This window comes from Arachis hypogaea, chromosome 11 (genome assembly GCF_003086295.3).
Source record: "Arachis hypogaea cultivar Tifrunner chromosome 11, arahy.Tifrunner.gnm2.J5K5, whole genome shotgun sequence".
In the NCBI taxonomy this organism is placed as follows: Eukaryota; Viridiplantae; Streptophyta; class Magnoliopsida; order Fabales; family Fabaceae; genus Arachis; species Arachis hypogaea.
The window spans coordinates 44697228-44769316 of NC_092046.1; the positions used below are offsets into that span (position 1 = coordinate 44697228).

Consider the following 72089-nt stretch of genomic DNA (forward strand, 5'->3'; position numbering starts at 1 on the left):
ATGGAATAAGTGAAAATTGAACCGGGTTGCATGAAGTTAGCCCCAACGTTAGCCCCCTAACTTGGAGGCTAACGTTGGGCATATGAATCACTCTTTGGAAGTAGCCAACGTTAGCTCCAACGTTAGCCCCCTAACTTGGAGGCTAACGTCGGAACTTGAGAGTTTCTCCATGGGCTACCAACGTTTGCGCCAACGTTAGCCCCCTAACTTGGAGGCTAACGTTGGCACTTAAATCACAATGGGGGAGTAGGCAACGTTTGCGCCAACGTTAGCCCCCTAACGTGGAGGCTAACGTTGGCACCAATCATACCAAGCAAGGCCAACGTTAGGGTCAAAGTTAGACCCCTAACGTTGGCGCCAACGTCTAAACCAGAAGAATGTGGTTTGCTGATATGAAAAGTTAGGGTCAAAGTTAGACCCCTAACTTTGACCCTAACGTTGAAGACCAACGTTGGCTAACTCCATTTCCGGTTCAATTGGTTCACTTCGGTTCTTCTTCAATCTTCAAGAGCAATCAACCAAGGCCTCTTTCAACCCAATTCCACCAAGAACAAAGGCCCAACTCAAGGCTTGAAGATCATTTTGGAAAGTGTATAAATAGGATAGAATTCAATTTGTTTTGGGAGCTTTTTGCTGGAGAGTTTTCTTTTAGAGCTTTCCTTTTAGAATTTTCATAATAGTTTTCGAAGAGCTTTTGAACTTGAGTGAACTTTAATTTCTTGCTTTCATTGCTTTCAATTTCATTTGACTTTTGTCTTGGATCTTGGATTGGAGAATTGAAGAAATTCTGTTTCAATCTCAATCTTGGATCTCTCTGTTTCCTTTACTGTTAATTGAATTAGCATTTCTGTTTCTGTTACTTGATCTTCATCTCTTTTCTTTGCAATTTACAATTTCCTTGCTATTGTTCTTGTGGGATCTAGGAAGGCATTGAGATCTAGACTTGGTTTTCTAGTCTCTGGGTCCTGAGATCTAAATTCTCATTTCAATTCTCTGTTTAATGCTTTCATTGTTCATTTACTTTGCTGTTATAAGATCCGGTTCAATCCCAACTCCCTTTTCCTCTTCTGTTTGATGCAATTTAGTTTTCCCTTGTTTAAATTCTGCAAATCCTCATCCCAATCCCCTTTACTTTTCAAGCAATTTACATTTCTTGCACTTTAAGATTCTGCAATTTACATTTCTTGCACTTTAAGTTTCTGTCATTTAATTTCTTGTCCTTTAAGTTTCAGCAATTTACTTTCCCGCTCTCTTTAATTCCATGCAATTTACATTCTGCAAATCACAAATCACCCAACCAACACTTGATTCGCTTGACTAAATCAACCACTAAACTAAAATTGCTCAATCCTTCAATCCCTGTGGGATCGACCTCACTTCCGTGAGTTTTTATTACTTGATACGACCCGGTACACTTGCCGGTTAGTTTTGGGTGTTTTGGTAGAAATTCGTTTCTCATCAAAATATCTCATCAAGTTTTTGGCGCCGTTGCCGGGGATTGATTAGATTGACAATGATTAAGTGAGGTGGTAATCTAGATCAAGCACTTTTTCTTTATTTTTCTTTAACCTTTGATTAACCCACTAACTGTTTGAATTTTTGCTTAAGCTAACTAAAACTTCATTCTAGCAGTAGATTGAAGTATCACTGGTTTGTGTGCTCTTATGTTCTGCTTGTATGTCAGGTACACAAAGAGCCATACCCAATTTTCATGAACAAGACGAAAGAACTCTCAGGAGGTTAAGAAGAGCCGAAAGAGGGAAAAGTATTGTTGGAGAAGAAGAATCTGAGGAAGAATACCACGAGATGGAAGGAGATACATCTAATCCAGGAGAAGGAGTTAATAATCCACCACAACAGAGGAGAGTATTGGCTTCCTATACTTTTGCAAATGCTAGACATTGTGGAAGCAGCATTCTCACCCCTAATGTCAATGCAAATAACTTTGAACTGAAGCCACAACTCATCACATTGGTCCAGAATAACTGCTCATTTGGAGGAGGACCATTGGAGGATCCAAATCAACATCTATCTACCTTCTTGAGGATCTGTGACACTGTCAAATCCAATGGTGTGAATCCTGAGACTTACAAGCTTCTGCTGTTCCCGTTCTCATTAAGGGATAAGGCTGCACAATGGCTTGAAACTTTTCCCCAAGCAAGTATCACTAGTTGGGATGACTTGGTGGCTAAATTTCTAGCCAAATTCTATCCACCCCAGAGAGTCATCAGGCTGAAAACTGAGGTGCAGACATTCACACAATTAGATGCTGAATCCTTGTATGAAGCATGGGAGAGGTACAAAGCCTTAATCAGAAAGTGCCCTCCAGAGATGTTCAATGAATGGGATGTGCTGCAAAATTTCTATGAAGGCCTGACATTGAAATCTCAGGAGGCATTAGATCATTCTGCTGGAGGTTCACTACAACTAATGAAAACTGCTGAGGAAGCTCAGAATCTTGTGGACATGGTGGCCAACAATCAATATTTCTTTGCTCATCAAAGAAGCCGCCAACCATCACAAAGAAGAGGAGTAATGGAACTAGACGGAGTGGATTCAATCCTAGCTCAAAACAAGATGATGCAGCAGCAATTTCAACAACAATTTGAGCAAATGGCTAAGAGGATTGACAGTCTCCAAGTTGCAGCAGTCAACACTAGCCAGCCATCAACCACATGGGGTCAGAGTGAAGAGACTCAAGAGGAGCAACAACAAGAACAAGCCCAGTACATGCACAACCAAAATTCTGGGCCAAATGAAGTATATGGTGACACTTACAACCCTTCTTGGAAGAACCACCCAAACCTTAGGTGGGGAGACAATCACAACCAAAATCAACAACCATGGCAGAGAAACTCAAACCAAAACACTTTAAGAAACAACCAAAACCACAACCAGCAGCAAACCAACCAAAACCCCTACAGAAAACCTCAAAACAACTACTCCAACCCCAACCATTACCAATCTAATAACCAACCCACCAACCAAAATGTCTACCATCCACCATCCACATTTCACAACCCACCACAAGCATCACCTGAATCTCACAGACTCACCAACTTGGAAACCTTGATAGACAAAATGTGGAAACACCAAGAAATGACAACCAAGAACCATGAAGCCTCCATGAAGAGCCTAGAGAGGCAAATTGGGCAAATCTCCAAACAGATTTCTGTTGAGAAATTTTCAAGCTCACTGCCAAGTGACACAATCCCAAATCCTAAGGAAGAATGCAAGGCAATACAATTGAGGAGTGGAAAAGTCTTGGTGAAAAATGAAGAAGCAACCAAGAAGCCAAAGGAAAGTGACAAGAAACAAGCTGAAGAAGAGAAAGTCAATGACAAGAAGGAGGCAGCAAGCAAGCCAACTCAGAATCAAGTTCAAGAAAAAGAAGATCAGCCACAAAAATCAAGAAAGGGAAAGGAAGTAATTGAAGGACCAACTAAGGACCAAAGGCAGGGAAATAACTTCACTCCTCCCTTGCCATACCCTCAGAGGTTCAACAAAGAGATTAATGACAAGCATTTTCACAAATTCCTTGAGATTTTTAAGAAGCTGGAAATCAACATTCCCTTGGCCGAAGCACTTGAGCAAATGCCTCTATATTCCAAGTTTCTGAAGGATCTTATCAACAAGAAAAGAAGTTGGCTTGAAAGGGAAACCATATTACTCACAGAGGAATGCAGTGCTGTAATCCAACGGGGTATTCCACCAAAACTTAAGGATCCGGGAAGCTTTGTAGTCTCATGCACTATTGGCAAGATAATTCTCAACAAGGCCCTCTGTGACCTGGGTGCCAGCATCAACTTAATGCCTCTCTCAATGATGAGAAAACTTGCCATAGAAGAACTTAAACCCACCAGGATGTCGCTAGTCATGGCTGACAGATCAATCAAGACACCTAATGGAATTGTGGAGAATCTGTTAGTAAAGATTGGGGAGTTTATCTTCCCAGCAGATTTTGTAATTTTGGATACCGAAGAAGAAGGAAACGACTCAATCATTCTGGGAAGGCCATTTCTACACACAGCAAGGGCCATCATTGATGTTGAAAAAGGAGAAATGACCTTCAGGGTCCATAATGAACAAATGATTATAAATGTGTTCAAATCAATGCAAAACGCTCCTGAGCAAGAAGATTATGTGAGAGTGGATATGATAGATAGTTTGGTGGAAGAAACTTTGGAAGAAAAGTTTCAAGAGCAAGAAGGAAATCAAGAAACAACAGAGGAACAAGTGGCTGAGACCTTTACTGAGCAATATGAAAGGCAAGATAAGAAAGAAGATGTACGAAGACAAGAATTGAAACCTTTACCCACCCATCTCAAATATGCATTCCTTGGCACATCGGAGAGCCTCCCAGTAATCATTAATTCATCCCTGTCAAAGAAGGAAGAAGGAGAACTTCTTGATGTACTCAAAGCTCACAAAGATGCTTTAGGATGGACCATTGATGATCTGAAGGGAATCAGCCCTGCAGTATGTATGCATAAGATCCTCTTGGAAGATAATTCCAAACCAGTGGTTCAACCACAAAGAAGGCTAAATCCTACAATGAAGGAAGTTGTCCAGAAGGAAGTAATGAAGTTGTGGAATGCAGGGATAATATTCCCAATATCTGACAGCCCATGGGTAAGCCCAGTTCAAGTTGTACCAAAGAAGGGAGGAATGACAGTCATCACTAATGAGAAGAATGAGTTGATCCCTACTAGAACAGTGACTGGGTGGAGAATGTGCATAGACTATAGAAGATTGAATGATGCCACCAGGAAGGATCATTTCCCTCTCCCATTCATTGATCAGATGCTGGAAAGGTTAGCCGGCCATGCCTATTACTGTTTCTTGGACGGATATTCTGGGTATAATCAAATCGTGGTAGACCCCAAGGACCAAGAGAAAACTGCCTTCACATGTCCATTTGGAGTTTTTGCGTATAGGCGGATGCCTTTTGGGCTCTGCAACGCCCCTGCCACATTTCAAAGGTGTATGCTCTCCATTTTTTCTGATATGGTCGAAAAATTTTTAGAAGTCTTCATGGATGACTTCTCTGTTTTTGGTGATAATTTCAATGCTTGCCTAAACCATTTAACTCTTGTCTTGAAACGGTGCCAAGAAACTAATTTGGTTTTAAACTGGGAGAAATGCCATTTTATGGTACCCGAAGGAATTGTTCTTGGCCATAAAGTCTCAAGAAAAGGGATAGAGGTTGATAAGGCAAAAGTTGAGATTATAGAAAAACTCCCTCCACCAATTAATGTGAAATCTGTTAGAAGTTTCTTGGGGCATGCCGGATTTTACAGAAGGTTTATCAAGGACTTTTCAAAAATAGCCAAACCTTTAAGTAATCTGTTAATGCTTGATAACCCTTTTGTTTTTGATGAAAACTGTCAGCATGCATTTGAAACTTTAAAAAATAAACTCACAACAGCACCAATAATCACACCCCCAGATTGGGGATTACCTTTTGAACTCATGTGTGATGCAAGTGACATTGCAATTGGTGCTGTACTTGGGCAAAAGAAGGGGAATTTGCATCATGTCATATATTACGCAAGTAAAGTGTTGAATGAGGCCCAAAGAAATTACACTACAACAGAAAAAGAGTTGCTAGCTGTAGTTTATGCATTTGATAAGTTTAGATCATATCTGATAGGATCGAAGGTTGTAGTTTATACTGATCATGCTGCACTTAAGTATTTGATGTCAAAACAGGATGCTAAACCAAGACTCATCAGGTGGATACTGCTTCTACAAGAATTTGACATTGAAATAAGAGATAGGAAGGGCACTGAAAACCAGGTCGCTGATCATCTGTCAAGACTACCACATGAAACAAATCAAAAAGCATCCCAGCCAATAAATGAAAGCTTCCCAGATGAGCACCTTCTGCAGATCCATCAAGCACCTTGGTTTGCTGACATAGCAAATTACAAAGTGGGAAGGAAGATACCGCAAGAATTCTCTAAGCAACAAGTGAAGAAGTTGATTAAAGAAGCAAGGAAATTTTTATGGGATGAACCCTTCTTATTCAAGAGATGCTCTGATGGAGTGATCAGGAGGTGTATTCCTGAAAGTGAAGTGAGGGACATCTTGTGGCATTGTCATGGTTCAGCTTATGGTGGACACTTTGGCCCAGAAAAAACAGCCGCAAAAATACTACAGAGTGGCTTCTATTGGCCAACTATTTTCAAGGATGCCAGAAGATATGTACACCAATGTAATGAATGCCAGAAAGCAGGAGGATTAACAAGAAGGAATGAGATGCCTCAAAATTTTATCTTGGAATTAGAATTGTTCGATCTGTGGGGAATTGATTTCATGGGGCCTTTTCCTCCTTCCTATTCTTTTAGATACATCCTGGTAGCAGTGGAATATGTCTCAAAATGGGTAGAAGCTATAGCCACAACCACCTGTGATGCACAGATCGTCCTCCAATTCCTCAAAAAGCACATCTTCACTAGGTTTGGAGTGCCCAAAAGTCTTATTAGTGATGGTGGTAGTCACTTTTGCAACAAACAAATGGAGAAACTCCTTCACAAATATGGAGTAATTCACAAAGTAGCCACACCCTACCACCCTCAGACTAACGGCCAAGCTGAACTTGCAAATAGAGAATTAAAGAAGATCCTAGAGAAAACAGTGGGAATCACAAGAAAGGATTGGGCTAGAAAGCTAGAGGATGCACTGTGGGCATATAGGACAGCTTTTAAAACTCCTATTGGCAAGTCACCCTTTCAGCTATTGTATGGCAAATCCTGCCACCTCCCTGTAGAGCTTGAACATAGAGCTTTTTGGGCCACTAAACTCCTCAACCTTGACCCCCAAGCTGCAGGAGAAAAAAGGTTGTTACAACTAAATGAACTGGATGAATTCAGACTGGAAGCTTATGAAAATGCGAAGATATACAAGGAGAAAGCTAAGAAGTGGCATGACAAGAAGATCACAAAGAAGGAATTCAAGCCTGGACAACAAGTACTCCTGTATAATTCAAGGCTTAAAATCTTCCCTGGCAAACTGAAGTCTAAGTGGACTGGCCCATACTTGGTGACAAAGATTTTTCCCTATGGGAATATTGAACTGCTAGATGAGGCAACAAAGAATCAATTCACTGTGAATGGGCACAGAGCAAAGTTGTACTTAGGAGGACAATGGGTTAAGGAAAAAGAGGTTCAACACCTACAGCCCTCTTAAAAAGAATTGAAAGATGTCAAGCTAGTGACAATAAAAGAGCGCTTGTTGGGAGGCAACCCAACCGGAGGTACTTTTCTTTCATAGTTAGTTCAATAAAAAGGTTAAATGAGTAGTATGTATTGCAAGGAGCTAAGTTTGGTGTTTCACACCAAAACATATTAAGGGAGAATGAAGGATTCTAAGTTTGGTGTTCCACCAAAATCTTACTTAAAAGCACATTCTCACTTTCTATATAAAGAGCTACCAGCTCCAAGCAATCTGACAAATCATTTAAGCATTGTCTGTTTCTAGTTTTCAATTTTATTACCTTTAGCGAAGATTTAAGCTTTCACATATGGTTATGGATAAGAAACATGGCAAGAGACTGAGTTTGGTGTTCACACACCAAAGTAAGTTCAAACGCCTACAAGAAAGTCTTGCACACTAACAAATCACATAAGGGCTTGAGAAACAAGCAACTTCCATTAACACTGCAGAAAATCAATCACTCTTATGGGAGGACTACTCACCATTAGCTGAGATGAAAGAAGAAGGAGCCACCAAGAGGTTGTATTGTCATTTAACTCCATCAGTATTGAATTGCTCAAATTTGGAAGTATGAATATGCCCATTTTAACAGAAACTGTTAGTGTAGTATGCATCAATTATGTTTTTGTAGGCTGGTTTTTTATGTGTTGGCTTGTGTGTTCATTTTCACTTAACAAGAAGTATGTGTTGTCCCCTGCATCTTTAAATTTAATAAAAGAACAGTTTGAATGTGAAGTGAAATGGTCTCTGTTAGTTAGAAGTGGAATAAAAGTAAGTGGTGGTGTGTGTGATTGCATTATAACTCACTTTAGTGAATAAAGAGCTAAGATATCTCCTTCTAAGTAGAGAGTGGCCTATTGTCTATGAATCTCAATTGAATAGAATTCCTTGGTTAGAAAGAAAAACAAAAAAAAGAAAGAAAGAACAAAGAAAGCTAAAAGGTGGCAAAACAAAAGAAAAACAAAAAGAAATAAAGCTGGACACCAATAGCTTGAACTCTGAAATATATGCCTGTGATGTTTTTGTACTAGGATCTGCTTGGATTAGTAAGCTCTTAGGAGTGCCTCAACACTTGGTGACTTGGGTTAACTAACCCGGGATCATCAGCTGAAAATCCACTATCAAGAGCAACCTAACTACAAAGCATTTAGTAGCCCAAAGAGGTGCTGGGCATCAATGTTTTAAGAAGGAATGTGAGCCAAGTGTCTATGGTGAATAATGTGTCAAGTATAAAAAGAAAATGAACTTGCTACACATGACACTCAAATAAAGCTTTTGAATAAAGTAATAGCCAAGGATAAAGGAATAATGAGAGGTCATAGCAGTATGTCACTTGAAACTTGAAGGAAACTTTCTAGGCCTAGGAGTCAATAAGAAGTGAGCATTTGCATATCCACATAAAACCCCATGAACTATCAATAACACTTTGCTAGCATGAACTTCCTCTTCCATTTCATTCTTTCTTCTTAATAAATTCATTTCTTGCTTGGGGACAAGCAAGCTTTAAGTTTGGTGTTGTGATGACAAGTCATCTTAGCCCATTTTAGCTAGTCTTTTTCTTTTGTTTTCATTAGAATTATGCACTTTCTTAAGCTACAAGCAAGCTAATTGAGTAGATTTTCATGTTTCCCTTGATTGAACCAACCATATGTGAATTCATGCCATTTCATGAGGTTTTGAACTATATTTGTTGCATATTGTGGAAGATTGAATACCTCATGATTTTGAGCAAAACTTTGATTAGTTTGGTTGATCAATGATAGGTGAAGAAGGCTTGGAGAAAGGTTGAAGCAAAGAGGAATGGCTAGGAGTGAAGAGAGGACAATGGAATAAGTGAAAATTGAACCGGGTTGCATGAAGTTAGCCCCAACGTTAGCCCCCTAACTTGGAGGCTAACGTTGGGCATATGAATCACTCTTTGGAAGTAGCCAACGTTAGCTCCAACGTTAGCCCCCTAACTTGGAGGCTAACGTTGGAACTTGAGAGTTTCTCCATGGGCTACCAACGTTTGCGCCAACGTTAGCCCCCTAACTTGGAGGCTAACGTTGGCACTTAAATCACAATGGGGGAGTAGGCAACGTTTGCGCCAACGTTAGCCCCCTAACGTGGAGGCTAACGTTGGCACCAATCATACCAAGCAAGGCCAACGTTAGGGTCAAAGTTAGACCCCTAACGTTGGCGCCAACGTCTAAACCAGAAGAATGTGGTTTGCTGATATGAAAAGTTAGGGTCAAAGTTAGACCCCTAACTTTGACCCTAACGTTGAAGACCAACGTTGGCTAACTCCATTTCCGGTTCAATTGGTTCACTTCGGTTCTTCTTCAATCTTCAAGAGCAATCAACCAAGGCCTCTTTCAACCCAATTCCACCAAGAACAAAGGCCCAACTCAAGGCTTGAAGATCATTTTGGAAAGTGTATAAATAGGATAGAATTCAATTTGTTTTGGGAGCTTTTTGCTGGAGAGTTTTCTTTTAGAGCTTTCCTTTTAGAATTTTCATAATAGTTTTCGAAGAGCTTTTGAACTTGAGTGAACTTTAATTTCTTGCTTTCATTGCTTTCAATTTCATTTGACTTTTGTCTTGGATCTTGGATTGGAGAATTGAAGAAATTCTGTTTCAATCTCAATCTTGGATCTCTCTGTTTCCTTTACTGTTAATTGAATTAGCATTTCTGTTTCTGTTACTTGATCTTCATCTCTTTTCTTTGCAATTTACAATTTCCTTGCTATTGTTCTTGTGGGATCTAGGAAGGCATTGAGATCTAGACTTGGTTTTCTAGTCTCTGGGTCCTGAGATCTAAATTCTCATTTCAATTCTCTGTTTAATGCTTTCATTGTTCATTTACTTTGCTGTTATAAGATCCGGTTCAATCCCAACTCCCTTTTCCTCTTCTGTTTGATGCAATTTAGTTTTCCCTTGTTTAAATTCTGCAAATCCTCATCCCAATCCCCTTTACTTTTCAAGCAATTTACATTTCTTGCACTTTAAGATTCTGCAATTTACATTTCTTGCACTTTAAGTTTCTGTCATTTAATTTCTTGTCATTTAAGTTTCAGCAATTTACTTTCCCGCTCTCTTTAATTCCATGCAATTTACATTCTGCAAATCACAAATCACCCAACCAACACTTGATTCGCTTGACTAAATCAACCACTAAACTAAAATTGCTCAATCCTTCAATCCCTGTGGGATCGACCTCACTTCCGTGAGTTTTTATTACTTGATACGACCCGGTACACTTGCCGGTTAGTTTTGGGTGTTTTGGTAGAAATTCGTTTCTCATCAAAATATCTCATCAATGCTCAAAGCCTTGGGATCCTTTTTATTTACCCTTGCCTTTTGGTTTTAAGGGTTATTGGCTTTTTGCTCTTGCCTCTTGGTTTTAAGAGTTTTTGGCTTTTTCTGCTTGCTTTTTCTCTCTTTTTTTTTTCTTTCTATTTTTTTCGCTATTTTTTTTTTCTGCAAGGTTTGTTCTTTGCTGCTTTTTCTTGCTTCAAGAATCATTTTTATGATTTTTTAGATTATCAAATAACATGTCTCCTTATCATCATTCTTTCAAGAGCCAACATATTTAACATTCTTAAACAACAACTTCAAAAGACATATGCACTGTTCAAGCATTCATTCAGAAAACAAGAAGCATTGTCACCACATCAATATAATTAAACTAAGTTCAAGGATAAATTCGAAACTCATGTACTTCTTGTTCTTTTGAATTAAAACAGTTTTCATTTAAGAGAGGTGATGGATTCATAGGACATTCATAACTTTAAGACATAGTTACTAAATACTAATGATCATGTAATGAGACACAAAAATGGATAAGCACTTAACATAAAGAAAACGAAAAATAGAGAATGTAAGAACAAGGAATGAGTCCACCTTAGTGATGGTGGCGTTTCCTTCTTGAGGAACCAATGATGTCCTTGAGCTCTTCTATGTCTCTTCCTTGTCTTTGTTGCTCCTCCCTCATTGCTTTTTGATCTTCTCTTATTTCAAGAAGGACGATGGAGTGCTCTTGATGTTCCACCCTTAATTGTCCCATGTTGGAACTTAATTCTCCTAGGGAGGTGTTAATTTGCTCCCAATAGTTTTGTGAAGGAAAATGCATTTGAGGCATCTCCGGGATCTCATGGTGATGAGCTTCATGCGTCTCTTGAGATCCATGAATGGGCTCTCTTGCTTGCTCCATCATTTTCTTAGTGATGGGCTTCTCTTCCTCAATGGGAATGTCTCCTTCCATGAAAGCTCCAGCTGAGTAACATAGATGGCAAATAAGATGAGGAAAAGCTAGCTTGCCCCAGGAGAGGGCTTTTCGGCTATTTTGTAGAATTCAAGGGAGATGACTTCATGAACTTCTACTTCCTCTCCAATCATGATGCTATGAATCATGATGGCTCGATCCACAGTAACTTCAGATCGGTTGCTAGTGGGGATGATGGAGCGTTGGATGAACTCCAACCATCCTCTAGCCACAGGCTTGAGGTCCAGTCTTCTTAATTGAACCGGCCTGCCTTTGGAGTCAATATTCCATTGAGCTCCTTCCACACATATGTCCATAAGAACTTGGTCCAACCTGTGATTAAAGTTGACCCTTCTAGTGTAGGGACGTGCATCTCTTTGCATCATAGGCAAGTTAAACGCCAACCTCACATTTTCCGGACTAAAATCTAAGTATTTCTCCCGAACCATTGTAATATAATTCTTTGGGTTTGGGTTCTTACTTTGATCACCTAGTGATCCATGCATTGGCATAGAACTCTTGAACCATTAGGATGCCGACTTGTTGGATGGGGTTTGTTAGAACTTTCCAACCTCTTCTTTGGATTTCATGTCGGATCTCTGGATACTCATTCTTCTTGAGCTTGAAAGGGACCTCGGGGATCACCTTCTTCTTGACCACAACATCATAGAAGTGGCCTTGATGAGCTTTGGAGATGAATCTTTCCATCTCCCATGACTCAGAGGTGGAAGCTTTTGTCTTCCCTTTCCCTTTTCTAGAGGATTCTCCGGTCTTGGGTGCCATCAATGGTAATGGAAAAACAAAAAGCTTATGCTTTTACCACACCAAACTTAGAATATTGCTCGCCCTCGAGCAAGAGAAGAAAGAATAGATGAAGAAGAAGAAGAAAATATGGAGGAGAGGGGGGAGAGGTGTATTCGGCCAAGAAGAGAAGAGAGAGTTGTGTTGTGTGAAAATGAGGAAGAATGGAGGGCTTTATATAGGGAGGGGAGGGGGGGTTAATTTCGGCCATATAGGGTGGGTTTGGGTGGGAAATTGATTTTGAATTTTGAAGGTAGGTGGAGTTTATGAGGTAGGTTTATGGGGAAGAGTGGATGGATGTGAGTGGTAAAGTGGTTATAGGGAAGAGAGATTGAGGTGATTAGTGAAGAGTTTTGGGGAAGAGTGTTTATGGGATTGTGTGAAAGAGGGCTGAGAAGAAGTGAGTGGAGGTAGGTGGGGATCCTGTGGGGTCTATAGATCCTGAGGTGTTCAAGGATTTACAACCTTGCACCAAATTAGGCATGCAAAATGCCCTTGCACACAACTCTGGGCGTTCAGTGCCAGATTGGTGCTTATTCTGGGCGTTGAACGCCCATTTGTTGCCCATTTCTGGCGTTGAACGCCAGAACCATGCTTGTTCTGGGCGTTCAGCGCCAGCTCTTCTCCAGGGTGCGATTCTGGCATTCAAACGCCCAGATGCTGCCCATTTTGGGCATTCAGCGCCAGAACCATGCTCTGTTCTGGCGTTGAACGCCAGCCAGATGCTTCTTACTGGCGTTTAAACGCCAATAAGGTCTTCCTCCAGGGTGTGATTTTTCTTCTGCTATTTTTGATTTCGTTTTCAATTTTTATATTTATTTTGTGACTCCACATGATCATGAACCTAATAAAACATGAAAGAACAAGAAAAATAAAATTAGATAAATAAAAATTGGGTTGCCTCCCAACAAGCGCTTCTTTAATGTCAATAGCTTGACAGTGGGCTCTCATGGAGCCTCACAGATGTTCAGAGCATTGTTGAGACTTTCCAACACCAAACTTAGAGTTTGGATATGGGAGTTCAACACCAAACTTAGAGTTTGGTTGTGGCCTCCTGGTGCACGAAATTGTGATGTCCAGGCTCGATCAATCCCTGGCAACGTGAGCAACTTGGTACGCGTAATCGTGATTACACTTTAATTATGTAAAATTCATGGCTCTTTCTTTCCCTGGCAATGGCGCCAAGAACATGGTGCCAATACCATGGTTCACAACTTCGATACAACTAACCAGCAAGTGCACTGGGTCGTCCAAGTAATACCTTACGTGAGTAAGGGTCGAATCCCACGGAGATTGTTGGTATGAAGCAAGCTATGGTCACCTTGTAAATCTCAGTCAGATAGATATAAAGTGATAAGGGTGTTTTCGAATAATAAATAAAAGAAGGGATAGAAATACTTATGTAATTCATTGGTAGGAATTTCAGATAAGCGAATGGAGATGCTTTTCGTTCCTCTGAACCGCTGCTTTCCTGCTGTCTTCATCCAATCAGTCTTACTCCTTTCCATGGCTGGCTTTATGTGATACATCACCACTGTCAATGGCTACTTTCGGTCATCTCTCGGGAAAATGATCCAATGCCCTGTCACGGCACGGCTAATCGTCTGGAGGCATCACCCTTGTCAATGGCTTCATCTTATCCTCTCAGTGAATAATATGCTCACGCACCCTGTCACGGCACGGCTATTCATCTGTCGGTTCTCGATCATGCTGGAATAGGATTTACTATCCTTTTGCGTCTGTCACTAACGCCCTGCAATCGCGAGTTAGGAGCTCGTCACAGTCATTCAATCATTGAATCCTACTCGGAATACCACAGACAAGGTTTAGACTTTTCGAATTCTCTTGAATGCTGCCATCATTCTAGCTTACGCCACGAAGATTCTGGTTAGGAGATCTAAGAGATACTCATTCTAGCTTAATTCATGTAGAACAGAAGTGTTTGTCAGGCACGCGTTCATAAGGGAGAAGGATGATGAGCGTCACACATAATCATCACCTTCATCACGTTCTTGGGTGCGAATGGATATCTTAGAAGCGAAATAAGAAGAATTGAATAGAAAACAGTAGTACTTTGCATTAATCTTTGAGGAACAGCAGAGCTCCACACCTTAATCTATGGAGTGTAGAAACTCTACCGTTAAAAATACATAAGTGAAGGTCCAGGCATGGCCGAGAGGGCCAGCCCCTAAAACGTGATCAAAGGATCATAAGGTAATCCAAAGATGCCAAATACAATAGTAAAAGGTCCTATTTATAATAAACTAGCTACTAGGGTTTACATGAGTAAGTAATTGATGTATAAATCCACTTCCTGGGCCCACTTGGTGTGAGTTTGGGCTGAGCCTGAGTGTTGCACATGTAGAGGTCCTTCTTGGAGTTGAACGCCAGCTTTTGTGCCAGTTTGGGCGTTCAACTCTGGTTTTGGCTCCTTTTCTGGCGCTGGACGCCAGATTTGGGTAGAAAGCTGGCGTTGAACGCCAGTTTACGTCGTCAATTCTTGGCCAAAGTATGGACTATTATATATTGCTGGAAAGCCCTGAATGTCTACTTTCCAAAGCAATTGGAAGCGCGCCATGTCGAGTTCCGTAGCTCCAGAAAATCCATTTTGAGTGCAGGGAGGTCAGAATCCAACAGCATCAGCAGTCCTTCTTCAACCTCTGAATCTGATTTCTGCTCAAGTCCCTCAATTTCAGCCAGAATATACCTGAAATTATAGAAAAACACACAAACTCATAGTAAAGTCCAGAAATGTGAATTTAACATAAAAACTAATGAAAACATCCCTAAAAGTAACTAGATCCTACTAAAAGCATACTAAAAACAATGTCAAAAAGCGTATAAATTATCCGCTCATCACAACACCAAACTTAAATTGTTGCTTGTCCCCAAGCAACTGAAAATCAAATAGGATAAAAAGAAGAGAATATACTATAAATTCCAAACTATCAATGAAACATAGCTCCAATCAAATGAGCGGGACTTATAGCTTTTTGCCTCTTGAATAGTTTTGGCATCTCACTTTATCCATTGAGTTTCAGAATGATTGGTATCTATAGGAACTCAGAGTTCAGATAGTGTTATTGACTCTCCTAGTTCAGTATGATGATTCTTGAACACAACTTCTTTATGAGTCTTGGCCGTGGCCCTAAGCACTTTGTTTTCCAGTATTACCACCAGATACATAAATCCCACAGACACATAATTGGGTGAACCTTTTCAGATTGTGACTCAGCTTTGCTAAAGTTCCCAATTAGAGGTGTCCAGGGTTCTTAAGCACACTCTTTTTTTTTTTTTTTTGCTTTGGACCTTGACTTTAACCGCTCAGTCTCAAGTTTTCACTTGACACCTACACGCCACAAGCACATGGATAGGGACAACTTGGTTTAGCCGCTTAGACCAGGATTTTATTCCTTTAGGCCCTCCTATCCACTGATGCTCAAAGCCTTGGGATCCTTTTTATTTGCCCTTGCCTTTTGGTTTTAAGGGTTATTGGCTTTTTCTGCTTGCTTTTTCTTTTTCTTTCTATTTTTTTCGCCTATATTTTTTTTTTTTTGCAAGCTTTGTTTTTTGCTGCTTTTTCTTGCTTCAAGAATCATTTTTATGATTTTTCAGATTATCAAACAACATGTCTCCTAGTCATCATTCTTTCAAGAGCCAACATATTTAACATTCTTAAACAACAACTTCAAAAGACATATGCACTGTTCAAGCATACATTCAGAAAATAAGAAGCATTGTCACCACATCAATATAATTAAGCTAAGTTCAAGGATAAATTCAAAACTCATGTACTTCTTGTTCTTTTGAATTAAAACATTTTTTTCATTTAAGAGAGGTGATGGATTCATAGGACATTCATAACTTTAAGACATAATTACTACTACTAATGATCATGTAATGAAGACACAAACCTAGATAATCACATAACATAGAAAACGAAAACAAAAGAAATAAGAACAAGGAATGAATCCACCTTAGTGATGGTGGCGTTTCCTTCTTGAGGAACCAATGATGTCCTTGAGATCTTCTATGTCTCTTCCTTGTCTTTGTTGCTCCTCCCTCATTGCTTTTTGATCTTCTCTTATTTCATGAAGCATGATGGAGTGCTCTTGATGTTCCACCCTTAGTTGTCCCATATTGGAACTCAATTCTCCTAGGGAGGTGTTGATTTGCTCCCAATAATTTTGTGGAGGAAAGTGCATTTGAGGCATCTCCGGGATCTCATGGAAATGAGCTTCTTGCGCCTCTTGAGCTCCATGACTGGGCTCTCTTGCTTGCTCCATCTTTTTCTTAGTGATGGGCTTGTCCTCTTTGATGAGGATATCTCCCTCTATGTCAATCCCAGCCGAATTGCATAGGTGGCAAATGAGGTGAGGAAAGGCTAACTTTGCCATAGTGGAAGACTTGTCAGCCACCTTGTAGAGTTTTTGAGGTATAATCTCATGAACTTCCACCTCTTCTCCAATCATGATGCTATGAATCATGATGGCCCGGTCTATAGTAACTTCAGACCGGTTGCTAGTGGGAATGATTGAGCATTGAATGAACTCCAACCATCCTCTAGCTACAGGCTTGAGGTCCAATCTTCTTAGTTGAACCGGCTTGCCTTTGGAGTCAATCTTCCATTGAGCTCCTTCTACACATATGTCCATAAGGACTTGGTCCAACCTTTGATCAAAGCTGACTCTCCTTGTGTAGGGGCGTGCATTCTCTTCCATGTATGGCAAGTTGAACGCCAACCTCACATTTTCCGGACTAAAATCTAAGTATTTCCCCCGAACCATTGTAACATAGTTCTTTGGATCCGGGTTCTTACTTTGATCATGGTTCTTGGTGATCCATGCATTGGCATAGAACTCTTGAACCATTAGGATGCCGACTTGTTGGATGGGATTTGTTAGAACTTCCTAACCTCTTCTTTGAATTTCATGTCGGATCTCCGGATACTCATTTCTTTTGAGTTTGAAAGGGACCTCAGGGATCACCTTCTTCTTGGCCACAACATCATAGAAGTGGTCTTGATGGGCTTTGGAGATGAACCTTTCCATCTCCCATGACTCGGATGTGGAAGCTTTTGTCTTCGCTTTCCCTCTTCTAGAGGATTCTCCGGTCTTAGATGCCATCAATGGTAATGGAAAAACAAAAAAGCTATGCTTTTACCACACCAAACTTAGAATATTGCTCGCCCTCGAGCAATAAACAAAAGAATAGAAGAAGAAGAAGAAGAAATATGGAGAGGGAGATGTGGTTTCGGCCAAGAGGAGTGTAGAGGGGTGTGTTGTGTGAATTTGATGAAGAATGGAGGTCTTTATATAGGGAAGGGAGGGGGGGTTAAGGTTCGGCTATATGGGTGGGTTTGGGTGGGAAATTGGTTTTGAATTTTGAAGGTAGGTGGAGTTTATGAGGTAGGTTTATGGGGAAGAGTGGATGGATGTGAGTGGTGAAGAGGTGATGGGGAAGAGAGATTGAGGTGATTGGTGAAGGGTTTTTGGGGAAGAGTGTTTATGGGGTTGTGTGAAAGAGAGTGGTGAGAAGAAGTGAGTGGAGGTAGGTGGGGATCCTGTGGGGTCCACAGATCCTGAGTGGATCCTGTGGGGTCCACAGATCCTGAGGTGTTCAAGGATTTACATCCCTGCACCCATTAGGCATGTAAAAATGCCTTTGTACCCAACTCTGGGCGTTCAGCGCCAGGTTGGTGGCCATTTTGGGCGTTCAACGCCCATTTGTGTGCCATTTCTGGCGTTGAACGCCAGAACCATGCCTGTTCTGGCGTTCAGCGCCCAGAAGCTGCCCATTTTGGGCGTTCAGTGCCAGAACCATGCTCTGTTCTGGCGCTGAACGCCAGACAGATGCTCCTCCAGGGTGTGATTTTTCTTCTGCTGTTTTTGATTCCGTTTTCAATTTTTATATTTATTTTGTGACTCCACATGATCATGAACCTAAGAAAATATGAAAAACAATAAAAATAAGAGTTAGATAAACATTGGGTTACCTCCCAACAAGCGCTTCTTTAATGTCAATAGCTTGACAGTGGGCTCTCATGGAGCCTCACAGATGTGCAGAGCTTTGTTGAGACTCTCCAACACCAAACTTAGAGTTTGGATATGGGAGTTTAACACCAAACTTAGAGTTTGGTTGTGGCCTCCCAACACCAAACTTAGAGTTTGACTGTGGGGGCTCTGGTTGACTCTGCTTTGAGAGAAGCTTTTTCTGCTTCCTCTCCATGGTTGCAGAGGGAGATCCTTGAGTTTTAAACACAAGGGAGTCCTCATTCCATTAAAGGACTAGTTCACCTCTGTCAACATCAATCACAGCTCTTGTTGTGGCCAGGAAAGGTCTTCCTAGGATGATGGATTCATCCTCTTCCTTTCCAGTATCCAGGACTATGAAATCAGCAGGGATGTAAAGGCCTTCAACCTTTACTAACACATCCTCTACTTGTCTATATGCCTATTTTCTTGAGCTGTCTGCCATCTCTAGTGAGATTTTAGCAGCTTGCACCCCATAGATTCCCAGTTTCTCTATTACAGAGAGGGGCATGAGGTTTATTCCTGAACCAAGGTCACACAGAGCCTTAAAGATCATGGTGCCTATGGTGCAGGGTATTATGAACTTTCCAGGATCCTGTCTCTTCTGAGGCAATGTCAGTTGATCCAGATCACTTAGTTCATTGATGAACAAGGGAGGTTCAACTTCCCAAGTATCAATGCCAAATAATTTGGCATTCAGCTTCATGATTGCACCAAGAAACTTGGCAGTTTGCTCTTCAGTAACATCCTCATTCTCTTCAGAAGAGGAATACTCATCAGAGCTCATGAAGGGCATAAGGAGGTTCAATGGAATCTCTATGCTCTCTAGATGAGCTCCAGAGTCCTTTGGTTCCTCAGAGGGAAGCTCCTTATTGATCACTGGACGTCCCAGGATGTCTTCCTCCTTGGGATTCACGTCCTCTCCTCTCCTCACAGGTTCGGCCATGGTGCTTATGTCAATGGCCTTGCACTCTCCTTTTGGATTCTCTTCTGTATTGCTTGGGAGAGTACTAAGAGGGATTTCAGTGATCCTTTTACTCAGCTGGCCCACTTGTGCTTCCAGATTTCTAATGGAAGACCTTGTTTCATTCATGAAACTCACAGTGGCCTTGGATAGATCAGAGACTAGATTTGCTAAATTAGAAGCATTTTGTTCAGTGTTCTCTGTCTGTTGCTGAGTGGATGATGGAAAAGGTTTATTATTGTTAAACCTGTTTCTTCCACCATTATTAAAGCCTTGTTGGGGCTTTTGATCCTTCCATGAGAAATTTGGATGATTTCTCCATGTTGAGTTATAGGTGTTTCCATAAGGTTCACCTAAGTAATTTACCTCTGCTATTGCAGGGTTCTCAGGATCATAAGCTTCTTCTTCAGAAGATGCCTCTTGAGTACTGTTGGATGCAGCTTGCATTCCATGCAGACTCTGAGAGATCATATTGACTTGCTGAGTCAATATTTTATTCTGAGCCAATATGGCATTCAGAGTATCAACTTCAAGAACTCCCTTCTTCATAGGCGTCCCATTACTCACAGGATTCCTTTCAGAAGTGTACATGAAGTGGTTATTAGCAACCATGTCAATGAGTTCTTGAGCTTCTGCAGGCGTCTTCTTTAGGTGAATGGATCCACCTGCAGAAGTGTACAGTGACATCTTTGATAGCTCAGATAAACCATCATAGAATATATCCAGGATGGTCCATTCTGAAAGCATGTCAGAAGGACACTTTTTGGTCAATTGTTTGTATCTTTCCCAAGCTTCTTAGAGGGATTCACCTTCTTTCTGTCTGAAGGTTTGAACATCAGCTCTAAGCTTGCTCAACTTTTGAGGAGGAAAGTACTTGGCTAAGAAAGCCGTGACCAGCTTATCCCAAGAGTTCAGGCTGTCTTTGGGTTGAGAATCCAACCATAATCTAGCTCTGTCTCTTACAGCAAAAGGGAAAATCATGAGCCTGTAGACTTCAGGATCTACTCCATTAGTCTTAACAGTATCACATATCTGCAAGAATTCAGTTAAGAACTGAAAAGGATCTTCAGATGGAAGTCCATGAAACTTGCAGTTCTGCTGCATCAGAGAAACTAATTGAGGTTTCAGCTCAAAGTTGTTTGCTCCAATAGCAGGAATGGAGATGCTTCTTCCATGTAAATTGGAATTATGTGCAGTAAAGTCACCAAGCATTCTCCTTGCATTGTTGTTGGGTTCGGCTGTCATCTCCTTTACTTGTTCGAAATTTTCAATCAAGTTGTCTCTGGATTGTTGTAATTTAGCTTCTCTTAATTTTCTCTTCAGAGTCCTTTCAGGTTCTGGATCAGCTTCAACAAGAATGCCTTTTTCTCTGTCCCTGCTCATAAGAAAGAGGAGAGAAAAAGAAAAGAAGAGAAATCCTCTATGTCACAGTAAAGAGGTTCCTTATTGTTAGTAGAAGAAAAGAAGAAGAAATTCGAACACAGATAGAGGAGGGGGTTCGAATTTGGTGATGATGTGAGGAAGAGATGTTAGTAGATGAATAAATAAATAAAATAAAATGAGAGAGAAGGAGGGAATTTTCGAAAATTAATTTTGAAAAGGAGTTAGTGATTTTTGAAAATAGTTTTTGAAAAATGTTAGTGATTTTCGAAAGTTAAGATTTAAAAAAAAATAAAATAATTAATAAATAAAAAAAAATTTTGAAAAAGGGGGAAGATATTTTCGAAAATGAGAGAGAGAGTTACTTAGGTAGTTTTGAAAAAGTTAAGAAACAAACACAAAGTTAGTTAGTTAGTTGAAACAAATTTTGAAAGGATAAGAAGTTAGGAAGTTAGAAAAGATATTTTGAAAAGATATTTTTGAAAAAGATAAGATAAGAAGATATTTTTGAAAAGATATGATTGAAATTAGTTTCGAAAAAGATTTGATTTTTAAAATCTCAATTAATGACTTGATTCATAAGAAATCACAAGATATGATTCTAGAACTTAAAGTTTGAATCTTTCTTAACAAGCAAGTAACAAACTTCAATTTTTTTGAATCAAAACATTAATTGATATTGTTATTTTCGAAAATTTGATATAAAAATAAGAAAAAGATTTTTGAAAAATATTTTTGGAATTTTCGAAAATAATTAAGAATTTTGAAAAAGATTTTGAAAAAGATAAGATTTTCAAATTGAAAATTTGATTTGACTCATAAGAAACAACTTGATTTTAAAATTTTTTGAAAAAGTCAATCCAAATTTTCGAATTTGATGAGAGAAAAAGGGAAAGATATATTTTTTTTGATTTTTTTGAAAAACATGAAAATTATGCAATGCATGAAATTTTTAGATCAAAACAATGAATGCATGCAAGGATGCTATGGATGTCAAGATGAACACCAAGAACACTATGAAGATCATGATGAACATCAAGAACACATTTTTGAAAAATTTTTAATGCAAAGAAAACATGCAAGACACCAAACTTAGAATTCTTTAATGCTTAGACACTAAGAATTCAAGAATGTATATGAAAAACAAGAAAAGACACAAAACAAGAAACAGAAAAATATTTTTGATTTTTATGATTTCCTAATTTTTTTTTGGATTTTTTTCGAAAATTATATTGAAAAAGAAAAATAAGGATTCCAAAATTTTTAATATGAATTCCAGGAATCTTGCATTTTTAGTCTAAAGCTTCAGTCCAGGAATTAGACATGGCTCACTAGCCAGCCAAGCTTTCAAAGAAAGCTCCAGTCCAAAACACTAGACATGGCCAATGGCCAGCCAAGCTTCAGCATTTAACACCAGAGTATATTGCTCTTGATAACAAATTGCTGCTCATCATTTATCAAGTATGTAACTTACCTCTGATGGTTTGGAAGCCTCAGTCCAAAAGAATTTAGACATGGCTTTACAGCCAGCCAGGCTTCACATGCTTCATGAAACACTAGAATTCATTCTTAAAAATCTTGAATAAAATTTTTGAAAACATTTTTATTTTTTTCGAAAACAGATGAGAGATTTTTGAAAATATTTTTGAAAGATTTTTTTGAAAAAGTTTTGAAAAATAAAATAAAAAGAAAATTACCTAATCTGAGCAACAAGATGAACCGTCAGTTGTCCAAACTCAAACAATCCCCGGCAACGGCGCCAAAAACTTGGTGTTGTTGCCGGGATTGGGATCTCAGACGATTCTTGGCGCCAAACAGGAACAATTAAGTCCCCGGCAACGGCGCCAAAAACTTGGTGCACGAAATTGTGATGTCCAGGCTCGATCAATCCCTGGCAACGTGAGCAACTTGGTACGCGTAATCGTGATTACACTTTAATTATGTAAAATTCATGGCTCTTTCTTTCCCTGGCAATGGTGCCAAGAACATGGTGCCAATACCATGGTTCACAACTTCGATACAACTAACCAGCAAGTGCACTGGGTCGTCCAAGTAATACCTTCCGTGAGTAAGGGTCGAATCCCACGGAGATTATTGGTATGAAGCAAGCTATGGTCACCTTGTAAATCTCAGTCAGGTAGATATAAAGTGATAAGGGTGTTTTCGAATAATAAATAAAAGAAGGGATAGAAATACTTATGTAATTCATTGGTAGGAATTTCAGATAAGCGAATGGAGATGCTTTTCGTTCCTCTGAACCTCTGCTTTCCTGCTGTCTTCATCCAATCAGTCTTACTCCTTTCCATGTCTGGCTTTATGTGATACATCACCACTGTCAATGGCTACTTTCGGTCATCTCTCGGAAAAATAATCCAATGCCCTGTCACGGCACGGCTAATCGTCTGGAGGCATCACCCTTGTCAATGGCTTCATCTTATCCTCTCAGTGAATAATATGCTCACGCACCCTGTCACGGCACGGCTATTCATCTGTCGGTTCTCGATCATGCTGGAATAGGATTTACTATCCTTTTGCGTCTGTCACTAACGCCCTGCAATCGCGAGTTAGGAGCTCGTCACAGTCATTCAATCATTGAATCCTACTCGGAATACCACAGACAAGGTTTAGACTTTCCGGATTCTCTTGAATGCTGCCATCATTCTAGCTTACGCCACGAAGATTCTGGTTAGGAGATCTAAGAGATACTCATTCTAGCTTAATTCATGTAGAACAGAAGTGTTTGTCAGGCACGCGTTCATAAGGGAGAAGGATGATGAGCGTCACACATAATCATCACCTTCATCACGTTCTTGGGTGCGAATGGAGATCTTAGAAGCGAAATAAGAAGAATTGAATAGAAAACAGTAGTACTTTGCATTAATCTTTGAGGAACAGCAGAGCTCCACACCTTAATCTATGGAGTGTAGAAACTCTACCGTTAAAAATACATAAGTGAAGGTCCAGGCATGGCCGAGAGGGCCAGCCCCCAAAACGTGATCAAAGGATCATAAGGTAATCCAAAGATGCCAAATACAATAGTAAAAGGTCCTATTTATAATAAACTAGCTACTAGGGTTTACATGAGTAAGTAATTGATGTATAAATCCACTTCCTGGGCCCACTTGGTGTGAGTTTGGGCTGAGCCTGAGTGTTGCACATGTAGAGGTCCTTCTTGGAGTTGAACGCCAGCTTTTGTGCCAGTTTGGGCGTTCAACTCTGGTTTTGGCTCCTTTTCTGGCGCTGGACGCCAGATTTGGGTAGAAAGCTGGCGTTGAACGCCAGTTTACGTCATCAATTCTTGGCCAAAGTATGGACTTATATATTTCTGGAAAGCCCTGGATGTCTACTTTCCAACGCAATTGGAAGCGTGCCATTTCGAGTTCTGTAGCTCCAGAAAATCCATTTTGAGTGCTGGGAGGTCAGAATCCAACAGCATCAACAGTCCTTCTTCAACCTCTGAATCTGATTTCTGCTCAAGTCCCTCAATTTCAGCCAGAAAATACCTGAAATTACAGAAAAACACAAAAACTCATAGTAAAGTCCAGAAATGTGAATTTAACATAAAAACTAATGAAAACATCCCTAAAAGTAACTAGATCCTACTAAAAGCATACTAAAAACAATGTCAAAAAGCGTATAAATTATCCGCTCATCACCTCCCAACACCAGACTTAGAGTTTGACTGTGAGGGCTCTGGTTGACTCTGTTTTGAGAGAAGCTTACTGTGCCTCTTTTCCATGTTTATAGAAGGGTAACCTTGAGTTGTAAATACAAGGGAGTCCTCATTCAATTGAAGGACTAATTCACCTCTGTCAACATCAATCACAGCTCTTGCTGTGGCTAGGAAAGGTCTTCCAAGGATGATGGATTCATCCTCATCCTTCCCAGTATCAAGGATTATGAAATCAGCAGGGATGTAAAGGCCTTCAACTTTTAGTAGCTTGCACCCCAAAGATTCCCAGTTTCTCTATTACAGAGAGGGGCATGAGGTTTATCCCTGAACCAAGGTCACACAGAGCCTTTTCAAAGATCATGTTGCCTATGGTACAAGGTATTATGAACTTTCCAAGATCCTGTTTCTTCTGAGGCAATGTCAGTTGATCCAGATCACTTAGTTCATTGGTGAACAAGGGAGGTTCATCTTCCCAAGTCTCAATACCAAATAATTTGGCATTCAGCTTCATGATTGCACCAAGGTACTTGGTAACTTGCTCTTCAGTAACATCCTCATTCTCTTCAGAAGATGAATACTCATCAGAGCTCATGAAAGGCATAAGGAGGTTCAATGGAATCTCTATGGTCTCTAGATGAGTCTCAGATTCCTTTGGTTCCTCAAAGGGAAACTCCTTATTGATCACTAGACGTCCCAGGAGGTCTTCCTCACTGGGATTTACGTCCTCCCCTTCCTCTCCAGGTTCGGCCGTGTTGACTATGTCAATGGCCTTGCACTCTCCTTTTGGATTTTCTTCTCTATTGCTTGGGAGAGTACTAGGAGGGATTTCAGTGATCCTTTTACTCAGCTGACCCATTTGTGCCTCCAAATTTCTAATGGAGGACCTTGTTTCATTCATGAAACTTACAGTGGCCTTAGATAGACCAGAGACTAAGTTTGCTAAATTAGAGGTATTTTGTTCAGAGTTCTCTGTCTGTTGCTGAGTGGATGATGGAAAAGGTTTACTATTGTTAAACCTATTTTTTCCACCATTATTAAAGCCTTGTTGAGGCTTTTGTTGATCCTTCCATGAGAGATTTGGGTGATTTCTCCATGAGGGGTTATAGGTGTTTCCATAAGGTTCACCCATGTAATTCACCTCTGCTATTGCAGGGTTTTCAGGATCATAAGCTTCTTCTTCAGAAGATGCCTCTTGAGTACTGTTGGATGCAGCTTGCATTCCATTCAGACTTTGAGAAATCATATTGACTTGCTGAGTCAATATTTTATTTTGAGCCAATATGGCATTCAGAGTATCAATTTCAAGAACTCCCTTCTTCATAGGCGTCCCATTACTCACAGGATTCCTCTCAGAAGTGTACATGAACTGGTTATTAGCAACCATGTCAATGAGTTCTTGAGCTTTTGCAGGCGTTTTCTTTAAGTGAATGGATCCACCTGCAGAGGTATCCAAGGACATTTTAGCTAATTCAGACAGACCATCATAGAATATGTCCAGGATGGTCCATTCTGAAAGCATGTCAGAAGGACACTTTTTGGTCAGTTCTTTGTATCTCTCCCAAGCTTCATAGAGGGATTCACCTTCTTTCTGTCTGAAGGTCTGAACATCCACTCTAAGCATAATCAGCTTTTGAGGAGGAAAGAACTTGGCTAAGAAAGCCTTGACCAGCTTATCCCAAGAGTTCAGGCTATCCTTAGGTTGAGAGTCCAACCATATTCTAGCTCTGTCTCTCACAGTAAAAGGGAAAAGCATGAGCCTGTAGACTTCAGGATCTACTCCATCAGTCTTAACAGTATCACATATCTGTAAGAATTCAGTTAAGAACTGAAAAGGATCTTCAGATGGAAGTCCATGAAACTTGCAGTTCTGCTGCATCAGAGAAACTAATTGAGGTTTCAGCTCAAAATTGTTTGCTCCAATGGCAGGAATGGAGATGCTTCTTCCATGTAAATTGGAATTAGGTGCAGTAAAGTCACCAAGCATCATCCTTGCATTATTATTATTTTCGGCTGCCATCTCCTCTTCCTGTTCGAAAATTTCTGAAAGGTGCTTGCTGGATTGTTGTAATTTAGCTTCTCTTAGTTTCCTCTTCAGAGTCCTTTCAGGTTCTGGATCTGCTTCAACAAGAATATTCTTGTCCTTGCTCCTGCTCATATGAAAAAGAGGGACAGAAAAGTAATAATAATAGGGGTCCTTTTTACCACAGTATAGAGGTCCCTGTGTGAGTAGAAGAAAAGAAGAAGAAAAAATTCGAACACAGATGGGAGAGGGGGTTCGAATTTGGGTGAGATGAAGTGTTAGTAGATGAATAAATAAATAGAAGGAGATAAGAGAGAGAGAGAGAATTTTCGAAAATAATTTTTGAAAAAGAGTTAGTGATTTTCGAAAATAGTTTTTGAAAAAGGTTAGTAATTTTCGAGAATTAAAATCAAAAATTAAAATAATTAGTTGATTAAAAAGAAATTTTGAAAAAGAGGGAAGATATTTTCGAAAATTAGAGAGAGAAGGAGTTAGTTAGGTAGTTTTGAAAAAGATAAGAAACAAACAAAAAGTTAGTTAGTTAGTTGAAACAAATTTGAAAATCAATTTTGAAAAGATAAGAAGATAAGAAGTTAGAAAGGATATTTTAAAATCAAATTTTGAAAAAGATAAGCTAAAGAGATATTTTTGAAAAGATATGATTGAAATTAGTTTTGAAAAAGATTTGATTTTTAAAATCACAATTAATGACTTGATTCACAAGAAATCACAAGATATGATTCTAGAACTCAAAGTTTGAATCTTTCTTAATAAGCAAGTAACAAACTTGAAAGTTTTGAATCAAAACATTAATTGATGATATTATTTTCGAAAATTAGGAGATAAAGATAAGAAAAAGATTTTTGAAAAAGATTTTTAAAATTTTCGAAAATAAATAAGAAAAGTGAAAAATATTTGATTTTTGAAAAAGATTTTGAAAAAGATAAGATTTTTAAATTGAAAATTTGATTTGACTCATAAAAACAACTAGATTTTAAAAAGTTTTGAAAAAGTCAACTCAAATTTTCGAAATTTATGAGTGAAAAAGGGAAAGATATTTTTTTATTTTTGAATTTTTAATGATGAGAGGGAAAAACATGAAAAATACTCAATGCATGAAAATTTTGGATCAAAACAATGAATGCATGCAAGAATGCTATGAATGTCAAGATGAACACCAAGAACACTTTGAATGTCAAGATGAACATCAAGAACTTATTTTTGAAAAATTTTTAATGCAAAGAAAACATGCAAGACACCAAACTTAAAAATTTTTCATGTATAGACACTATGAATGCAAGAATGCATATGAAAAACAAGAAAAAACACAAAACATGAAAACATCAAGATCAAACAAGAAGACTTACCAAGAACAACTTGAAAATCATGAAGAACACTATGAATGCATGAATTTTTCGAAAAATGCAAGATGAATATGCAATTGACACCAAACTTTCAACTTGACTCAAGACTCAAACAAGAAACATGAAATATTTTTTATTTTTATGAATTTTTTTATTTTTTTTGGATTTTTGTATATTTTTTTTTCGAAAAAAACATATAGGAAAAAGAAAATAAGGATTTCAAAATTTTTTAATATGAATTCCAGGAATCTTGTATTCTTAGTCTAAAGCTCCAATCCGAGGGTTAGGCATGGCTTAATAGCCAGCCAAGCTTTAGTATGTAACTCAGACATGCCACGGCTGACATTCCAATTAACTTGCCTCTATGCTGATGGTTGGAAGCCCCTATCCAAAAGAATTAGACATGGCTTTATAGCTAGCCAGGCTTCAACATGCTTCATGAAACTCTAGAATTCATTCTTAAAAATTCTGAAAAAAAATATATTTTTGAAAAGATTTATTTTTTTATTTTTTTTCGAAAACAGATGAGAAATTTTTGAAAGGTTTTTGAAAAATTTTTGAAAATAAAACAAAAAGAAAATTACCTAATCTGAGCAACAAAATGAACCGTCAGTTGTTCAAACTCGAACAATCCCCGGCAACGGCGCCAAAAACTTGGTGCACGAAATTGTGATCTCAGGCAACGGCGCTAAAAACTCTGTACGCACGTCTTAATAAATCGTTTTTCATTCACAACTTCGATACAAATAACCAGCAAGTGCACTGGGTCATCCAAGTAATAAACCTTACGTGAGTAAGGGTCGATCCCACGGAGATTGTCGGCTTGAAGCAAGCTATGGTCACCTTGTAAATCTCAGTCAGGCGGATATCAAATAGTTATGGAGTTTTCGAATATTAATAATAAATAGATAGAAAATAAGGATAGAAACACTTATGTATATCATTGGTGAGAATTTCAGATAAGTGTATAGAGATGCTTTCGTTCCTCTAAACCTCTGCTTTCCTGCTGTCTTCGTCCAATCAGTCTTACTCCTTTCCATGGCTGGCTTTATGTAAGGACATCACCGTTGTCAATGGCTACTTTTAATCCTCTCTGGAAAATGGTCTGATGCGCTGTCACTGCATGGCTAATCGTCTGGAGGCATCACCCTTGTCAATGGCTGCATCCCATCCTCTTGTGAAAATGGTCCAAATGCTCTATCACAGCACGGCTAATCATCTGAGGTTCTCGATCATACTGGAATAGGATTCACCCTCCTTTTGCGTCTGTCACTACGCCCAGCACTCGCGAGTTTGAAGTTCGTCACAGTCATTCAATCCCAGAGTCCTACTCGGAATACCACAGACAAGGTTTAGACTTTCCGGACTCTCATGAATGCCGCCATCAATCTAGCTTATACCACGAAGATTCTGATTAAGAGATCCAAGAGATACTCATTCAATCTAAGGTGGAACGGAAGTGGTTGTCAGGCACGCGTTCGTGGGGGAATGATGATGATTGTCACGTTCATCACATTCAGATTGAAGTGCGAATGAATATCTTAGAAGCGGAATAAGTTGAATTGAATAGAAAAATAGTAGTACTTTGCATTAATCTTTGAGGAACAGCAGAGCTCCACACCTTAATCTATGGAGTGCAGAAACTCTACTGTATGAAAATACATAAGTGATAATGGTTCAGGCATGGCCGAATGGCCAGCCCCCATGAAAGTCTAAGATAGCATAAAACTGATCAAAGATGTCTAATACAATAGTAAAAAGTACTATTTATACTAAACTAGTTACTAGGGTTTACAGAAGTAAGTAATTGATGCATAAATCCACTTCCGGGGCCCACTTGGTGTGTGCTTGGGCTGAGCTTGAATGTTACACGTGTAGAGGTCAATCTTGGAGTTGAACGCCAGTTTGTAACGTATTTCTGGCGTTCAACTCTGGCTTGTGACGTGTTTCTGGCGTTTAACTCTAGACAGCAGCGTAGAACTGGCGTTCAACGCCCTTTTACGTCGTTTAAACTCGGCCAAAGTATGGACTATTATATATTTCTGGAAAGCCCTGGATGTCTACTTTCTAAAGCAATTGGAAGCGCGCCAGTTTGAGTTCTGTAGCTCCAGAAAATCCACTTTGAGTGCAGAGAGGTCAGAATCCAACAGCATCAGCAGTCCTTCTTCAACCTCTGAATCTGATTTTTGCTCAAGTCCCTCAATTTCAGCCAGAAAATACCTGAAATCATAGAAAAACACACAAACTCATAGTAATGTCCAGAAATGTGAATTTAACATAAAAACTAATGAAAATATCCCTAAAAGTAACTAGATTCTACTAAAAACATACTAAAAACAATGCCAAAAAGCGTATAAATTATCCGCTCATCACAACACCAAACTTAAATTGTTGCTTGTCCCCAAGCAACTGAAAATCAAATAGGATAAAAAGAAGAGAATATACTATAAATTCCAAACTATCAATGAAACATAGCTCCAATTAAATGAGTGGGACTTGTAGCTTTTTGCCTCTTGAATAGTTTTGGCATCTCACTTTATCCATTGAAGTTCATAATGATTGGCATATATAGGAACTCAGAGTTCAGATAGTGTTATTGATTCTCCTAGTTCAGTATGATGATTCTTGAACACAGCTATTTTATGAGTCTTGGCCGTGGCCCTAAGCACTTTGTTTTCCAGTATTACCACCGGATACATAAATGCCACAGACACATAACTGGGTGAACCTTTTCAGATTGTGACTCAGCTTTGCTAAAGTCCCCAATTAGAGGTGTCCAGGGTTCTTAAGCACACTCTTCTTTTGCTTTGGACCTTGACTTTAACCGCTCAGTCTCAAGTTTTCACTTGACACCTTCACGCCACAAGCACATGGTTAGGGACAGCTTGATTTAGCCGCTTAGGCCAGGATTTTATTCCTTTAGGCCCTCCTATCCACTGAAGCTCAAAGCCTTGGGATCCTTTTTATTTACTCTTGCCTTTTGGTTTTAAGGGTTATTGGCTTTTTGCTCTTGCCTCTTGGTTTTAAGAGCTTTTGGCTTTTTCTGCTTGCTTTTTCTCTCTTTTTTTTTCTTTCTATTTTTTTCGCTATTTTTTTTTCTGCAAGCTTTGTTCTTTGTACTTTTTCTTGCTTCAAGAATCATTTTTATGATTTTTCAGATTATCAAATAACATGTCTCCTTATCATCATTCTTTCAAGAGCCAACATATTTAACATTCTTAAACAACAACTTCAAAAGACATATGCACTGTTCAAGCATTCATTCAGAAAACAAGAAGCATTGTCACCACATCAATATAATTAAACTAAGTTCAAGGATAAATTCGAAACTCATGTACTTCTTGTTCTTTTGAATTAAAACAATTTTCATTTAAGAGAGGTGATGGATTCATAGGACATTCACAACTTTGAGTATGAACTATTATATATTGCTGGAAAGCCCTGGATGTCTACTTTCCAACGCAATTGAGAGCGCACCATTTGGAGTTCTGTAGCTCCAGAAAATAAATTCTCGTTCATGGAAGGCAGTCTTGAATCTCTTCTTGTCGAAAGGAATGTTCTCCATTGGTTCCTTCCTCTTCTGCCTCTTGGAGCTTGATGATGCCATGACTTCGGGTTGCTATGTGAGGGGATTGGAAGGTAAGGAGAGATGAGGAATTTGGTTGGTTAGGATGAGGTGTGATGAAGAGGTTTTGGACGCCGAAAGTGTGGAGTGTGGAGAGTAGGAATTTGAGTGTGAGGGGTAAGTATGCACTAGGACTCACTTATATAGGGTGATTGTGAGTGAATGGAGGGCGTGGATTGATGGAATGGTTGCTTGATGGACGGTTGGGGTTGTGCATGAAGAAAGGACAAGGATCATCATTTAGTGAGGTTTATTGGTTCGGTCTTCAAGAGTCTCCTTTCTTCAATGTTGCATGGCAACATTTTCCAATGCATTCCTTCTTGAGACAAGTGTGTAGTTTCTCTTCATGAAGTGGCCGAACCTTTCCACTTTAATTGTCCAATCAATCTCCTTCAATGCTCCTCTCCTTTTCCCTATAAAATAAGAAAAATTAATTTCCTAAAATGTATTTAAACTTTACGGCTAGAATAATAAAAAGAAGAAAATATTTTGTTTATTCATGAACTCCAACTAACTAACTAACTGTGTATCCTTATATGCACATTGGTGGCACCATGGGGTGACACCAAACTTAGTTTGGAGCACTGTGATCAAAAGTCTTGTTCAAAGTTCCAAGACTAGCATGCTCTCAGTTGCATTCATGCTTTCTTGGCGCGCTTTAAACACCAAACTTGTTCTTCACTATATACTGCAATATAAGGATTTCACCAAGTGTTTGTCAAGTTTGGGATGGAATTCATGAATATTGACTTATTCACTAGTAAAAGCTCATAAAACATGGGTTGCCTCCCATGAAGCGCTTCTTTAGCGTCACTAGCTTGACGTTTCTCCTTCATCAGGGAGGTTGATAATGCTTCAAGTCCTCCCCTCTTACCTTGGACTTATATCCATTGAATGTATCATTGATCTTTACATGTTCCAAGGAGAGAACTCTGTTGATAGTGAAGACCTTAGGTAACTGAGATGGTATAGTGGGGAGATTAGGGGGGATATTTAGGAAGTAAGCTGAGATCACTTTATCTCCTGGAAAGAAGTCCTCTGTAGGGATCTTCTTGTTCCTCCACCCTCTTGGTACCTTCTTCTTTGTCTCTTTTGATGTTGCCTTGCTCTTGGTGACTTCTTCTTCTAAGGGAATTTTGTTGTTGTCTTCACATGTCTCTGGTGGTTTAGGTTCCTCCAGCTTTTCCTTGAGTTGTGACAACTGCTTACTTCCTTGTTCATCAACCAAGGGCTTTCCCAGATGGGTTGGTTGTGTTTCAGTGCTTGCTTCCTCTGTCAGCATCTCATTATGATCTTTGCTTGATTCTTTGTTTTCTTGGGCTGCTTCTTGTGAGAGTTTGAAGACATTAAAGCTGAGTCGTTCATCATGGATCCTCAATATTAGCTCCCCTCGCTCCACATCTATGAGTGCTCTGGCTGTAGCTAGGAATGGTCTTCCCAATATGATTGGGTGAGTGTGACTCTCTTCCATGTCCAAGATGACAAAGTCTGTGGGAAGAAAGTATTTTTCAACCTTTAACAACACATTTTCCACCACCCCTATTGCTTGTTTTTGAGTTTTGTCAGCCAGCCTGATGACTACATCTGTGGGCAATATCTCATTGATCTGCAGCCTCTTCACCAGTGATAAGGGCATTAAGTTGATGCTTACTCCCAAATCGCAGAGTGCTCTATCAAACATTGTTTCCCCTATGGCACAGGGGACATGAAAACTCCCTGGATCTTTTCTTTTCGTAGGCAACTGTGGTTGAATGAGTGCACTGCACTCCTTGTTCATCACTATAATTTGGCCTCCCTTGAGTGAGCTTTTCCTGGGAAGCATCTCCTTCATATACTTGATGTATGCAGGCATTTGTTGAATAGTCTTGATGAATGGTATGTTGACATGCAGAGATGCAAACAAATCTAGAAACCTTGAGTATATTCTCTTCTCCACAGCACCATTGAGCAGTTGAAGAAAAAGTGCATAGAGTCTCAGCAGCTCCTGTTGTGAGATTTCTGATTCTTGATGATCTTTTTCCTTCTTCTCTACTGAGGTATCTTCAGGTTGTTCTGACAGCTTGCTTGGCTTGTCCTCAGTCTCCTTATCACTTATAGTGACCATCTTGCAATCTTCCCATCTTACCTTCTTTGTTTCACCTCTCGGATTCTTCTCTGTGTCACTTGGGAATCCATCTGTGGGTTTGGAAATTTGCTCAGAGAGGTACCCCACTTGAGATTCTAACCTCTTGATTGTGTCTCCCTGGTTCTTGAAACTGGCTCGCACTTCTTCCTTGAAAACCTTGTTGTCTTGAATCTCCTTGCCTATGTCTTCAAGTAGATTCTCAATTCTTGAGATTCTTTCATCTAATGATGATAGGTCAGGCTGAGGAGGGTTATTCTGGCCTTGATATGAATATGGAGAGGTGTTGTTATGGGGGTGTTGATATGGTCTAGATGTGAAGTGTTGGTGGGTTGCATTGTTTGGATTTGGGCGTCTTTGATCAAGGCTTTGGTCTTGTTGATTTTCCCATCCAAAGTTTGGGTGATTCCTCCATCCAGGGTTGTAGGTCTTGGAGTATGGATCATGGTTTTGCCTAGGTGAATTCCCAATGTAGTTGGCTTGCTCCTGAATACCCTCTGCTTCTTCATTCACTCCTTCTTGGGTTGTTGATGAAGTGGAGATTGCTGCTACTTGGTTCCTCTCCATCTTCTTGGTGAGGTCAGCCAGCTGCTGGGTAATAAGCTTGTTTTGGGCTAGCAGAGTATCTACATTGTTTAGCTTCATTACTCCTCTTGTGTTCCCTCTTTCGGAAGCATAAAAGTAGTCATTCTCTGCTACATTTTCAATGACATCTATGGCCTCATCAATGGTCTTCTTCTTATTCAAAGATCCTCCGGATGAATGGTCTACTGCCTTCTTTGACTCATAGGAGAGCCCTTCATAGAAAATGTGCAGCTGCACCCATTCATTGAACATATCTGGTGGGCACCTCCTTGTTAGGTCTTTAAACCTCTCCCATGCTTTATATAGAGTCTCACCATCTTGTTGCCTGAAAGTTTGGACCTCAGCTCTCAGCCTATTGATTCGTTGAGGAGGGTAAAATCTTGCTAAGAATTTGTTCACCATATCTTCCCAAGTTGTCAAGCTCTCCTTCGGGAAAGACTCCAGCCACTTGGCTGCCATATCCTTGAGTGAGAATGGAAATAAGAGCAGTCTATAGGCGTCAGGATGAACACCATTAGACTTCACTGTGTCACATATTCTCAGGAAGGTGGTTAGATGTTGATTGGGGTCTTCTTGGACACTTCCTCCGAACGAACAGTTGTTCTGAACAAGGGTGATGAGATGTGGTTTTAGTTCAAAATTGTTGGCATGGATGGTTGGCTTTTGAATGCTACTTCCACAGTTTCCTGGGTTTGGATTGATGTAAGAGCCTAAAACTCTTCTATCCTCCCTAGCATGATTTGCTCGACCTCTTCCTCCATGGTTGTGAGTCTCTTCTTCATGATGGTTTTCCATGTTTTCTTCCATGTTTGGTTCAAAGTATTCCTCAAAGTGTTCCTCCTTTTCTTCAGCACCAACTACACGTTTTTTTCTTGCCTCCCTCCTTAGTCTAAGGAAGGTTCTCTCAGGTTCAGAATCAAAGGAAGTTGAAGCCCCGCTTCTTCTCCCTGTCATACAACCAACAAGTACAAGCAAAGAGAATAGGTGCAGAAAGTATATCTGTCAGAATTACTGTTAGTGTGAGTGATGCAATATATCAAACAGTTAGTGGGTTAGTGAAATGAATGGTAAATGACAAAGAAAAAGTAGGGGGAAGGGAAGAAATTAACTAAAACAGAAAGTAAATGACTCAAACAGAAAATTAAATCAAACAAAAAATAAAATGCTCAATCTAGTTATCCTCCAATTTAATCATTGTTGATGCATAATCAATCCCCGGCAATGGCGCCATAAACTTGATGCACGGAAAACTTGTCTCATAACAAATTTCCTTCGGCAAGTGTACCAAATTTGTCGTCAAGTAAAAACTCACAATAGAGTGAGGTCGAATCCCACAAGGATTGATTGATCAAGCAACTTTAATTAGAGGAATGTTCTAGTTGAGCGAATCAGAATTTGAGTTGAGAATTGCAGAAAATTAAATGGCGGGAAAGTAAATAACAGAAAGGTAAATGCTAGAAATAAGAGCAAAAAGTAAATGACTGAAAGTAAAGTGCAGAATTGTAAATGGGAATGGGGGAATTGCTCATGAAAGTAAATGACAGAAAATAAAGAGAATGGGTAAGATCAGAAATGGGGAGTTCATTGGGCTTAGGAGATGTTGCATTCTCCGGATCAATTTCATTTTCATCTCTTCCTCAATCAATGCAATCATTGATCTCCTTGGCAATCTTAAGTGATTGAATTACAATTTCTTGTAATTCAATCTCTCAAATCTTGATCAATAGCCAATTCTTTGGTCAATTGCTCATGAGAAGAGATGAAGTATGGTCACTGATTATACCACATGCATTTCCCAAATCAAGTGTTGAGAGAATTATAGTCACATATCCATCTAAACCCAATTTGGTCCAGCATGAGAAAGCATTTCTAGCCTGATCTCTTCATTCCTCTTTCAAGGTTCAGAAGAGATCCAAGTATGAATAGCTTCTTTTCCAAGATAACTACCCAATTGGATGAAGATCGAAAGCTTTCAAGTAAAATCAAGAGAAAAGATAGAAGAAGAATAATGAAAACTAGTATTGATCCATCAAATTACAACAGAGCTCCCTAACCCAATGAAAGGGGTTTAGTTGTTTATAGCTCTGGAAAATGAAAACAAAGATGGAGAATATATGATGATACTAGAAGTGTAGAGAAAGTAAATACAGAGAGTAGTTCTATGCCCAGAGGCTCCCTATAATTTCCAACTCTCAAAATAATTCAAAGCTACTCCTATATATACTACTCTTCTGTTCTTCTAGTTGATTCTTCAAGTCTTGGGTATGGGCCTTTGGATCTTGAGTTTGAAGCAGTTTTCTTCTTCATTGGGCTTAGCTTTACTTGCAGAGAGAAAGTGTGAAGTGGGCAGAGACTTTTAGCTCAGGAAGTTAGTGGTGTTAACGTTCAGTGAAAATGTGGGTTCGAGAACGTTAGTGACAATCACCTTTTTCACTAACGTTCCTCACCAAAGTTAAGAGCCACGTTAACCTCAACGTTAGTGGCACAAACGTTGCCACTAATGTTTCCACTATGTCCTTCGCACACGTTATTGGGACTCAACTTTCCCAATAACGTTTAGGATTCTCCCCCTTCCCTACGTTAGTGTTCACGTTAACTTAGTTAACGTAGCTCTTTTAACGTAGGCTTGCCAACCTTCGAGAACGTTAGTGACACTTACCATTGTCACTAACGTTCCAATGTGCCCCTAATTCTCACATTAGAGTCCACGTTAACTAGGTTAATGTGGCTTCTAACGTGGCCATGCTAGCCATCTCCAACGTTAGTGACAAAGTTGAGTGTCACTAACATTGGCTCAACATTCCCTTATCCACGTTAGCTTCCACGTTAACTAAGTTAACGTGGGAGTTAACGTGGCTCATGGTGGCATGTGTGGGCTCCTTCCAACGTTAGTGACAATGTTGGGTGTCACTAACGTTGGCGTCACCTCCCTTCTTCACGTTAACTTCCACGTTAACTAAGTTAACGTGGGAATTAACGTGGCTTATTGGGGCTTGTGTGGGTTCCTTCCAACGTTAGTGACAATGTTTGGTGTCACTAACGTTGTCGACCACCTTGTTTCCTCACGTTAGCTTCCACGTTAACTAGGTTAACATGGGAGTTAACGTGGCTTAATGTGACTTGGCCAACGTTAGTGATAATGTTGAATGTCACTAACGTTGGCTTCCCCCCTTTCTTCTTAACGTTAGAGGCCACGTTAACTAAGTTAACGTGGTGACTAACGTGGCCACTTATGAGCTTGGTCCAACGTTAGTGATAATGTTAAGTGTCACTAACGTTGGCTCCATTTCTTTTCTTCCACGTTAGAGTTCACGTTAACTTAGTTAACGTGACTCTTAACGTGGGCAATGATGGCTTCGAAAGCGTTATTGGCAATGACTTTTCTCATTAACTTTGCAAGTTACTCCCATTCCACGTTAGTGTCAACGTTAGTGTAACTAACTTTGCCACTAATGTGTTTCTTCTTTGCTTCCTTTGTCCTGAAATCAAGCAATAAAGTGCATCAAAGTTCTAGTCCAAGTCATGGGAAATGCAACATTCAATTTGTCCTTAAAGTCATGCAAAAATCCTCATGAAATCATGTAAAGTGCACAATGTATGCTTGAATCCAGATGTAAGTGAATATGTACCCAAAACTAGCTTATTTCCTAAGGAAATGCATGAAGCTACCCTAAAACAGTAAAGAAAAGGTCAGTGAAACTGGCCAAAATGCCCTGGCATCAGCCGTCTAGCTTGCCGAGTGTGTAACAAAGTTATTTCAATCTCAAGGTCAAGCTCGGCTAAACTAGAGTTCGGTTGAGACCGAGTCATCAAACTTGGAAGTTATAGCACATGCATAAAAGAAATCTAAACTACAACTAAGTATTGAAAGCGAGTAAACTATCTACACTATTCACATATTCACATAACCAATATCAAGGCATACGTTGCAACCATTCCCCGGCAACGGCGCCAAAAATTTGATAAACAAAGACTATCGTCGGTGAAGAATTTCACAAAATATTCGCGTAGCAAGTATAGCCCTCAACCGACAAATGATCCTCGAATCAAATTTTAATGGTTTTGGTTGTCACAAAGTTCAACCCCAACAAAAGTAACCGAAGTATTCAAACCTCGGGTCATCTCACAAGGAATGGGCAAACATGTGCATCAACATTGATTAGAATTCTGGGGTTGGAAGTCATGATTAAGAAATTAAACTAATAGACCTAACAAGCAAGAAATCTTAAAATGCAAGAAATTAAATCAAGTAACTAAAACAAAGCGTGAGCGATTCCAACTAATAAGAGAACATTCAATATGATTCTACTCTAAAACTAAACAAGTAATTATAACTAGGATTAAGCAATTGAGATTTTTGGGTTTCAAATATGAATAATAAAAGCAACTCTTGGCTAGGCATAGGACTTGGGATCACTATCCTTGTCTAATAACCAAATGTTGACAATTGTGAGGAACCAAGCTCATTAAGTTTACTTCTATACTTGAAGATCAAATGGCTTGGTTGAAGAGAGAACTTTTGCGTGGTCTAGAAATTCGCAGATAAATCCTCGTTGCAGGTATAGCTTCTAAACCAACAAAAGTCCTTTCTTACAAACGATTTGGTAGTCACAAGTAACAAACCCCTTTAAAATTGATAACCGAAGTATTTAAACCTCGGGTCGTTGGTGCACGAAATTGTGATCATCAATGGCGCCAACAACTTGGTACGCACAATTGTAATCTCAACTCTTTATCACAAGTGCACTGGGTCGTCCAGGTAATAAACCTTACGCGAGTAAGGGTCGATCCCACGGAGATTGTCGGCTTGAAGCAAGCTATGGTCATCTTGTAAATCTCAGTCAGGCGGATTCAAATGGTTATGGAGGATTGATAATTAAAAGATGAATAAAACATAAAATAAAGATAGAGATACTTATGTAATTCATTGGTGAGAATTTCAGATAAGCGTATGAAGATGCTTTGTTCCTCTGAACCTCTGCTTTCTCATTGCCTTCTTCTAATCATTCATACTCCCTTCCATGGCAAGCTTTATGTTGGGCATCACCGTTGTCAATGGCTACTTCCCGTCCTCTCAGTGAAAATATTCTACGCACGCTGTCACCGCACGGCTAATCATCTGTCGGTTCTCGATCATGTTGGAATAGGATCCATTGATCCTTTTGCGTCTGTCACACGCCCAACACTCGCGAGTTTGAAGCTCGTCACAGTCATCCCTTCCCAGATCCTACTCAGAATGCCACAGACAAGGTTTAGACATTCTGGATCTCAGGAATGGCTGCCAATAATTCTAGCCTATACCACGAAGGTTCTAATCTTAGATTAGAAACCCAAGAGATACACATTCAAGCTTGTTTGCATGTAGAACAGAAGTGGTTGTCAGGAACGTGTTCATAGATGAGAATGGTGATGACTGTCACATAATAATCACATTCATCATGTTCTTGTGTGCGAATGAATATCTTAGAGAAGAAGTAGGCGTGAATTGAATAGAAAAACAGTAGTACTTTGCATTAATTCATGAAGAACAGCAGAGCTCCACACCTTAATCTATGGAGTGTAGAAACTCCACCGTTTAAAATACAAAAGTGATAATGGTAGTCATTGGCTTCGGCCCCAGAGTGGGAATCCGAAGAACCAAGATTTAAAATACAATAGTAAAAGGTCCTATTTATAGAGAACTAGTAGCCTAGGGTTTATAGAAATAAGTAATTAATGCAGAAATCTTCTTCTGGGCCCACTTGGTGTGTGCTTGAGCTGAGCATTGAAGCTTTCACATGTAGAGACTTTTCTTGGAGTTAAACGCCAGCTTTTGTGCCAGTTTGGGCGTTTAACTCCAGCTTTTGTGCCAGTTCTGGCGTTTTGACGCCAGAATTCTTAAGCTGACTTGGAACGCCAGTTTGGGCCATCAAATCTTGGGCAAAGTATGAACTATTATATATTGCTGGAAATCCCAGGATGTCTACTTTCCAACGCAATTGAGAGCGCGCCAATTGGACTTTTGTAGCTCCAGAAAATCCACTTCGAGTGCAGGGAGGTCAGAATCCAACATCATCTGTAGTCCTTTTTCAGCCTCTGAATCAGATTTTTGCTTAGGTCCCTCAATTTCAGCCAGAAAATACCTGAAATCACAGAAAAACACACAAACTCATAGTAAAGTCTAGAAATGTGATTTTTAAATAAAAACTAATAAAAATATAATAAAAACTAACTAAAATATACTAAAAACATACTAAAAACAATGCCAAAAAGCGTATAAATTATCCGCTCATCACAACACCAAACTTAAATTGTTGCTTGTCCCCAAGCAACTGAAAATCAAATAGGATAAAAGAAGAGAATATACAATGAATTCCAAAAACATCTATGAAGATCAGTATTAATTAGATTAGCGGGGCTTTTAGCTTTTTGCTTCTGAACAGTTTTGGCATCTCACTTTATCCCTTGAAGTTCAGAATGATTGGCATCTATAGGAGCTTAGAATCCAGATAGTGTTATTGATTTTCCTAGTTAAGTATGTTGATTCTTGAACACAGCTACTTTATGAGTCTTGGCCGTGACCCTAAGCATTTTGTTTTCCAGTATTACCACTGGATACATAAATGCCACAGACACATGACTTGGTGAACCTTTTCAGATTGTGACTCAGCTTTGCTAAAGTCCATAGTGAGAGGTGTCCAAGGCTCTTAAGCACACTCTTTTTGCTTTGGACCATGACTTTAACCGCTCAGTCTCAAGTTTTCACTTGACACCCTCACGCCACAAGCACATGGTTAGGGACAGCTTGGTTTAGCCGCTTAGGCCAGGATTTTATTCCTGTGGGCCCTCCTATCCACTGATGCTCAAAGCCTTGGATCCTTTTTATTTTACCCTTGCCTTTTCGTTTAAAGGGGTATTGGCTTTTTCCGCTTGCTTTTTTTTCGCATATATATATTTTTTCTGCAAGCTTTTCACTGCTTTTTCTTGCTTTAAGAATCAATTTTATGATTTTTCAGATTATCAAATAACATTTCTCTTTTTCCATCATTCTTTCAAGAGCCAACAATTTTAACATTCATGAACAACCAAATTCAAAAATATGCACTGTTCAAGCATTCATTCAGAAAGACAAAAGTATTGCCACCACATCAAAATAATTAATCTGTTATAAAATTCGAAATTCATACACTTCTTATTCTTTTTCAATTAAAACATTTTTCATTTTAAGAAAGGTGATGGATTCATTTTCATAGCTTTAAGGCATAGACACTTAGACACTAGTGATCATATAATAAAGACACAAACATAAATACACATAAAGCATAAAAATTCAAAAAACAAAAAATAAAGAACAAGGAGATTAAAGAACGGGTCCACCTTAGTGATGGCGGCTTGTTCTTCCTCTCGAAGGTCTAATGGAGTGCTTGAGCTCCTCAATGTCTCTTCCTTGCCTTTGTTGCTCCTCTCTCATGACTCTTTGGTCTTCTCTAATTTTATGGAGGAGGATGGAATGCTCTTGGTCATGTTGGAACTTAATTCTCCTAGGGAGGTGTTTGATTTGCTCCCAATAGTTTTGTAGAGGAAAATGTATCCCTTGAGGCATCTCAGAGATTTCATGATGAGAAATTTCCTTATGCTCATGGTGAGGTTCTCTTACTTGCTCCATCCTTTTCTTAGTGATGGGCTTATCCTCATCAATGAGAATGTCTTCCTCTATGTCAATTCTAGCTGAATTACAGAGGTGACAAATGAGGTGAGGGAAGGCTAACCTTGCCAAAGTAGAGGACTTGTCCGCCACCTTGTAGAGTTCTTGGGAGATAACCTCATGAACTTCTACTTCCTCTCTAGTCATGATGCTATGAATCATGATGGCTCGGTCTATAGTAACTTCAGATCGGTTGCTAGTGGGAATGATTGAGCGTTGGATAAACTCCAACCATCCCCTAGCCACGGGCTTGAGGTCATGCCTTCTTAGTTGAACCGGCTTCCCTCTTGAATCTCTCTTCCATTGAGCGCCCTCTTCACAAATGTCTATGAGGACTTGGTCCAACCTTTGATCAAAGTTGACCCTTCTAGTGTAGGGGTGTGCATCTCCTTGCATCATGGGCAAGTTGAATGCCAACCTTACATTCTCCGGACTAAATCTAAGCATTTCCCCCGAACCATTGTAAGCCAATTCTTTGGGTCCGGGTTCACACTTTGATCATGGTTCTTGGTGATCCATGCATTGGCATAGAACTCTTAAACCATTAAGATTCCGACTTGTTGAATGGGATTGGTGAGAACTTTCTAACCTCTTCTTCGAATCTCATGTCGGATTTCCGGATATTCACCCTTTTTTAGTTTGAAAGGGACCTCGGGGATCACCTTCTTCTTGGTCACAACTTCATAGAAGTGGTCTTGGTGCACCCTTGAGATGAATCTCTCCATCTCCCATGACTCGGAGGTGGAAGATTTTGCCTTCCCTTTCCTCTTTCTAGAGGTTTCTCCGGCCTTAGGTGCCATAAATGGTTATGAAAAAACAAAAAGCAACACTTTTACCACACCAAACTTAGAAGGTTTGCTCATCCTCAAGAAAAAGAAGAAAGAAGAGAGTAGAAGAAGAAGGAATAGAGGAGATGGAGGGGGCTTAGTGTTTCGGCCAAGGGGGAGAAGTAGTGTGTATGTTGTATGAAAATGAAGGAGTGAAGATGGGTTTATATAGGAGTGGAGAGGGGGGTATGGTTCGGCTATTATGGGTGGGTTTAGGTGGGAAAGTGGTTTGAATTTGAATGGTGAGGTATGTGGGGTTTTATGTAAGATGGATGTGAGTGGTAAAGAGAATGGTGGGATTTGATAGGTGAGGGGTTTTTTGGGAAGAGGTATTGAGGTGATTGGTGAATGGGTGAAGAAGAGAGAGAGAGGTGGGGTAGGTGGGGATCCTGTGGGGTCCACAGATCCTGAGGTGTCAAGGATTCTTCATCCCTGCACCATGTGGCGTGCAAAACGCCCCTTGCTGCCAATCCTGGCGTTAAACGCCAAGCTGCTGCCCATTTCTGGTGTTTAACGCCAACTTCTTGCCCATTCCTGGCGTTAAACGCCAGTCTGGTGCCTATTTCTGGCGTTGAACGCCCAGAATGGTGCCAGACTGGGCGTTTAACGCCCATTCTGCTACCCTTACTGGCGTTTAAACACCAGTAAGTTTCTCCTCCAGGGTGTTCTGTTTTTGCTTTTTCAATTGTTTTTTTTTTACTTCACATGATCATCAACCTACAGAAAACATAAAATAACAAAAGAAAATAGAAATTTAACATAGATAATTAAAGATTGGGTTGCCTCCCAACAAGCGCTTCTTTAATGTCAATAGCTTGACAGTGGGCTCTCATAGAGCCTCACAGATGTTTAGAGCAATGTTGGAACCTCCCAACACCAAACTTTAGAGTTTGAATGTGGGGGTTCAACACCAAACTTAAAGTTTGGTTGTGGCCTCCCAACACCAAACTTAGAGTTTGACTGTGGTGGCTCTGTTTGACTCTGTATTGAGAGAAGCTCTTCATGCTTCCTCTCCATAGTTACAGAGGGATATCCTTGAGCTTTAAACACAAGGGGGTCTTCATTCACTTGAATGATCAATTCTCCTCTGTCAACATCAATTACAGCTTTTGCTGTGGCTAGGAAGGGTCTGCCAAAGATGATGGATTCATCCATACACTTCCCAGTCTCTAGGATTATGAAATCAGCAGGGATGTAGTGGACTTCAACCTTTACCAAGACATCCTCTACAAGTCCATAAGCCTATTTCCTTGAATTGTCTGTCATCTCTAGTGAGATTCTTGCAGCTTGTACCTCAATGATCCCTAGCTTCTCCATTATAGAGAGAGGCATGAGGTTTATACTTGACCCTAGGTCACACAAAGCCTTCTCAAAGGTCCTGGTGCCTATGGTACAAGGTATTGAGAACTTCCCAGGATCTTGTCTCTTTTGAGGTAATCTCTGCCTAGTCAAGTCATCCAGTTCTTTGGTGAGCAAGGGGGGTTCATCCTCCCAAGTCTCATTACGAAATAACTTGGCATTTAGTTTCATGATTGCTCCAAGGTACTTAGCAACTTGCTCTTCAGTAACATCTTCATCCTCTTCAGAGGAAGAATACTCATCAGAGCTCATGAATGGCAGAAGTAAATTCAATGAAATCTCTATGGTCTCTGTGTGAGCCTCAGATTCCCATGGTTTCTCATCAGGGAATTCCATGGAGGCCAGTGGACGTCCAGTGAGGTCTTCCTCAGTGGAGATCACTGCCTCTTCCTCCTCTCCAAGTTCGGCTGTGTGGGTCATGTTGATGGCCTTGCACTCTTCTTTTGGATTCTCTTCTGTATTGCTTAGAAGAGTACTAGGAGGGAGTTCAGTAACTTTCTTACTCAGCTGACCTACTTGTGCCTCCAAATTTCTAATGGAGGACCTTGTTTCAGTCATAAAACTTTGAGTGGTTTTAATTAGATCAGAGACTACAGTTGCTAAGTCAGAGTGGCTCTGTTTAGAATCATCCGTCTGTTGCTGAGAAGATGATGGAAAAGGCTTGCTATTGCTAAACATATTTCTTCCACCATTACTGTTGTTGAAACCTTGTTGAGGTCTCTGTTGGTCCTTCCATGAGAGATTTGGACGATTTCTCCATGAAGGATTGTAAGTGTTTCCATAGGAATCTCCCATGTAATTCACCTCTTCCATTGCTGGGTTCTCAGAATCATAAGCTTCTTCTTCAAATGAAGCTTCTTTGGTACTGCCTATTGCTGCTTGCATTCCAGACAGACTCTGAGAAATCATATTGACTTGTTGAGTCAATATTTTGTTCTGGGCCAGTATGGCATTCAGAGTATCAATCTCAAGAACTCCTTTCTTCTGATTTGTCCCATTATTCACAGGATTTCTTTCAGAGGTGTACATGAATTGGTTATTTGCAACCATTTCAATGAGTTCCTGAGCTTCTGCAGGCGTCTTCTTCAGATGAAGAGATCCTCCAGCAGAGCTGTCCAATGACATCTTGGACAGTTCAGATAGACCAACATAGAAGATACCTATGATGCTCCATTCGGAAAGCATGTCAGAAGGACACCTTCTGATCAATTGCTTGTATCTTTCCCAAGCTTCATAGAGGGATTCACCTTCCTTCTATCTGAAGGTTTAGACTTCCACTCTAAGCTTGCTCAATTTTTGAGGTGGAAAGAACTTTGCCAAAAAGGCATTAACTAGCTTTTCCCAAGAGTTCAGGCTTTCTTTAGGTTGTGAGTCCAACCATGTCCTAGCTCTGTCTCTTACAGCAAAGGGAAAAAGCATAAGCTTGTAGACCTCGGGATCAACCCCATTAGTCTTGACAGTGTCACAGATTTACAAGAATTCAGCCAAGAACTGATGAAGATCTTCCAATGGAAGTCCATGAAACTTGCAATTCTATTGCATTAGAGAAACTAATTGAGGCTTAAGCTCAAAGTTGTTTGCTCCAATGGCAGGGATTGAGATGCTTCTCCCATAGAAGTCAGGAGTAGGTGCAGTAAAGTCACCAAGCACCTTCCTTGCATTGTTGGTGTTTTCGGCTGCCACGGCTTTTCCTTGTTTGAAAAGCTCTGTTAGGTCCTCTACAGAGAGTTGTACTTTAGCTTCTCTCAGCTTTCTCTTCAAGGTCCTTTTGGGTTCAGGATCAGCCTCAACCATAATGTCTTTGTCCTTACTCCTGCTCATATGAAAGAGAGAAGAAGAAAGTATGGAATCCTCTATGTCACAGTATAGAGATTCCTTGAGGTGTCAGAGAAAAAGAAAAATAGAAGGAGGAGGTAGAAAGAGAAGAATTCGAACTTATCAAGAGGAATAGAGTTCGAATTATTGATAGTGGAGGAGTGTTAGTCCTTAAATAGAAGGATGTGAGAAGAGGGGAAGAATTTTCGAAATTAAAGTAAAATATTTTGAAATAATTAAAAGAAATTTTGAAAATTTGATTGAGATTTTCAAAAATTAAGATTGGGAAAGAAATTAAGTGATTTTGAAAAAGATTTTGAAATTAGAAATTAAAAAGATATGATTGAAAAAAAATTTGAAAAATATATGATTGAAAAGATATGATTGAGAAGATATGATTGAAAATCAAATTTAAAAGAGAAAGTTTTAAAATTAAAGTTGATTACTTGACTAACAAGAAATTAGAAGATATGATTCTAGAATTAAAACTTTTGATCCTTTCTTAATAGGCAAGTAACAACTAGAAAATTTTGAATTAAATTATTAATTGTAGCAAGGATTTTCAAAAATAGTAATAAATAAAAAAAAATTGAAAAGAAATTGATTTTGAAAAGATATGATTGAAAAGATATGATTTGAAAAAGATTTGATTTTGAAGAATTATGAATAATTGAAAAAAATTTGAATTAAAAACAAAATCTTCCCTCTTATGTCATCCTGGCGTTAAACGCCCAGCCAGGTACCCTGGCTGGCATTTAAACGCCAGTTTTCCTTCTTCACTGGGCGTTTTGAACGCCCAGCTTTTTCTGTGTAATTCCTCTGCTGAATGTTTTGAATCTTCAATTTTCTGTGTTATTGACTTGAAAAGACACAATTTTGAAAATTTTTTTTTTGAATTTTTAATGATGAGAAACAATAGAAATGCAACTAAGATTAAATAAACAATGCATGCAAGACACCAAACTTAGAAGTTTGTATACTAAGGACTATAACAAAAGACACAGAATAAGAGAGATCAAAGATCAGAGCACTGAAATCATCAAGAACAACTTGAAGATCAATGAAGAACATAATGCATATATTCAAAAAATGCAAGAAGAATAAAGACATGCAATTGACACCAAACTTAAAAATTGATATTAGACTCAAACAAGAAACATAAAATATTTTTTATTTTTATGGTTTTATAAATTTTTTGTGATTTTTCGAAAATTGAGTGGAAAAGAAAATAAAGGGGTTCAAAATTTTTAATAAGAGTTCCAGGAATCATTGCAATACTAGTCTAAGACTCTGGTCCAGGAATTAGACATGGCTTACTAGCCAGCCAAGCTTTCAATGAAAGCTCCGGTCTAAAATACTAGACATGGCCAATGGCCAGCCAAGCTTTAGCAGATTATTGCTAACAACAGCAAAATTGATAGAAATCAACAAGCTCTTGTGATGATAAATTGAAACCTCGGTCCAATAAGATTAGACATGGCTTCACAGCCAGCCAGACTTCAACAGATCATCATGAAACTCTAGAATTCATTCTTAAAAACTCTAAAGAACAAAATAGAAAAAAAAATTTTGTATTAAAAAATTTTCGAAAATAAAAAGTAAAATTACCTAATCTAAGCAACAAGATGAACCGTCAGTTGTCCAAACTCGAACAATCCCCAGCAACGGTGCCAAAAACTTGGTGCATGAAATTGTGATCATCAATGGCGCCAACAACTTGGTATGCACAATTGTAATCTCAACTCTTTATCACAACTCCGCACAACTAACCAACAAGTGCACTGGGTCGTCCAAGTAATAAACCTTACGCGAGTAAGGGTCGATCCCACGGAGATTGTCGGCTTGAAGCAAGCTATGGTCATCTTATAAATCTCAGTCAGGCGGATTCAAATGGTTATGGAGGATTGATAATTAAAAGATGAATAAAACATAAAATAAAGATAGAGATACTTCTGTAATTCATTGGTGAGAATTTCAGATAAGCGTATGAAGATGCTTTGTTCCTCTGAACCTCTGCTTTCCCATTGCCTTCTTCCAATCATTCATACTCCCTTCCATGGCAAGCTTTATATTGGGCATCACCGTTGTCAATGGCTACTTCCCGTCCTCTCAGTGAAAATGTTCTACGCACGCTGTCACCGCACGGCTAATCATCTGTCGGTTCTCGATCATGTTGGAATAGGATCCATTGATCCTTTTGCGTCTGTCACATGCCCAACACTCGCGAGTTTGAAGCTCATCACAGTCATCCCTTCCCAAATCCTACTCAGAATACCACAGACAAGGTTTAGATGTTCCGGATCTCAGGAATGGCCGCCAATAATTCTAGCCTATACCACGAAGGTTCTAATCTTAGATTAGAAACCCAAGAGATACACATTCAAGCTTGTTTGCATGTAGAACGGAAGTGGTTGTTAGGCACATGTTCATAGGTGAGAATGGTGATGAGTGTCACATAATCATCACATTCATCATATTCTTGTGTGCGAATGAATATCTTAGAGAAGAAGTAGGCGTGAATTGAATAGAAAAACAGTAGTACTTTGCATTAATTCATGAAGAACAGCAGAGCTCCACACCTTAATCTATGGTGTGTAGAAACTCCACCGTTGAAAATATAAAAGTGATAATGGTAGTCATTGGCTTCGGCCCCAGAGAGGGAATCCGAAGAACCAAGATTTAAAATACAATAGTAAAAGGTCCTATTTATAGAGAACTAGTAGCCTAGGGTTTATAGAAATAAGTAATTAATGCAGAAATCTTCTTCCGGACCCACTTGGTGTGTGCTTGGGCTGATCATTGAAGCTTTCACATGTAGAGACTTTTCTTGGAGTTAAACGCCAGCTTTTGTGCCAGTTTGGGCGTTTAACTCCAGCTTTTGTGCCAGTTCTGGCGTTTTGACGCCAGAATTCTTAAGCTGACTTGGAACGCCGGTTTGGGCAATCAAATCTTGGGCAAAGTATGAACTATTATATATTTCTGGAAAGCCCAGGATGTCTACTTTCCAACGCAAGTGAGAGCGCACCAATTGGGGATCTGTAGCTCCAGAAAATCTACTTCGAGTGTAGGGAGGTCAGAATCCAACAGCATCTGCAGTCCTTTTTCAACTTCTGAATCAGATTTTTGCTCAGGTCTCTCAATTTCAGGCAGAAAATACCTGAAATCACAGAGAAACATACAAAATCATAGTAAAGTCCAGAAATGTGATTATTAAATAAAAACTAATAAACACATAATAAAAACTAACAAAAACATACTAAAAACATACTAAAAATAATGCCAAAAAGCGTATAAATTATCCGCTCATCAGTCGTCTTCTCAAGAAATTGCAGGGAGGTGTGTTATTATTGGTTATGGGTTTTCTAGGGAATTTGGAGTTTGGGTAATGGGCACAGATATAATTATAAATTAAAGCAATAAAAATAAATAAGAAATTTTATGTAATTAAATTAAAAGCCTTGACCCGGAGAAGATTAATTGGAAGTTCCATCCTTGTTGGATTTTTCTCAAGATCAATTGATAATTGAAGGTTACTTCTACTTAGTTATCCTTTACCAAGTAAAATAAAAGAAATTCAAGTAAGTTGGAAGTCTACTTCTATTCACAAGTTCTAATCCTCTCCCTTGGGAAGGATTAGCGTTAGTGACTAGAGAGCCAGCCAACAATAAACCCAATTACAATTTAACTCTTGAGTAATTCAACTCAAGGGTCTCCAAATATTAACCAACTCCAAAATCAAGTTGGGAACCTACTCCATTGACATGGATGCTAATTTCATATAATAAATGACTAAATAAATACTTGAGGATAATCAAACAAATAATGGGATAAATAGAAAAATACTCTTTGCATTAATAATGTCATAAAAGCTTTCCAATTGTAACTCTGAATAAGGATTAAAGATATAAAAGAGTAAGGAAATAGAAAACAAACTAGAATAATAAAGTCCTCAATGGAGGTAGTAATATCCAACTCAACAGCATAAAAGTAGGAATCCTAATACTAAGAGAGAGGAGAGAGCCTCTCTCTCTCTAAAAGCTACATCTAAAACTAAAAATTATGAATTATGAGCTGATGATTATGAATGGATGTATTCCCCCACTTTATAGCCTCTAATCTGTGTTTTCCAGGCCGAAAACTGGGTCAAAAACAGCCCAAAAATCACCCCCAGTGATTTTTGTTACATTCAGGTCGCGGTAAAATGACGCGGAGGCATCGTCCATGCCTTTGCGTGGATTTGCATTTTTGCCAGGTCACGCGTCCGCGTGATCCACGCATTCGCGTCATTTGGCGTCAGAGCAACTATGGTAAATTATATATCGTTGCGAAGCCCCAGACGTTAGCTTTCCAACACAACTAGAACCATCTCATTTGGATCTCTGTAGCTCAAGTTATGACTGTTTGAGTGCGAAGAGGTCAGGCTGGACAGCTTAGCAATTTCTTCAACTTCTTGTATTCCTTCCACTTTTGCATGCTTTCTTTCCATCCTCTGAGCCATTCCTGCCTTGTAATCTTTGAAAACACTTAACACACATATCAAGGCATCTAATGGTAATAAGAGAGGATTAATAATAAGCAATTTAAAGGCCAAAAAAGCATGTTTTCAATCATAGCACAAAATTAGGAAGGAAAACGTAAACTCATGCAAATCATATGAATATGTGTATGAAAGATTGATAAAATCCACTCAATTGAGCACAAGATAAACTATAAAATAGTGGTTTATCAACCTCCCCACACTTAAACATTAGCATGTCCTCATGCTAAGCTTAAGAGAACTAAAAGAGTGAAGGGGAATGGTAGAATGTATGAAATGCAACCTATGTATATAAATGCAACTATATGCTAAGATGTTTATACCTACTTGGTTAAAAGTAAATAAATTCTCCAAGAATAAATATGAACTGGATTTCACTAATTCAAATCATAAAAATGAAGTACAGTTAGGCTTGTAGAAGAAAATATCTCATGAAAGCCGGGAACAAAGAATCGAGCATCGAACCCTCACTGGAAGTGTATGCACTCTAATCACTCAAGTGTTTTAGGTTCGATTCTCTCAATTCTCTGCTAACCTTGCTTTCTAAGGCTTGCTCTTCATCTAACAATCAACATAAATTTAATGCACAGATACACATATCAAGAGGTCTTTTAAGGGTTGTAATGGGGTTAGGGTCAAGGTAGGATTGTATTTGGCCAAGTGGACTAAAATCTGAATCCTTAATTAACTTAAACTTTACACCTAACTTTAGACAATCCATGTAATCATAATACCGCATCTAACTATCCATTAACCATGTTTTCCACATATTCATGCATTCTAATTTCAAGTACAGTACATATGCATTGCTTTCACCACTTATCTTGGGGCATTTTGTCCCCTTTTTGCTTAATTGTAATTTTTTTCTTTTCTTATATATATATATATATATATATATATATATATATATATATATATATATATATATATATATATTTCTTTTCTTTTATTTTTCTCAATACATATGATTAAATTATTGGATGCATGAATCATGTCCTAAACATTTCTTTTACATTTTCAGAAAATTCTAACATACTCAATTCTCAAACCAAATGTTTCCAAATTCACTTCCCCACACTTAATTTATGAGCACTCTCACTAGTCTAAGCTAACCAAGGATTCAAATTAAGGACATTATTATTTTCTGCTTAGAGTTAATGATGTGCTAAAGTAAAGAACAAAGGGGTATAATAGGCTCAACATTGGTTTGCAAGGAATAATAAAAAGGGTAAGGCCATATGGGTATGTAAGCTCAGTGAAACAAAGGCCTCAATCATGTAAGTGTATGCATACATCAAACCATGGAAATATAGAATTAAGCAAGACAAAGATCACAGTTTTAGAGAGAACAACACACACCAAAAATAAAATTTTGGTTGATAAAATGCAACCAATCAAATAGGCTCAAAATCTCACAGGTTTTGTGTGTTCAAGCTCTAAACCATGTTCCAGTATAATATTTCTTCAAATAAGTTTAACATTAAATTTTATTCAAATGAGTGAAATGCTCTAAAAGGTTTCTTGAAAAAGAAAATATTACTTCAACCAAGTGGTAAAATATGCACAAAATCAAATAATCATGCAATCAAACATGCAAATGCAACAATGAACTAATAAAGAAAATTTAAACATTGGTGTTGAGACAAGAAGGTACTAACCCACATAGATCGGTATCGACCTCCCCACACTTAAAGATTACACCGTCCTCGGTGCATGCTGAGATGCGCAGGTGGACGGGTTGTTCCAACTGATGCTTTTCTTCAAGGATTGTGCAGATGGACTTGTTTGTCTCCCCTTTTAGAAGTTTCTCCCTTTTTCCATCTTCGGTGGCCAGCCTGAAAGAAGAGAAAAAGAAGAACAGTAACCCAGAAATAAAGATAAAATAAAATATGTTTGGGTTAATACCAGATAATAAGGGTCTCCATTACATGGTAGCTACAACATGCAAATGAGAAAACAGTAGAAGTACATGGCAAATCAAGAGTGCAAAAATTTGCAAAAATGGGGAAGAGAGTGTGGGTAAGGCGAGATAATATAAATTCAGGTCAATGTAAAAGTAATACAGGTATAAAAGATTGGTATTGATATAAATAATATTACCTAACCAGAATAAAACAAGTCACTAAGCATCCAAAATAATTCAAGAGAAAATGCAACAGTTAAATAAGAAAATCAACACCAAAGGAAAAATAATGAATTTAGAAAAGAAAAGAAAAATATGCACTAAATTAAAATGCAATGAATGAAATATGCAAATAAATTAAGTAAAATAGAATGAAGGTGAAAAGAAATGAGAAGTGAAAGAAATAAAGTAAGAAAGAAAGAAGAAAACATAGAAGAAATTAGGATTAGAAAAGAAAAGAGAAGATAATTGGCTCTGATTTGGATGAGTTATACGGCGCAGGCGACGCGGACGCGTGAGGGACGCGGTCGCGTGGTGCGCGATAAGGTCAGGTGACGCGGACGCGTGAGTCACGCGATCGCGTGGCCTGATTTGTGCGATTGGCGCGAGTGCAGCCTTGCGTTCGCGCAACTCTCTGTTCGAAACTCTTTTCGCCAGATTTTTGGGTGACGCGGTCGCGTGGTTGACGCGATCGCGTGGATGACCATATTTTGAAAATGACGCGGACGCGTGGTAAGGCTTGTGCTTCTAGCACCGTTCCAGCCTTACTCCAACACAACTTTTGGCCAAGCACCCCTTTTACGTCGATTTGTTGTAGCACGCGTTCGCGTGGGTGACGCGGACGCGTGGGAGGCTATTTTTCCAAATGACGCGGCCGCGTGGGTCACGCGGACACGTGGGCATGTTTGTGCCTAAAGCGCACCTCTAGCCACGCTTTCGTGTGACTCTCTGTTTACTTCCTTTTCTTCACAACGCACTGGTGACGCGGACGCGTCAGCGACGCTGCCGCGTCGCGTGCGTGTTTTTCTTTTTAATAATGCAGTATGCAGAATGCAATGCTAATATGAATGTTATGCAAAACTCCAGGTTCAATACAATAAAATAAAATAAAACTCGAAAACAAATAAAACTAAATAAAAAAATGAAAAAGGAACGATCATACCATGGTGGGTTGTCTCCCACCTAGCACTTTTAGTTAAAGTCCTTAAGTTGGACATTTGGGGAGTCCTTTGTTATGGTGGCTTGTGCTTGAACTCATCCAGGAATCTCCACCAATGTTTGTGATTCCAATGGCCTCCGGGATCCCAAACTAGGTGCAGAATGCCTTCAAGCAGGTTAAAGCAAGTAACAAGGCCCCAAGAGTGTTGATTTCTAGACTGAATTCCGGGGTCCCAGACCTTGCCTTTGCACCCGTCTTCTTATTGACCATCTTTGTTCCAACCGGGTGATAAGCAATCCGAATTCTCACTAAGACATCCAAACATCTTCCTAAACCCATTCAATTGAGAATTGTACCAACCTTTGTACTTTAATTTGGAGCATGCAACCATATTGAACCTTGCATGACAATTCCTACCACTAGCCATCTCCCGCTTGCTTTTATAGCCACAAAGAGCTCTAAGCTGACCATCTGTCTCAAGCAAAGCATATTCAAGTGAGCTAATTAAGGTTAGAGATGAGAGATTTACCCACTTGAATGAAGGGATGGATGGTGATGGTTTTGGGGGAGAGGTCTCTAACAACTTTTGCAAGGTGATTTCCAGCTCAATTCCCTTGTGCTCTTCTTTGACAATTTCCACCTCTTTGCAAGCCTCTTCAATATCAACCTCTTCCTCTTGGTAGCTCTCTTCCAAATTGATCTCTTCTTCATTATTCACCAAGGGCATGGGAGGCTGTGCTTCTTTTTCTTGAATCTCTATCTCTTGATCAACCTCTTCCAAGTCTTCAACTAGGGTATGCCTTGGAGGTTGTACACCCTCCTCAACATCTAATGAAACCATCTTGGAAGGAGGCTTTATGTCTTGACTTTCCCATGGAGGTTCAGCATCTCCCAGGTCTTCAATCACTTCCTCTTTTTCAGCTCTTACGATTTCCTCCACTTGTTCCAATACAAAGGTATGTTCCTCATTGTCCATTGGAGTTTCTAGTGTATCCTTTATGCTATGCTCTTCTTTTGATTCTCCACATGTAGCCATGCGAGTTCTTTGAGTGCTCAGATGTTGGGAAGCTATTATATTTACTAACTCGCGTAAGGTGGCCGCGAAATTTAGCACACTCTTATTCATCCTTTCTTTCCCTTGAAGAATAACACGAAGTCTATCATCCATTGGAGGTTGGGGTTGATATGAGGGTTCATTGGTTGGGAGAGATGGTTCATAATAGGAAGGTGGTTCTGGGTGTGGTTCATATGGTGGTTGGTGTGGTGGATAAGGATTAGGGTCATATGGAGGTGAATGGTTGTAGGTGGCTTGTGAGTATGGTGGTTCAAAGCTATGTCGAAGAGGCGGTTCATAAGCATTTGGTGGGGCTTATTGGTAATTGCAAGGGGGTAGTTGTTGCCATGAGGGTTGATCAAATCCTTATGGCTCCTCCCATCTTTGATTGTTCCAACTTCGATGCTTGTTCTCATTGTAATTTCCTCTTCCTGCAACATAATTGTAACCAGAGTTCATAGCCAAACATGCTTTCTTTCCATCCTCTGAGCCATTCCTGCCCTGTAATCTCTGAAAACACTTAACACACGTATCAAGGCATCTAATGGTAATAAGAGAGGATTAATAATAAGAAATTTAAAGGCCAAAGAAGCATGTTTTCAATCATAGCACAAAATTAGGAAGGAAAACGTAAACTCATGCAAATCATATGAATAAGTATATGAAAGATTGATAAAATCCACTCAATTGAGCACAAGATAAACCATAAAATAGTGGTTTATCAACCTCCCCACACTTAAACATTAGCATGTCCTCATGATAAGCTTAAGAGAACTAAAAGAGTGAAGGGGAATGGTAGAATGTATGAAATGCAACCTATGTATATGAATGCAACTATATGCTAAGATGTTTATACCTACTTGGTTAAAAGTAAATAAATTCTCCAAGAATAAATATGAACTGGATTTCACTAATTCAAATCATAAAAATGAAGTACAATTAGGCTTGTAGAAGAAAATAGCTCATGAAAGCCGGGAACAAAGAATCGAGCATCGAACCCTCACTGGAAGTGTATGCACTCTAATCACTCAAGTGTTTCAGGTTCGATTCTCTTAATTCTCCACTAACCTTGCTTTCTAAGGCTTGCTCTTCATCTAACAATCAACATAAATTTAATGCACAGATACACATATCAAGAGGTCTTTTAAGGGTTGTAATGGGGTTAGGGTCAAGGTAGGATTGTATTTAGCCAAGTGGACTAAAATTTGAATCCTTAATTAACTTAAACTTTCCACCTAACTTTAGACAATCCATGTAATCATAATACCGCATCTAACTATCCATTAACCATGTTTTCCACATATTCATGCATTCTAATTTCAAGTACAGTACATATGCATTGCTTTCACCACTTACCTTGGGGCATTTTGTCCCCTTTTTGCTTAATTGTAATTTTTTTTTTCTTTTCTTTATATATATATATATATATATATATATATATATATATATATATATTCTTTTCTTTTATTTTTCTCAATGCATATGATTAAATTATTGGATGCATAAATCATGTCCTAAACATTTCTTTCACATTTTCAGAAAATTCTAACATACTCAATTCTCAAACCAAATGTTTCCAAATTCACTTCCCCACACTTAATTCATGAGCACTCTCACTAGTCTAAGCTAACCAAGGATTCAAATTAAGGACATTATTGTTTTCTGCTTAGAGCTAATGATGTGCTAAAGTAAAGAACAAAGGGGTATAATAGGCTCAACATTGGTTTGTAAGGAATAATGAAAAGAGTAAGGCCATATGGGTATGTAAGCTCAGTGAAACAAAGGCCTCAATCGTGTAAGTGTATGCAATTAAATTGGAAATTATAAGACATACTCAAATTGCAATTAAATTGGAAATTATAAGGACCCACTAATAATTATCCATAAAGAACAACTCAATTAACACTAGTAGTCATAGAAAACATCAATGTACTCATAGAATTCAAGATCTACAATATCCATAACATGAGTGAAAAATTGGAAAATAACAAGATAACATAACTCAACACAAGATCTAAGCAAAATTATACTAGAGAATTCAAATTAAGTAATCATAACTAGCAATTAACAAAATCCAATTCAGAAATTCAGCAATGGGAGATCAAAAGCAAACTAGATCTAAAGGAGAGTAAGGGTTTCTCTCTCTAGAAGAACAAGAACCAAAAACTAGAAAAAATTGTGTCTAAGTGTGTAATGGATGATCCCCCTTTCCCCCTTGAGTTTCTGGGTCTTTTCCATGCAGAATTAGCTTGAATTTGGGCCTGCTGAGCCTCAGAAATCGCCAGGCACGATTTCTTTAATGAGGTCAGGTGCTGCTCATCACGCATACGCGCCAAGCACGCGTGCGCGTCGCTTGAATTTCGCGTATGCGTGTGCGTCGATGGAGATTTCGCCAACCCGCGCGGATGTGTCATTCTTTGCGCGCCATATCCAGCTTCCTGCACCCACGCGTGCGCGTGAGGTGCGCGTGTGCGTCGCAGCTGATTTTCCAAAATCTAATTCTTCATGTTTCTTCCACTTGTGCATACTTTCTTTCTCTCTTCTAGGCCATTCTTGCTCTATAAACTCTGAAATCACTCAACAAACATATCACGACATCGAATGGTAATAAAAGAGGATCAAAATATGGCAATTTTATGGTAAAAGAAGCATGTTTTCCATCACAAAGTAATATTAGGAAGAGAACACAAAACCATGCAATTTATGTGAATAAGTGTGGAAAATATTGACAAAACCCCCCAAATTCTACACAATATAAACCACAAAATTGGGGTTTATCAATCAGCGTGTTGGAAAGGTAGATAATTAAAAGCTTGTAGAAAGAATAAGGGTAAAGAAACATATATAAGTATATATAAATATCTACTGGTCTCAGTCCGCGAAGATTAGGCCGGATATAGTTACAATAGTAAGACAGTTTTATATACATACCTTATCTCTCCAAGAATACATCATAAGCTTCTAAAGGCAAGTCTTTAAAATAAATACATCATATAAGTTTTTCCAAAAGAATGAGAGAATCTAAAATTAAAATAGAAACAAAAGTCTTCTTCGCCATATTCCATATAAAACTCTCGCTCACTGAGGAGTGCTGGGACTTGCATCTAAAAACAGAAATAATATATGGATGAGAACCCAAACCACCGGGTTCCCAGTAGGATAAAAGTGCCGAATCGATACAATATAAGGTAACAGAAATTTTCTAAGCAATCTTAATCTTCAAAGCTTTATTGATCCAAGCCTAGGGTTCTCACTAAACCAGAAATTGGCAACTTACTTAAAGGATTCTAATCTATCTATTTATTCTCAGTTTTCCACAAACCTCCATTCACCGTATCGCATCAAGAACAACCCTTAGCGTGACCATCGCCAGCATAAGGGATCTCTCAGTTGTTCAAACATGTTCAAAACAATACAAAGAATACACAAATATAGAGAACAGATAAAGAAATTAGCTCAAATAGCATATAGATACAATTATTCAACAAGGCAAGCTAAATATAAGGTGCACATCCAATCAATACACACAAATACAAATGATGCATGCCTGCCCTACGGCCAATGAGCTCATTTGTCGATTATAAGCCAAAAACCAACATGTTTGGTAGCGAACCCTAGACAGTCCCTCGATGCACGCATTGTAACACTCTACCACACAAAACTTTACGCTTAAGTTCGTAAATCAAAGGTGGTAGAGTATTACGACCTCTAAAAGTAAAATACGTACATTATATATATATATATATATATATATATATATATGAAGAATAGTTTAACTAGGAGCCTTAAAGAAAAAGTTAAGCAAAACAGAACTCGAAAGTCACATCACACTCGAAACGGTTAAGTATAGGAGGGATAGATAACAGTGCACGGAAAAGATAATATATATGTGAATATAGAGTTCCAAAGAAACGTATAGCTAGCTCCAGACTCGACCTGCGAAACAAAGGCCGGCCAAAGTATATATATATATATATATATATATATATACAACCCAAAGTAAATCAAAACATAAATACAGATCCTAGTTCTCCAAAGTCAACCTCTAAGAGGGATAAAACACAAATTTATACACACACACACAATACAAAACATAATATCACAAAGTAGATATTTGCTTTAGCAGAGCCTCCAGTACGCTCAGCGAAGTGCCCCACATCCTACATCTGAAAAACAATAGAATATGTCACCTGGGATTCTCAGTATGATAACAGTTCCCAAATAGTTAATAAATAATGTCCCGGGAAGCCAGAGGCATTCTAAAACTTCGATAACCTGTATTCATATCCTAAAGTTTTCACTAAACCAGAAATATGATGACTATGTCTAAGGATCGGTATCTAACTCTTCATTTTCCATTCTCTGCAAACCTCCGATTCACTAAGTGAAACAACTCTCAGCACCTCCTTCACTCGCCAGAAGGATCTCTTAGAAATAAACACAAGCAAGATAGACAAGGAAAATATGGAGACAAATATGGAGACAGATACAATAATTAGGACAAGTAGCTGTTAATTACAGTTATGCAAATAGGCAAACCAAGATAATGCATACCCAAACAAAATATACAGGTGCATATGATGCATGTTTGCCCTATGGCTGATAAGTCTCATCTGTCGGTTATCCAGCCAAACCCAACATGTTTGGTAGCAAACCCTGGACAGTCCCTGCGTGTGCGCTTCCCTAAGAGTCTATGCATATATATATATATATATATATATATATATATATAATCATTTATTTATCATCTCATTGGGAGAATCCAGGGAGTTAAAGTACCCAGTCACATCTTGCAATGGAGGGTCAACAGAGTATCGAGTCTCAACCTAGAGCAAGTAGTGGCAAGCCACTATATCTACCCAGAAAAACTTATGTCTCACATAATATAATGCATATGCCATGTAGATCTTTCAGTCACAATTATAAATACCATTATTACTCTTATTCATATCTCATTCAACATTATCCATGCTTTGTTAATTCAATAATTTACTCCATAACTCTTCCTCAATATCAAACTAACTCTCTCAATAGGTTTGCTCTTCTTCTACAACCTAACACTAGTTATCAGATCTTAAACAGAGTTTACATAGGTTTGGAAAGCTAGAAGAATGGTTAAAAACTCAAAAGTTACAATTTTTAGCAAAACAGGGGTCATGCGTACTCGAGCCACCTGCCGCATACACAAGAATTCTCAAAAAGACAGTGTCTCGTACGCATACACTGTCCGTGTATCCGAGAATTTTGGGTAAAGGAAGGGTTCTGCCTATGCATGCACGTTTTTGCGTACGCATGAGTGTAAAAGTGAAAATGTCGTCTATGCAGCCATTGTTCGCGTACACGAGTATGTGAACAAAGCCCAGTACTCATGCCACGTGACACTATCGCGTACGCAAGTATAGCAGATTGGTTAAAAAGATATTAAGTTCAGAAAATTAGTTTTTCACACCAAACTTCAAACGCACATAACCTTTTTGTAAAAACTCATTTTTAGTCTGTTCTTTGAAAGTTATAAATTTCACAGACCCAATTTTCATCCAAGATAAGTTTTATAATATTTGGGGGTTTGAAAGCCTAGTTATGGCTTCCAAAAGTTGGTCAAAAATCAGTTTTTACCAAAAGTCACAAATCCTCTAGTTTTCCAAAATTCTCAATACGAAACCAAACCAAACATGCCAAAACCAATACCAATACTCCTACATTTTACCATATTCTCAAAAATCATTTTATAATGATTCCAAGATCTATTCTCATCAGTTTATTCAAATAATTTCACACACAATTATACCTATTTCACCAATATAATCACCAACCACTATCTATATCACATTTATGCAATATAAGACAAATATGGAGACAGATATAATAATTAGGACAAGTAGTTGTTAATTACAGTTATGCAAATAGGCAAACCAAGACAATGCATACCCAAACAAAATATACAGGTGCATATGATGCATGTTTGCCCTATGGCTGATAAGCCTCATCTGTCGGTTATCCAGCCAAACTCAACATGTCTGGTAGCAAACCCTGGACAGTCCCTGCGTGCGCGTGATGACAAGTCATCCTAGCCCATTTTAGCTAGTCTTTTTCTTTAGTTTTCATTAGAATTATGCACTTTCTTGAGCTACAAGCAAGCTAATTGAGTAGATTTTTATGTTTCCCTTGATTGAACCAACCATATGTGAATTCATGCCATTTCATGAGGTTTTGAACTATATTTGTTGCATATTGTGGAAGATTGAATACCTCATGATTTTGAGCAAAGCTTTGATTAGTTTGGTTGATCAATGATAGGTGAAGAAGGCTTGGAGAAAGGTTGAAGCAAAGAGGAATGGCTAGGAGTGAAGAAAGGACAATGGAATAAGTGAAAATTGAACCGGGTTGCATGAAGTTAGCCCCAACGTTAGCCCCCTAACTTGGAGGCTAACGTTGGGCATGTAAATCACTCCCTGGAAGTGGCCAACGTTAGCTCCAACGTTAGCCCCCTAACTTGGAGGCTAACGTTGGAACTTGAGAGTTTCTCCCCTGGGCACCAACGTTTGCGCCAACGTTAGCCCCCTAACTTGGAGGCTAACGTTGGCACTTAAAATACAAAGAGGGAAGGCCAACGTTTGCGCCAACGTTAGCCCCCTAACTTGGAGGCTAACGTTGGCACTTGAATCACAAAGGAGGAAGGCCAACGTTTGCGCCAACGTTAGCCCCCTAACTTGGAGGCTAACGTTGGCGCCACTAGCAATAAGCATTGCCAACGTTAGGGTCAAAGTTAGACCCCTAACGTTGGCACCAACGTCCAAACCAGGAAATCAAGCTTGCTGCTATGAAAAGTTAGGGGCAAAGTTAGACCCCTAACTTTGACCCTAACGTTGAGATCATCTTTGGCCAACTTCAAAAACCGGTTCAATTGGTTCACTTCGGTTCTTCTTAAATCTTCAAGAGCAATCAACCAAGGCCTCTTTCAACCCAATTCCACCAAGAACAAAGGCCCAACTCAAGGCTTGAAGATCATTTTTGAAAAGTGTATAAATAGGATAGAATTCAAGTTATTAGGAGAGCTTTCCTTTTAGAATTTTCATAATAGTTTTCGGAGAGCTTTTCTTGGAGAGTTTTCCTTTAGAGCTTTCCTTTTAGAATTTTTAGAATAGTTTTTGGGAAGCTTTTGTTACTGAGTGCACTTGAATTTCTTTGTTTCCTTTTACTTGCAATTTCATTTTACTTTTGTCTTGAATCTTGGATTGGAGAATTGAAGAAATTCTGTTTCAATCTCAATCTTGGATCTCTCTGTTTCTTTACTTTACTGTTAATTGCATTTCATTTCCGGTTCATTGTTCTTCATCTCTTTTCTTTGCAATTTACAATTCCCTTGCTATTGTTCTTATTGGATCTAGGAAGGCATTGAGATCTAGACTTGGTTTTCTAGTCTCTGGGTCCTGAGATCTGAATTTCTCATTTCAATTCTCTGTTTAATGCTTTCATTGTTTATTCACTTTGCTGTTATAAGATCCGGTTCAATCCCAATTCCCTTTTCCTTCTTCTGTTTGATGCAATTTAGTTTTTCCTTGTTTAAATTCTGCAAATCCACATCCCAACCCCCTTTACATTCCAAGCAATTTACATTTCTTGCACTTTAAGTTTCTGCAATTTACATTTCTTGCACTTTAAGTTTCTGCCATTTAATTTCTTGTTCTTTAAGTTTCAGCAATTTACTTTCCCGCTCTCTTTAATTTCATGCAATTTACATTCTGCAAATCACAAATCACCCAACCAACACTTGATTCGCTTGACTAAATTAACCACTAAACTAAAATTGCTCAATCCTTCAATCCCTGTGGGATCGACCTCACTCCCGTGAGTTTTTATTACTTGATACGACCCGGTACACTTGCCGGTTAGTTTTGGGTGTTTTGGGAGAGATTCGTTTCTCACCAAAATATCTCATCAAGTTTTTGGCGCCGTTGCCGGGGATTGACTAGATTGACAATGATTAAGCGAGGTGGTAATCTAGATCAAGCACTTTTTCTTTATTTTTCATTAACTTTTGATTAACCCACTAACTGTTTGAATTTTTGCTTAAACTAAACTTCATTCTAGCAGTAGATTGAAGTGATCTTGCTGGAGTTTCTTTTGTATTGTTTGTATGTCAGGTACAGGAAGATCCGCTCCTGTGTTATCTGAAGCTGATCAGAGAACTCTTAGAAGGATAAGAAGAGCCGAAAGAGGGAAAAATATTGTTGGAGAAGAAGAATCTGAGGAAGAATACCACGAGATGGAAGGAGATACATCTAATCCAGGAGAAGGAGTTAATAATCCACCACAACAGAGGAGAGTATTGGCTTCCTATACTTTTGCAAATGCTAGACATTGTGGAAGCAGCATTCTCACCCCTAATGTCAATGCAAATAACTTTGAACTGAAGCCACAACTCATCACATTGGTCCAGAACAACTGCTCATTTGGAGGAGGACCATTGGAGGATCCAAATCAACATCTATCTACCTTCTTGAGGATCTGTGACACTGTCAAATCCAATGGTGTGAATCCTGAAACCTACAAGCTTCTGCTATTCCCGTTCTCATTAAGGGATAAGGCTGCACAATGGCTTGAAACTTTTCCCCAAGCAAGTATCACTAGTTGGGATGACTTGGTGACTAAATTTCTAGCCAAATTCTATCCACCCCAGAGAGTCATCAGGCTGAAAACTGAGGTGCAGACATTCACACAATTAGATGCTGAATCCTTGTATGAAGCATGGGAGAGGTACAAAGCCTTAATCAGAAAGTGTCCTCCAGAGATGTTCAATGAATGGGACGTGCTGCAAAATTTCTATGAAGGCCTGACATTGAAATCTCAGGAGGCATTAGATCATTCTGCTGGAGGTTCACTACAACTAATGAAAACTGCTGAGGAAGCTCAGAATCTTGTGGATATGGTGGCCAACAATCAATATTTCTTTGCTCATCAAAGAAGCCGCCAACCATCACAAAGAAGAGGAGTAATGGAACTAGAAGGAGTGGATTCAATCCTAGCCCAAAACAAGATGATGCAGCAGCAAATTCAACAACAATTTGAGCAAATGGCCAAGAGGATTGATAGTCTCCAAGTTGCAGCAGTCAACACTAGCCAACCATCAACCACATGGGGACAGAGTGAAGAAACTCAAGAAGAACAACAACAAGAGCAAGTTCAGTATATGCACAACCAAGGACCAAATGAAGTGTATGGTGACACATACAATCCATCCTGGAAGAACCACCCAAACCTCAGATGGGGAGATAACCATACCCAAAACCAACAACCATGGCAGAGGAACTCAAATCAACACAATCCAAGAAACAACCAAAATCACAACCAGCAGCAAACTAACCAAAACCCCTACAGAAAACCTCAAAACAACTACCCCAACCCCAACCACTACCAATCTAATAACCAACCCACCAACCAAAATGCCTACCATCCACCATCCACATCTAACAACCCACCACAAGCATCACCTGAATCTCAAAGACTCACCAACTTGGAAACCTTGATAGACAAAATGTGGAAACACCAAGAAATGACAACTAAGAACCATGAAGCCTCCATGAAGAGCCTAGAAAGGCAAATTGGGCAAATCTCCAAACAGATTTCTGTTGAGAGATCTTCAAGCTCACTGCCCAGTGACACAATCCCAAATCCTAAGGAAGAATGCAAGGCAATACAATTGAGGAGTGGAAAAGTCTTGGTGAAAAATGAAGAAGCAACCAAGAAGCCAAAGGAAAGTGACAAGAAACAAGCTGAAGAAGAGAAAGTCAATGACAAGAAGGAGGCAGCAAGCAAGCCAACTCAGAATCAAGTTCAAGAAAAAGAAGATCAGCCACAAAAATCAAGAAAGGGAAAGGAAGTAATTGAAGGGCCAACTAAGGACCAAAGGCATGGAAATAACTTCACTCCTCCCTTGCCATACCCTCAGAGGTTCAACAAAGAGATTAATGACAAGCATTTTCACAAATTCCTTGAGATTTTTAAGAAGCTGGAAATCAACATTCCCTTGGCCGAAGCACTTGAGCAAATGCCTCTGTATTCCAAGTTTCTGAAGGATCTTATCAACAAGAAAAGAAGTTGGCTTGAAAGGGAAACCATATTACTCACAGAGGAATGCAGTGCTGTGATCCAACGGGGTATTCCACCAAAACTTAAGGATCCAGGAAGCTTTGTAGTCTCATGCACTATTGGCAAGATAATTCTCAACAAGGCCCTCTGTGACCTGGGTGCCAGCATCAACTTAATGCCTCTCTCAATGATGAGAAAACTTGCCATAGAAGAACTTAAACCCACCAGGATGTCGCTAGTCATGGCTGACAGATCAATCAAGACACCTAATGGAATTGTGGAGAATCTGTTAGTAAAGATTGGGGAGTTTATCTTCCCAGCAGATTTTGTAATTTTGGATACTGAAGAAGAAGGAAACGACTCAATCATTCTGGGAAGGCCATTTCTACACACAGCAAGGGCCATCATTGATGTTGAAAAAGGAGAAATGACCTTCAGGGTCCATAATGAACAAATGATTATAAATGTGTTCAAATCAATGCAAAACGCTCCTGAGCAAGAAGATTATGTGAGAGTGGATATGATAGATAGTTTGGTGGAAGAAACTTTGGAAGAAAATTTTCAAGAGCAAGAAGGAAATCAAGAAACAACAGAGGAACAAGTGGCTGAGACCTTTACTGAGCAATATGAAAGGCAAGATAAGAAAGAAGATGTACGAAGACAAGAATTGAAACCTTTACCCACCCATCTCAAATATGCATTCCTTGGCACATCGGAGAGCTTCCCAGTAATCATTAATTCATCCCTGTCAAAGAAGGAAGAAGGAGAACTTCTTGATGTACTCAAAGCTCACAAAGATGCTTTAGGATGGACCATTGATGATCTGAAGGGAATCAGCCCTGCAGTATGTATGCAAAAGATCCTCTTGGAAGATAATTCCAAACCAGTGGTTCAACCAAAAGAAGGCTAAATCCTACAATGAAGGAAGTTGTCCAGAAGGAAGTAATGAAGTTGTGGAATGCAGGGATAATATTCCCAATATCTGACAGCCCATGGGTAAGCCCGGTTCAAGTTGTACCAAAGAAGGGAGGGATGACAGTCATCACTAATGAGAAGAATGAGTTGATCCCTACTAGAACAGTGACTGGGTGGAGAATGTGCATAGACTATAGAAGATTGAATGATGCCACCAGGAAGGATCATTTCCCTCTCCCATTCATTGATCAGATGCTGGAAAGGTTAGCCGGCCATGCCTATTACTGTTTCTTGGACGGATATTCTGGGTATAATCAAATCGTGGTAGACCCCAAGGACCAAGAGAAAACTGCCTTCACATGTCCATTTGGAGTTTTTGCGTATAGGCGGATGCCTTTTGGGCTCTGCAACGCCCCTGCCACATTTCAAAGGTGTATGCTCTCCATTTTTTCTGATATGGTCGAAAAATTTTTAGAAGTCTTCATGGATGACTTCTCTGTTTTTGGTGATAATTTCAATGCTTGCCTAAACCATTTAACTCTTGTCTTGAAACGGTGCCAAGAAACTAATTTGGTTTTAAACTGGGAGAAATGCCATTTTATGGTACCCGAAGGAATTGTTCTTGGCCATAAAGTCTCAAGAAAAGGGATAGAGGTTGATAAGGCAAAGGTTGAGATTATAGAAAAACTCCCTCCACCAATTAATGTGAAATCTGTTAGAAGTTTCTTGGGGCATGCCGGATTTTACAGAAGATTTATCAAGGACTTTTCAAAAATAGCCAAACCTTTAAGTAATCTGTTAATGCTTGATAACCCTTTTGTTTTTGATGAAAACTGTCAGCATGCATTTGAAACTTTAAAAAATAAACTCACAACAGCACCAATAATCACACCCCCAGATTGGGGATTACCTTTTGAACTCATGTGTGATGCAAGTGACATTGCAATTGGTGCTATACTTGGGCAAAAGAAGGGGAATTTGCATCATGTCATATATTACGCAAGTAAAGTGTTGAATGAGGCCCAAAGAAATTACACTACAACAGAAAAAGAGTTGCTAGCTGTAGTCTATGCATTTGATAAGTTTAGATCATATCTGATAGGATCGAAGGTTGTAGTTTACACTGATCATGCTGCACTTAAGTATTTGATGTCAAAACAGGATGCTAAACCAAGACTCATCAGGTGGATACTGCTCCTACAAGAATTTGACATTGAAATAAGAGATAGGAAGGGCACTGAAAATCAGGTCGCTGATCATCTGTCAAGACTACCACATGAAACAAATCAAAAAGCATCCCAGCCAATAAATGAAAGCTTCCCAGATGAGCACCTTCTGCAGATCCAGCAAGCACCTTGGTTTGCTGACATAGCAAATTACAAAGTGGGAAGGAAGATACCGCAAGAATTCTCTAAGCAACAAGTGAAGAAGTTGATTAAAAAAGCAAGGAAATTTTCATGGGATGAACCCTTCTTATTCAAGAGATGCTCTGATGGAGTGATCAGGAGGTGTATTCCTGAAAGTGAAGTGAGGGACATCTTGTGGCATTGTCATGGTTCAGCTTATGGTGGACACTTTGGCCCAGAAAAAACAGCCGCAAAAATACTACAGAGTGGCTTCTATTGGCCAACTATTTTCAAGGATGCCAGAGAATATGTACACCAATGTAATGAATGCCAGAAAGCAGGAGGATTAACAAGAAGGAATGAGATGCCTCAAAATTTTATCTTGGAATTAGAATTGTTCGATCTGTGGGGAATTGATTTCATGGGGCCTTTTCCTCCTTCCTATTCTTTTAGATACATCCTGGTAGCAGTGGAATATGTCTCAAAATGGGTAGAAGCTATAGCCACAACCACCTGTGATGCACAGATCGTCCTCCAATTCCTCAAAAAGCACATCTTCACTAGGTTTGGAGTGCCCAAAAGTCTTATTAGTGATGGTGGTAGTCACTTTTGCAACAAACAAATGGAGAAACTCCTTCACAAATATGGAGTAATTCACAAAGTAGCCACACCCTACCACCCTCAGACTAACGGCCAAGCTGAACTTGCAAATAGAGAATTAAAGAAGATCCTAGAGAAAACAGTGGGAATCACAAGAAAGGATTGGGCTAGAAAGCTAGAGGATGCACTGTGGGCATATAGGACAGCTTTTAAAACTCCTATTGGCAAGTCACCCTTTCAGCTATTGTATGGCAAATCCTGCCACCTCCCTGTAGAGCTTGAACACAGAGCTTTTTGGGCCACTAAACTCCTCAACCTTGATCCCCAAGCTGCAGGAGAAAAAAGGTTGTTACAACTAAATGAACTGGATGAATTCAGACTGGAAGCTTATGAAAATGCGAAGATATACAAGGAGAAAGCTAAGAAGTGGCATGACAAGAAGATCACAAAGAAGGAATTCAAGCCTGGACAACAAGTACTCCTGTATAATTCAAGGCTTAAAATCTTCCCTGGCAAACTGAAGTCTAAGTGGACTGGCCCATACTTGGTGACAAAGATTTTTCCCTATGGGAATATTGAACTGCTAGATGAGGCAACAAAGAATCAATTCACTGTGAATGGTCACAGAGCAAAGTTGTACTTGGGAGGACAATGGGTTGAGGAAAAAGAGGTTCAACACTTACAGCCCTCTTAAAAAGAATTGAAAGATGTCAAGCTAGTGACAATAAAAGAGCGCTTGTTGGGAGGCAACCCAACCGGAGGTACTTTTCTTTTCATAGTTAGTGCAATAAAAAGGTTAAATGAGTGGTATGTATTGCAAGGAGCTAAGTTTGGTGTTTCACACCAAAACATATTAAGGGAGAATGAAGGATTCTAAGTTTGGTGTTCCACCAAAATCTTACTTAAAAGCACATTCTCACTTTCTATATAAAGAGTTACCAGCTCCAAGCAATCTGACAAATCATTTAAGCATTGTCTGTTTCTAGTTTTCAATTTTATTACCTTTAGCAAAGATTTAAGCTTTCACATATGGTTATGGATAAGAAACATGGCAAGAGACTAAGTTTGGTGTTCACACACCAAAGTAAGTTCAAACGCCTACAAGAAAGTCTTGCACACTAACAAATCACATAAGGGCTTGAGAAACAAGCAACTTCCATTAACACTGCAGAAAATCAATCACTCTTCTGGGAGGACTACTCACCATTAGCTGAGATGAAAGAAGAAGGAGCCACCAAGAGGTTGTATTGTCATTTAACTCCATCAGTATTGAATTGCTCTAATTTGGAAGTATGAATATGCCCATTTTAACAGAAACTGTTAGTGTAGTATGCATCAATTATGTTTTTGTAGGCTGGTTTTTATGTTGGCTTGTGTGTTCATTTTCACTTGACAAGAAGCATATGTTGTCCCCTGCATCTTTTAATTCAATAAAAGAACAGTTTGAATGTGAAGAATAATAGTCTCTGTTAGTTAGAAGTGGAATAAAAGTAAGTGGTGGTGTGTGTGTGATTGTATAATAACTCACTTTTAGTTAATAAAGAGCTAGGATATCTCCTTCTAAGTAGAGAGTGGCCTACTGTCTATGAATCTCAATTGAATTGAATTCCTTGGTTAGAAAGAAAAACAAAAAGAAAGAAAGAACAAAGAGAGCCAAAAAGTGGCAAAACAAAAGAAAAACAAAAAGAAATAAAGCTGGACACCAATAGCTTGAACTTTGAAATATATGCCTGTGATGTTTTTGTACTAGGATCTGCTTGGATTAGTAAGCTCTTAGGAGTGCCTCAACACTTGGTGACTTGGGTTAACTAACCCGGGATCATCAGCTGAAAATCCATTATCAAGAGCAACCTAACTACAAAACATTTAGTAGCCAAAGAGGTGCTGGGCATCAATGTTTTAAGAAGGAATGTGAGCCAAGTGTCTATGGTGAATAATGTGTCAAGTATAAAGAAAAGAAAATGAACTTGCTACACATGACACTCAAATAAAGCTTGTGAATAAAGTAAAAGCCAAGGATAAAGGAATAATGAGAGGTCATAGCAGTATGTCACTTGAAGCTTGAAGGAGACTTTCTAGGCCTAGGAGTCAATAAGAAGTGAGCATTTGCATATCCGCATAAAACCCCATGAACTATCAATAACACTCTGCTAGCATGAACTTCCTCTTCCATTTCATTCTTTCTTCTTAATAATTCATTTCTTGCTTAGGGACAAGCAAGCTTTAAGTTTGGTGTTGTGATGACAAGTCATCCTAGCCCATTTTAGCTAGTCTTTTTCTTTAGTTTTCATTAGAATTATGCACTTTCTTGAGCTACAAGCAAGCTAATTGAGTAGATTTTTATGTTTCCCTTGATTGAACCAACCATATGTGAATTCATGCCATTTCATGAGGTTTTGAACTATATTTGTTGCATATTGTGGAAGATTGAATACCTCATGATTTTGAGCAAAGCTTTGATTAGTTTGGTTGATCAATGATAGGTGAAGAAGGCTTGGAGAAAGGTTGAAGCAAAGAGGAATGGCTAGGAGTGAAGAAAGGACAATGGAATAAGTGAAAATTGAACCGGGTTGCATGAAGTTAGCCCCAACGTTAGCCCCCTAACTTGGAGGCTAACGTTGGGCATGTAAATCACTCCCTGGAAGTGGCCAACGTTAGCTCCAACGTTAGCCCCCTAACTTGGAGGCTAACGTTGGAACTTGAGAGTTTCTCCCCTGGGCACCAACGTTTGCGCCAACGTAGCCCCCTAACTTGGAGGCTAACGTTGGCACTTAAAATACAAAGAGGGAAGGCCAACGTTTGCGCCAACGTTAGCCCCCTAACTTGGAGGCTAACGTTGGCACTTGAATCACAAAGGAGGAAGGCCAACGTTTGCGCCAACGTTAGCCCCCTAACTTGGAGGCTAACGTTGGCGCCACTAGCAATAAGCATTGCCAACGTTAGGGTCAAAGTTAGACCCCTAACGTTGGCACCAACGTCCAAACCAGGAAATCAAGCTTGCTGCTATGAAAAGTTAGGGGCAAAGTTAGACCCCTAACTTTGACCCTAACGTTGAGATCATCTTTGGCCAACTTCAAAAACCGGTTCAATTGGTTCACTTCGGTTCTTCTTAAATCTTCAAGAGCAATCAACCAAGGCCTCTTTCAACCCAATTCCACCAAGAACAAAGGCCCAACTCAAGGCTTGAAGATCATTTTTGGAAAGTGTATAAATAGGATAGAATTCAAGTTATTAGGAGAGCTTTCCTTTTAGAATTTTCATAATAGTTTTCGGAGAGCTTTTCTTGGAGAGTTTTCCTTTAGAGCTTTCCTTTTAGAATTTTTAGAATAGTTTTTGGGAAGCTTTTGTTACTGAGTGCACTTGAATTTCTTTGTTTCCTTTTACTTGCAATTTCATTTTACTTTTGTCTTGAATCTTGGATTGGAGAATTGAAGAAATTCTGTTTCAATCTCAATCTTGGATCTCTCTATTTCTTTACTTTACTGTTAATTGCATTTCATTTCCGGTTCATTGTTCTTCATCTCTTTTCTTTGCAATTTACAATTCCCTTGCTATTGTTCTTATTGGATCTAGGAAGGCATTGAGATCTAGACTTGGTTTTCTAGTCTCTGGGTCCTGAGATCTGAATTTCTCATTTCAATTCTCTGTTTAATGCTTTCATTGTTTATTCACTTTGCTGTTATAAGATCCGGTTCAATCCCAATTCCCTTTTCCTTCTTCTGTTTGATGCAATTTAGTTTTTCCTTGTTTAAATTCTGCAAATCCACATCCCAACCCCCTTTACATTCCAAGCAATTTACATTTCTTGCACTTTATGTTTCTGCAATTTACATTTCTTGCACTTTAAGTTTCTGCCATTTAATTTCTTGTTCTTTAAGTTTCAGCAATTTACTTTCCCGCTCTCTTTAATTTCATGCAATTTACATTCTGCAAATCACAAATCACCCAACCAACACTTGATTCGCTTGACTAAATTAACCACTAAACTAAAATTGCTCAATCCTTCAATCCCTGTGGGATCGACCTCACTCCCGTGAGTTTTTATTACTTGATACGACCCGGTACACTTGCCGGTTAGTTTTGGGTGTTTTGGGAGAGATTCGTTTCTCACCAAAATATCTCATCAGCGCGCTTCCCTAAGAGTCTATGCATATATATATATATATAATCATTTATTTATCATCTCATTGGGAGAATCCAGGGAGTTAAAGTGCCCAGTCACATCTTGCAATGGAGGGTCAACAGAGTATCGAGTCTCAACCTAGAGCAAGTAGTGGCAAGCCACTATATCTACCCAGAAAAACTTATGTCTCACATAATATAATGCATATGCCATGTAGATCTTTCAGTCACAATTATAAATACCATTATTACTCTTATTCATATCTCATTCAACATTATCCATGCTTCGTTAATTCAATAATTTACTCCATAACTCTTCCTCAATATCAAACTAACTCTCTCAATAGGTTTGCTCTTCTTCTACAACCTAACACTAGTTATCAGATCTTAAACAGAGTTTACATAGGTTTGGAAAGCTAGAAGAATGGTTAAAAACTCAAAAGTTACAATTTTTAGCAAAACAGGGGTCATGCATACTCAAGCCACCTGCCGCATACACAAGAATTCTCAAAAAGACAGTGTCGCGTACGCATACACTGTCCGTGTATGCGAGAATTTTGGGTAAAGGAAGGGTTCTGCCTATGCATGCACGTTTTTGCGTACGCATGAGTGTAAAAGTGAAAATGTCGTCTATGCAGCCATTGTTCGCGTA

At 39.1% G+C, this 72089-nt stretch overlaps 3 non-coding genes across 3 annotated transcripts; all 3 read left to right on the forward strand.

Annotated features, from left to right (window-relative positions):
* Positions 1-19999: 19999 nt before the first annotated feature.
* LOC112725184 (small nucleolar RNA R71) lies at positions 20000-20107 on the forward strand. Its single transcript, XR_003164308.1, has one exon. It is a non-coding gene; the product is annotated as a small nucleolar RNA R71 (small nucleolar RNA).
* Positions 20108-25824: 5717 nt separating this feature from the next.
* LOC112724174 (small nucleolar RNA R71) lies at positions 25825-25932 on the forward strand. Its single transcript, XR_003163350.1, has one exon. It is a non-coding gene; the product is annotated as a small nucleolar RNA R71 (small nucleolar RNA).
* Positions 25933-45076: 19144 nt separating this feature from the next.
* On the forward strand, positions 45077-45184 carry LOC112724968 (small nucleolar RNA R71). The gene has a single exon (XR_003164104.1). It is a non-coding gene; the product is annotated as a small nucleolar RNA R71 (small nucleolar RNA).
* The last annotated feature ends 26905 nt before the right edge of the window (positions 45185-72089 follow it).